General features: G+C 47.2%; 3 protein-coding genes across 3 annotated transcripts in view; 2 read left to right on the top strand and 1 right to left on the bottom strand.

The window, feature by feature from the left end:
• The first annotated feature begins 12,345 nt into the window (after positions 1 to 12,345).
• On the top strand, positions 12,346 to 54,048 carry CEP85 (centrosomal protein 85). Its single transcript, XM_068967831.1, has 14 exons — positions 12,346 to 12,427; positions 18,771 to 18,846; positions 21,627 to 21,779; positions 34,537 to 35,225; positions 36,063 to 36,196; positions 36,580 to 36,697; positions 37,979 to 38,164; positions 44,825 to 44,977; positions 45,190 to 45,344; positions 46,717 to 46,831; positions 47,733 to 47,783; positions 50,677 to 50,784; positions 51,931 to 52,156; positions 52,484 to 54,048. Exons 2-14 carry the CDS (start codon positions 18,792 to 18,794, stop codon positions 52,642 to 52,644), a joined length of 2,304 nt encoding a protein of 767 aa, XP_068823932.1. The 5' UTR covers positions 12,346 to 12,427; positions 18,771 to 18,791; the 3' UTR covers positions 52,645 to 54,048.
• A 1,279-nt stretch (positions 54,049 to 55,327) lies between these two features.
• SH3BGRL3 (SH3 domain binding glutamate rich protein like 3) lies at positions 55,328 to 56,769 on the top strand. Its single transcript, XM_068968963.1, has 3 exons — positions 55,328 to 55,475; positions 56,054 to 56,221; positions 56,333 to 56,769. Exons 1-3 carry the CDS (start codon positions 55,428 to 55,430, stop codon positions 56,396 to 56,398), a joined length of 282 nt encoding a protein of 93 aa, XP_068825064.1. The 5' UTR covers positions 55,328 to 55,427; the 3' UTR covers positions 56,399 to 56,769.
• Positions 56,770 to 57,487: 718 nt separating this feature from the next.
• UBXN11 (UBX domain protein 11) overlaps positions 57,488 to 66,506 on the bottom strand; it is a 17,055-nt gene continuing 8,036 nt past the window's right edge. The window contains exons 8-14 of the mRNA XM_068969170.1: positions 60,927 to 61,141; positions 60,590 to 60,667; positions 59,508 to 59,625; positions 59,280 to 59,383; positions 57,942 to 58,015; positions 57,725 to 57,865; positions 57,488 to 57,644 (exon numbers count right to left, since the gene is read on the bottom strand). Of these exons, the coding sequence (XP_068825271.1) occupies positions 57,488 to 57,644; positions 57,725 to 57,865; positions 57,942 to 58,015; positions 59,280 to 59,383; positions 59,508 to 59,625; positions 60,590 to 60,667; positions 60,927 to 61,141 (887 nt within the window). The remainder of the gene's footprint in view (positions 57,645 to 57,724; positions 57,866 to 57,941; positions 58,016 to 59,279; positions 59,384 to 59,507; positions 59,626 to 60,589; positions 60,668 to 60,926; positions 61,142 to 66,506) is intronic.

The following is a 66,506-nucleotide window of genomic DNA, read 5'->3' as shown; positions in this document are numbered from 1 at the left end:
AAGAGTCTTCACCGCTAGACCCCTTGGGAACTTCCAAAGCACCAGCTCTGATATTGCAGCCCATGCCTCTGACCGAACATGTCTGCTAACATAGAATCAAGGAGCTTTTTTTTTTTTTAAAGGAAACAAAATCTTTAAATTCAAAGTAATAAAGCAAGTCCAGAAATGTTTAGTATTTCCATGATATTTTACTTTTAATGACTAACTGTGAGCAGTTCATCCCAAATTCAACCGCAGGTGTGGAAAGCGCAATCACAGAAAGAACAGAAGGCTTAAATATTAGCTTCTCCTTCATCACCCCAAACATGGTGCCTGACATGTGTCAGGGCACCGTGTGGTGCCAGGGGCAGAAAGACCCATGCTAATCGACTTAACTATAATTAATTAATTACTTTAAAAAAAACTGAAAACATGGAACAAAGCAAACTTTGCTGCCTTGTGAAGCTAAGAAGTCCTGAAAAGGACGTGAAGATGCATCCTCTCTGTCGTGACTCTCAATGAGCTCCCTCCCTCCCTCGGCTGTCTCTTCAGGAGTTTAGGCTTTTACAAGACAGAAAGAGCTATTGAGTTCAGACAGTTTATGTCCCTCAAAACCCCCAAGGTCCAGGTTACCTGTTGGAATAAGAAGGAAATCAAAGAACAAAGCAAATTATTATCTCCTCAGATAATCTTGTCAAGCAAGTAACAGAAGCCAATGGGTTGGAGAAGGGCAAACAGGAGAATTTATTACAAAGGTGTCTCATGGAGCCCAAGGGTAGGCTCCAGCCAGGGTCCCCAGGGACTTGGAACTCTGGATGTGGTGGCAACCAGCGAGTCACCCCTCTCTCCTCTCTTAGTCTTGCTTCACCCCCTTCGGTACCCGCAACTGCTTTGTTCCTCTCTCCAAACACTGGCTGTTCCTGCATCTCAGCCCACAAGGCAGGAGAGGGCTGCCTTACAACTCTCAAGCTTTATTGCCTCCTTTCAGGCTCAGTTCCTGGGAAAGAGATTCTGAGTGGGTCAGCTAAGGCCAGGGATTAGGGTCCCCAGTGCAATCATGGCAGAGGGGTCTTTCCTCCCATGAGGGAAACTCTTTAAGGGAGTAGCTATGGGTTGGACCCCCAGATTAGAACTAGTACCCCTGGCCCATGGCATCACCCCAGGAGCCTCAGGAAGCTCTGTCCTGGCTCTTATCCCCCTACAGAACTATCCGGGGCATTGGTGGCTCTGCGCTGCCAGCCACAGGAAATTGAGGTGGTCCTGAGCAGCTGCTTCCTGAAGACTCGCCACTGGATCCTGGGGGAAGGTACCTTTTCAGGATGCTCCAGTGTCAGCAAGTCAGAGGAGGGTCGCAGAGCCCAGGCCTTCACCGTGGAGAAGAAAGAGGGCTCTTGTGGACTTCACCTCTCTGTGAGCAATCTGGAAGGGATCCTCTGACAGGAAGCTGTGCTGTATGTGTGCTTCGGGGGAGGGACTGGGAAATGAACGACTGGTACCAGTTTGACTTTATTTCAATCAAAATGAAGGGTAATTCTCTGGAACGAAGTCAAGTCTTAGCAATCAGACTAGTCTCTTGGGGGAAGAGACCATGTTGTCTCTCATCAGATTAGGAATGCCCTTATAAATGGTGCCATGTTTGATGGATTGGGAAAATTGATTTCCAAACTTGTCAGCCACAGAATCCTTTAAAATAATAACTGTCACAACCACAACCAGTATTTATTAATCTCTTACTGTGTGCTGGGCTTCCCTGGTAGCTCAGATGTTAAAGAATCTGCCTGTAATGCAAGAGACCTGGGTTCAATCCCCGGGTCGGGAAGATCCCCCGGAGAAGGGAATGGCAACCCACTCTAGTATTCTTGCCTAGAGAATGGCTATAGTCCATGGGGTCACAAAGAATCAGACACGACTGATTGACACACACATACTGTGTACCATGTGCTGTGGGTCAGAATCTTTTTTATATGCAATGTCTCACTAAATCTTCACAATAATCCTGTGAAGTTTCCATTTTACAGATGAGCAATCTAAGGCTCAGAGAAGCTGAGGGATTATCCCAAGTCACATAGTTAGTGATTAACTGAGCTGGCTTGTGCTCCTAACTGCTCACTGTGCTGTTACTTCTTTTCCTGGAAAGGGCTCTTATGAAAAGCCAAACATAAAAAGAAATATATAAAAATAGAGCAGCTCTGATTGAATGCAGCAGGAGGAAGAGTCCCCTGCTGGGTCAGCTTCCCCCTAACACATAGGTAGACTTTAATGCCCCTTCAAAGAGGCTCTGGAGCTCTCTGGGCTCAGTTTGAAAACCAGAGTTTGTTATAATGGGGGGGTAAGGTGGGTGATGTCGTTCCTCCAGTATCTAGTTCGGCCACCCACAGATGGGTTCTCTTGCCTAAGTCAACAGCACAGAGTCGACAGTTTCAACATGTAATAGATAAGTGCATGGCTTTGCCCCTAGAATTCTCTGTGTTCTTTTTAAAATAAACTGCTTGATTTATAGCAATAAAACAAATCATTTTGATTTGTTTTTAAGAAATCCTGTGGGAAACAATGAAATATCAAAAAAATATCCGAATCTTGGGATAAGGACCAGGCATCAGCAATTTTAACAAGTCCCACAGGGATTCTTTTAGTTTTTTCCAGGAGATTCTAAAATGCATGTTGAAATTTGAGAACCACTGACACAGAGGTTAAGAACATGGGCTCTGGGATCAGTGAGATGTTGAATTCTGGCTTTGTTAGTTGCTTTGGGCAAATCTTTTAACTTTCTAACCCTCCGTTTACTCTTTTGGGAATTCCCTGGCCATCTAATGGTTAGAGCTCTGTGCTTTCACTGCCGAGGGCCTGGGTTCAATCCCTGTTGGGGAACTAAGATCCTGCAGGTGCACTGTGCAGCCAAATAAATAAGCCTCAGTTTACCCTTCTGTAAAATGGGACTAATAATGGACCCCTCCTCACAGAGTTGCATTCAGACCACAGTGCCTAGAATATAACCCATGCTCAGTAAACTTTAGCCATTACTCTTTTCTTCCCCGCTATATTTTGGCTGTGGAATTTTCCACCAGGAATCAAATCCACGTCCCCTGCAGGGGAAGAGCAGCATCTTAACCACTGGACTGCCAGAGAGGTCCAGGCTTTGGCCATTCCTCTTGTTTAAATAAACAACTTGCAACAAACAAGGATAGAAGACGGAGATTCCCCAGGAGATCTGAGGGTAATGGCCGCCTCCCTGTTTTTTCCAGATCAACAAGAGCCATGCCCTTTATTCTCTGGAGGTGCAGCTTCTGAAATCTCACCCTGATGCTGCCGATAAAACTGACGTCATGATGCTCAGCCTCAGCTGCACGTATGCTCTGGTGGTGAATGTCACTCACCCCAACCCAGTAGTCTCTTTCACGTGAGTTCCTTTTCATCAGCTGCCTCTCTGGCTGGGCCCTGCAGAGTTCCCACTGCTCCCTTTAATTGACACAAAAGGAGTCAACACCCTCCGGATGTTGGTTCCCCCTGCCATGCCCACCCAGCAATCATAGGTACCTCTTGAACTGAGATTCAAAGTATTAGTGGAAGAAAAAGATGTTTTTATGAAGTAACACATTATGCGTTGTTTATATAAATTACCTTGAGGTAGGATGGCTCAGATATCTTCAAGGGCCCTGGGGTCTGAGGATCTATGATGTGGCCCCTCACTTTTTAGGAGGTCCAGGAGGAAGGTTAGCAAACTTGCCCCTCCGCTCCCTTCCCATGGGCTTCCCTGGTGTCTCAGACAATAAAGAATCTGCCTGCAATGCAGGAGACCCAGGTTTGAATCCTGGATTGGGAAGATCCCCTGGAGAAGGGCATGACTACCCACACTAGCATTCTTGCCTGGAGAATTCCATGGAGAGAGGAGCCTGGCAGGCTACAGTCCATGGGGTTAACAAAGAGCTGGAATGATTGAGCGACTAACACTTCCCTTCCCCTCCTTCTCTGTGGCTACCAGTGCTCCGTGAACTAAGGTACAAGGCAGAGGGTGAGTGATACCCCTTGCCTCTAGGGTTTTGTAGTGAGAGTCTTATTGCCATCCCTCTCCAGATATATTACCATCCATATTTTGGGCACTGGGGACACCATCGTCATCCTGGGCATCTACACAGACCCTCAGTGCTCATCTCCGCTTGAGAACAGACCAGCTCCCCTTCACAAGCCTCTCTACGTAGTCCTCAGAGCGACAAGCAGTGACCCAAATAGATTTGCCCTGGTGGTCAATGAGGTCTTCGCCAGCACCAACATCTCCAGGACTGGTGCTGTTAAGGCCACCCACTACTTTGTGAAGGACAGGTAAGTACCCGTGGGGACCTGGCAGCCTCCTTTCACTGCTGCTCTAGCTCTTGGACCGTAGCTTGGGCTGGGTGGTTTTACACCCAAGAGCACAGGTCCTGTCACTTCTCTGTATTGCTAGTACATAAACAGGAGGAGAAAGTAAGTGCTGGGTGAATGTTTGTTGAAAAAAATGCCAAGATTATTATCATTTCCATGTTTCAGATGAGTAACTTAAGGCAATGGGAAATGAAATCCTATACAAGATTATAGCCAATTAATGGCACTCATTCCTTGTCGTCTTTCCTCAAACAATTACTGAGGGTTTACAGTCATAAAAGTAAAAAACGAAAACAAAGGTAACATTTCAGGGTACAATACACTACATAATATATTTGACATTTGAACAGACACTGTTCAAATCACTTCACATGTATTAATTCACATAAGGCTCACAACATACTGTATGAGATAGTTATATTTTCATTCCCATTTTATAGATGGAGAAACTTAGGCTCAGTTCAGACAACTCGTAAGTGGTAGATCTTGCTAAGTGGTGGTTCAAGTCCTTACCCTCAACAGCTCATGGTCAAGGGAAGGACATGTCCTCTGCCTCCTGATTTTATTTCATTATTATTAACAAGTCTTCACAGAGCACAGTGAATCATTCATTGCCTCATTTATTCCCGAAAAAACCCTGTGAAGTACTATTTCCCCCACTTTAAAAATGAGAGGATTAGAGGATTCAGAATTTAATGACTAGACCAAGGACATAATGCTGTTCTACTCATTCTTCCAGAGTCCTGGTTCTGAAACACCACCAAATCCGTTCTACCATGCAATTCTTCCTTTGTCAGGAGGAGAGAGAAAGTGAAAGTGAATCATGTCTGAGTTTTTGTGACCCCATCATGTCTGACTTTTTGTGACCCCATAAACTGTAGTCTGCCAGACTCCTCTGTCCATGGAATTCTCCAGGCAAGAATACTGAAGTGGGTTGCCATGCCCTTCTCCAGGGGATCGTCCCCATCCAGGGATGGAACCCGGGTCTCCTGCATTACAGGCGTATTCTTTACCATCTGAGCCACCAGGGAAGCTCCTTTGTTGGAAAAAAGAGAACCTAGTGATTAAGGGTATGGGTGGCACTGCATCCAGATTTCTACCTGAAGGAACTTGGACAACGTACTTAGCTTTTCTAAGCTTCAGTTTCCTCATCTTTAAAAGAAAGAAAGGACAGAATTCCCAGTCCAGTGGTTAGGGCTTGGCACTTTCATTGCCGTGGAGCTAGGTTCAGTTCCAACCACTGAGATCCCACAAGCCACGTGATGCAGCCAAAGATAAAAGAAGTAAAAGAAAAGGACCATCTGGGGGGAAACTAGAACGGATTTTATTGATAGTAAGCTTGAGTTTTGGAATAAAGAAAGCGAAAGTGAAGTCGCTTATTCGTATCTGACTCTTTGCGACCCCGTGGACTGTAGCCTCCCAGGCTCCTCCATCCGTGGAATTTTACAGGCAAGAGTACTGGAGTGGGTTGCCATTTCCTTCTCCAGGGGATCTTCCCGAACCTGGGTCTCTCACATTGCAGGCAGACGCTTTACCATCTGAGCCACCAGGGATAAAGACCCAAGGGTGAAAAATACTGGGCTTCACAGGTGGCACTAGTGGTAAAGAACCTGCCTGCCAATGCAGGAGACACAAGAGACGCAGGTTAGACCCCTGGGTCGGGAAGATCCCCTGGAGGCGGGCATGGCAATTCACTTCAGTATTCTTGCCCAGGAAATCCCATGGTCAGAGGAGCCTGGCGGGCTACAGTCCATAGTGTCTCAAAGAGTCAGACATGACTGAAGCAACTGAGCAAGCAAGCAAGCTTGAGTCCTGGAATAAAGACCCCAGGGTATGAAAAGATTACATGGGCTTCAGAAAGTACAAGGGAGAGAGGTCATAGAGGTGATTCCCTAATGCCCATAGGAGGTAGCATCTGTGGGGACAGGTAATTTAGTGGGAAGATAATTTGCTCTCCCTTAGGCTTTTACATTGGCTGTTTTCTCTTCCTGGAATCCTCAACGCCCTGGCACCTATATGGAAAATTCTCATCCTTTTAGTCTTTACTTAAAGGACACCATTTCAATGAAGCCTACCCCATCCTTGCTATTTAAAATTGCAGCTATCCTCCACTCATCCGGTCTAGATCCGTATTTCTTCTATTTATCACCTCCTATTATATACTATGTTACATGAGCTCATTTACTTTTTTTTTTTTTTATCAAGTTATTTATTGTGTGTCTCCTCTTACCCACAAGAGAATAGGAGGTTTGGTCTGTTTCATTCACTCAGTTCCCTGAGTGCTTTCTCCCAAGCACCATGGACTGTCTGCCCATGGACTCTGCACGGACTGTATCCCAGTGTTATCAGTTATAGTGAAGGGGTTACATTTAGGTTATTGTCACCTCAAAAAAGTCACCATGACAATACCATGAACAGTTCAGGCCACTACCTACAAATCCCTGAGCTCATAATTTTTTGTGTCTATCAGAGTCTGCCACCAGTAGCTGAGGTTTCCTTTTTTTAATGTGCAGCAGCTAATAAGTGATCACTGATGAACTATGTCCAGTGAAGAAGCGCACTTTACTGAAAGGGGAGGGCCTTAGAAAAACACACATAAAAATAAAAGGTCCTCTTGCCTTAAGTTACTACCACCACATCATCAAAATAATAATAGAAGAGAGGAAGAAGAAATGAAAAGACAGAGGGAGAGAAAAGACATTTTTAAAAAAAAAGGAAGGAGGGAAAGAGAAAGAAAGAAAAAGGGGAGAGATGGAGGGAAAGAGGGGAGGAGAGAGAAATGAAGGGAAGGAGAGGGAGAGAAGGAGGGAAGGAAAGAAAAGGAGGGAGAGAAAGAAGTAAAGAAAGAGGAGGGGGGCAAAAGTATTGTCTTCCTCCTATGACTGATGTGAGAATACAATGAAATAATGCGTATGAATTTTCATCATGAGACCCAGCATGTACACCCACACTGGACAAGCCAAAAAGGGGGAATCAGTGTTTGTCTGGGCTCCTAACCATGGGGGACGCTGCCTCTCCCGACAGCTGCCCGGTCAGCAAGCGGCTGCTGGAGGGCCCGAGGGCCAACGGGGCCTCCCTGGAGGTGAAACTGGCCTTCAACCCATTCCACCTCTTGCCCAGCGATGCACTTTACCTGCACAGCCGAGTGACCCTGTGTGACAAGCAGGCAGGACGCCCGTGTCCACCGGTGAGCGGGCAGGACTAGGTGCTCCATGGGCCACAGCTGCGGGTGGCTAGCTGGGGAGCTGGGCTCCCTGCAATTCCTTTACCCCGAGGGTGAGACTAAGGTGGGGCCTGGAGGACGGTGGTGCTGGGGCCTGGCCTAGCCTGCCCAGGGCAAGGGGCCTGTAGATTGACCTAAAGGGCAGGATTTTGGTGAATTCACTGGGGCAACCTGGGCATCTCGGGCAAAGGCCCAACCAGGCAAGGGCGGAGAGAGACTTTGCTACCCTTCTGCTTTGTCCCCACAGACCTGCAGAAAGAACAGTCCACCTGGGAGGAGTCGAGCCTGGGAGATCTCAGCCCGGGAGGGCCGGGAGAGCGGCACTGGCTGGCTGCTGTTCGGGCCCATTCTATTAAGTGGTAACTGGCTCATTTGGGGGCCTCTGTGGCTCCTCTTCCAGATTTCCCCACTGACCCTTTCTGAGATGCCAACCCTTTCACCTCTTCCTACCACACTCTTCCCTCAATTCCAGTCCGTGTCCTCCTCCTCGACTCCTTTGCTCTGGAGAGGTCTCCTCTCTCACCCCATCCTGGTTCCTTTTCTCATTCATTAAACGTTTCTCTTCCAATTCTCATCTTTTCTGCCCACCCCAGACCCATTTTCACCTAGTCTGTTTGTCACTTGTGCCAGTCTGCTTTTGTAAACCCTCCTGCTAGTCTGAAACCATCTCTCCCTTTTCTCTGTTTGGTGACAACCTTTCAAAGCTCTGATCCTCACAGGAAAGTGAGGGTCTTCTTAGTAAGTCCATTCTTTAGAGGCAGAAGGTTCATCCTCACAACCTTCTGAGCCCATGCTTTGAGAAATGGTCCTTTTGCTTAATCAAATAATGCATGCTGCTGCTGCTAAGTCGCTTCAGTTGTGTCCGACTCTGTGCAATCCCATAGACGGCAGCCCACCAGGTTCCTCTGTCCCTGGGATTCTCCAGGCAAGAATACTGGAGTGGGTTGCCATTTCCTTCTTCACAAAGAATGCATAAATGACACTAAATAATCCCCAGAGTAGAGTGTTTAAGCCTAAAAAGTTTAAGCTTAATCTTTCTTCTTTTGTGATTTCAGAGTCCAGTGCCTGCAGCCCCAGGAGTCTGGCAGGTTGGTACCCAGGGATTGCCGTGACAAAGTTCTGATGGCTGCACCAGGGTCTGGGGATGCACACTGGCTGGTCTTGGATCTTATCTCTGCTCAATAGTATGGGACTTGGGAGAAGTTATTTACCCTAAGTCTTGGCTTTCTCAGCTATACATGGCATAGTTGTCATTTGGGGACTGTTTGTAGTCATAATGTTTTATCCCTTATCAGAACCTGAGGCTATCCAGAAATGATTTAGAGTAGGGGTTGAAATGTCAAGATACAAGGCCAGGAAGGTAATAACAAGTGAGGGGGTTGAGTGGAGTCCACAATGATTGGAGAGTTCATCTCTGTATCTCCATCCGTCTCACCCCCAGACCAGCAGTGGAACTGCCGCACAGCTGTTGTTCAGTCACTAAGTCGTGTCCAACTCTTTGTAACCCCATGAACTGCAGCATGGCAGGCTTTCCTGTCTTTCCCTATTTCCTGGGGTTTGCTCACACTCATGTACATTGAGTCAGTGATGCTCTCCAACTGTCTGAGTACTCAGGGCCACACAGTGAGCCCCAGGAAAGCTTGTTGAAAGAATGCATGAATGACTTACTAAATAATCTCCACAGTAGAGTGTTAAAGCCTAAAATGTTTCCCAGGCTCACAAAGCCACCTAATTCTGCTTTAAAATAATTTCTTTCTTTCCTGCAGGATCCTGGATGGCCATCTTTCTTCTCACGGTGATAGGCTGGATGCTAGGATAAAATCCTATCCAGATACTCCCCCGAAGCTCTAGTCCTTAGCCTTTAGTTTTGTGGCCTGAGGCAAGGGTAGGGTTGAGGAAGATATGGGGGAAGGCAACTAGTCTGTCCTCTTGTTAGGGACCAAACAGGTTGGGGGTGAAGATGGAATCCATGTGTGACTTATTAAACTGTCTGGTAAGGATTGTGACCACTGAGCCTTGGGCAGTGTGCTTCCTCATTTCACCTTCCCTTCCCATCTCTGGAACTCTTCCAAGGGTAGGTTTGGACTGCTCAATATGGTAAGGTGTAGGCAAAGGTTATGGCCAATAAACAACACAGAACTTTCCTACTTTATTTGACTCCTTTTCTGTTATCAGACCACAAAGCTTCGAGGCTTTATGAGGAATGGTGTGTTTGTGCATGTGTGCACGCGTGTGTGTGTGTGTACATACAGGTGAGAAGTAACTTTGTTCTCTGTGGGTCTTGGTTCTATTTGTAAGATGAAAGAATTTGACCAGATGATCTTTGCTTCAACATGGGGACTCCATGACTCTCATTCTAGCTGAGTTGCTGGGCCATGGCCAACTGGTTCCAAGTCTCCTTTCTTCTGCAGAATGAGCAAGAACTATTCAATTTCAGAATTAGGATTTAATGTGTCAAAATAGGGCTTCCCTGGTAGCTCAACTGGTAAAGAATCTGCTTGCAATATAGTAGACCCCAGTTTGATTCCTGGGTCAGGAAGATCCCCTGGAGAAGGGATAGGATACCCACTCCAGTACTCATGGGCTTCCCTGGTGGCTCAGATGGGAAAGAATCTGCCTGCAATGTGGGAGACCTGGGTTGGGATGATCCCCTGGAGGAGGGCATGGCAACCCACTCCAGTAATTCTTGCCTGAAGAATTCCACGGACAGAGGAGACTGGCGGGCTACAGTCCATGGGATTGCAGGGAGTCAGACACGACTGAATGACTAAGCACAGCACAGCCGGTATGAATATAATATTATTCTGATCATTATTTCCAGCCTCATTAACTCCCCTTTCCTAACAGAGGGTGGATATAGGCAACAGTGTGCTACCATTTATTCATTCAAAAACAGGTTGGAATCTACCGGGAATTCAACAGTACACAAAACACAGGCTTTGACCCTGCAGAGAGGATAGTTGAAGGCGGGAAGCACCACTGCTTTGTGTGAACCACAAAGCAGGACAGGCTTTAGAGGCTGACAGAGGTGGTACTTTCACAAAATCCCAAGAAGGCCCTATGCCTATTTTGTTGTTTCATTTAAAAAATACTGCTTTTATTTGTATCTATTATCATTTTGAACTGTGGTGTTGGAGAAGACTCTTGAGAGTCCCTTGGACTGCAAGGAGATCCAACCAGTCCATTCTAAAGATCGGTCCTGGATGTTCTTTGGAAGGAATGATGCTAAAGCTGAAACTCCAGTACTTTGGCCAACTCATGCGAAGAGTTGACTCATTGGAAAAGGCTCTGATGCTGGGAGGGACTAGGGGCAGGAGGAGAAAGGGACGATAGAGGATGAGATGGCTGGATGGCATCACCAACTCGATGGACATTGAGTCTGAGTGAACTCCAGGAATTGTTGATGGACAGGGAGGCCTGGCGTGCTGCGATTCATGGGGTCGCAGAGTCGGACACGACTGAGCGACTGAACTGAACTGACTGATAATCATTTTAGAAATTAATTTCTTGGGGAAATATGTGGTTACAAGCAACTAAATTAAAAGTCTTTAACATTTCATTTGCAAAATCTTTTCTTATTATTTAATGATTTAACAGCTCCAGAAAAAAAAATTAAGTCAAATGATCAATCCTTATTTTTTCATGTACATAAAAATCACACACATTAAATTAGTACAATTAATTACATTTCATTGGGAATTTATATTCACTTTATGAGTCTGGAGTAGAGAGACCTTTTAAATAGCCCTGTTGACAAAGCTATTAACCCTTGCCCACACTGAAAATATATCCAGTCAGGATTTCCCTCGTGGTCCAGTGGCTAAGACTGTGCTCCCAATGCAGGGCTCCACGTTTGATCCCTGGTCAGAGAACTAGATCCCATGCCGCAACTCAAGATCCCATGTGCCACAACAAAGCCACCAAATAAATAAATAAAAATATTTTAAAATAACTAAAATAAAATATATCCTAGGGAATTCCTTGGCAGTCCAATGGCTAGGACTTGGGACTTCTACTGCTGAGGGCTCAGCTCAATCTCTGGTAGGGTAACTAAGATTGGAACTAAGATCCTGCAAGCCACAGGCTGGGGCAAAAAAAAGAAAATATCCCAAAGTATAAGGGGGAAATACCATTGACTATATTATCCTTACATATCTCAAAAAGAAAACAGAATGAAACAAAATAAAGTTAAAAGGAAGCTATTGAACTTAAACTGTGTTGAAAATTGTGACTATTCTCTGAAATTAGCGCCAAAAATCTCCATTAAAATATAAATGAGAGGGGAGGACGTTTGAGTAGGGAGGCAAAATTGATCCCATACCCTTCAATCTGACTCCTGGTCACAGACTGACCATGGCCTGTTATGTAACCAGATCAAGTCCTGACCCTGACCACAGCCTAACTCCGGGTCACAATGTGACCCCCTGTTTCAGGCGGGAGTACTGATAGGTGGTGAGGAATGGGAGTAGGCTGGGATCCCGGAATGAGCTGCGCCCAGTTTCTCAATCTGCACAGGCCCAAGAAGGCCACTTCAGGGCCCGGTGAGCAGCGCTCCGCCCAGAAGCGAGACCAGCAGAGGGGCTGGGGCGACGGCACAGAGCCGCGACTGGCTCATGCGCAGGGAGATCCGTCCGTTCCCCGCGCCGAGGGCGGCGTGCAAGGGCGGGACACCCGCGCGACCCTACTTCTGATTGGTCGCAGATGGGCAGACAGGGGCGGGGCCTGGGCGGAGCGCGCGGCGCGCGGCCTGGCGGGTGTGTTAACGGCCGTTAAGCAAGCTGAGGGGGCCCAGCTGGTGTCCGTGGCAGACGCGGTCGCCGCGGTTGGTGTTCCTGAGTGAGGGGTTTCGCTGCCCGCTTTCAAGCCCACGTAAGTCCTCTCTCCCGGGCCTTCATTGGACTGACAAACCCTGTGCCCTCCTTGGAGAGCCCCGGCAGAGCCTCAGGCACTGTCGACCTGCCTCCGTGGGGGGCCGAGGGAGAGCGAAGAGCATGCGCAGAGCGGCTGAGCTGCCCGCCTTGGGTCTCTCACGCCCCGGCTTTCTGAAATAACGCCCCCCGCTTTCATCGCCTTGCTCTCTCCATCCCTCATTCCACAGCAGTTGCGGGACCTCTGAGGTACAGTCCCGGTCCCGGTCGCCAGGGCACGGCGGGAGGGAAGTTCCTTGCCCTCTAGGAGCGCGTAGCCCTGGGAGAGGAGACGTCAACCGGGTGGTTGTGCCGGGTGGAGAAGTACGGAGCGCGGAACCCTAGGCACCAACAGGTCTGAGGGGGCGGGGAGCCCTCCCCGAGGAAGCGAAGTCTGAGCCAAGATTTGGAGCATGAATAGAGAAGGAAGGTCGGAGGGACCGAGAGCGCTCGTGAAGGCGCTAGGATGGAGTTTCTGAGCCCGCACGGTTTTGCTTCCCCCTCCACAAGCTATTTAAGTGTCTGGAGACGTTTTGGGTTCTCACAACTCTGGGATTGTTCCTGGCATCCGATGGGTAGATGTCAGGGGTGCTGCTGAACAACCTGCAGGACAGCCCTACATCAAAGACTTACCGACTCCAGTGTCAGTAGTACCAAGATTGAGGATCCCTGCTGTAGACAGGGAGGAGCTGGTTCTCTGGATGCACATAAAGTGTGTTGAAGCTTATTTATTCAGTAGAGGGTGTTCAGCACATTAAACGGAAGGATCAGAACCCTGTTTGTCCTCTGCACCAGTCTACTTCCACCACATGGCACAGAGCCAGGCAAATAGGCACTCAGTAAATTTTGGTTGATGAATTGAATACTCTGTGCTAGGAAGGGAGGAGTGATGATACAAGGACGATTAAGATAACCATGCTTCATTTCTTGCCCTTAGGCCTTGTATGTTTTATAATAATCTGATGGTGTGGTGTGTTTCAGAACGCCTTTGTAAAGGCAACATCTTGGCAAGGATTTGGCTTTTCTTTAGATCTGGTTCAATGAATGATCAAGGCAATGGAAATAGTGTAATGGTGTGAGATTCTTAGTGTGTCCGTGTCCGCTGTCTGTGTATCCCTTCAAATCCTCTCCTGTCTTGATGTGGTTCTCTCAACAGCTGTCAAATGTATTCCACAGTAAGATTATAATTCTTCAAAAGAGTAATACTTAACAACAGTCAAAATCTAGTTCTTGGATAGCAACTTGGGAAATACAGCTTGGGTGGTGACCAATGGGAAAGTGAAGAAATTATATGAGCTGCCCCAGCTCCTCGGAGAAGGCAATGGCACCCCACTCCAGTACTCTTGCCTGGAAAATCCCATGGACGGAGGAGCCTGGTCGCCTGCAGTCCATGGGGTCGCTAAGAGTCGGACATGACTGAGCGACTTCACTTTCACTTTTCACTTTCATGCATTGGAGAAGGAAATGGCAACCCACTCCAGTGTTCTTGCCTGGAGAATCCTAGGGACGGCGGAGCCTGGTGGGCTGCCGTCTATGGGGTCGCACAGAGTCGGACACGACTGAAGCGACTTAGCAGCAGCAGCAGCCCCAGCTCCTAAGTGCTTTGGGACTTGCAGTTCTGGCTATGTCTGAGACAGAAACTCCAACTTGTGGTGGCTTAGTAACTACCTCATAGGTTTGATGTGAGTATTAAACATAAGACATGATACTATAGAATCTTTAGCACAGTGCTTGATGGGTATTAAGGACTGGCATACCTCAGATATATTGTGGGTAGGGTTCCAGACCACCAGAATAAATCGAGTCACACAAATTTTTTTGGTTTCTCAGTATTATATGTTATGTTTACACTTTACTGTAGTCCATTAAGTATGCAATAGCATTATGTCTTTTAAAAATGTACATGCCTTAATTAAAAAATACTTTATTGCTAAAAAAATGCTAACCATCATCTGAACCCTCAGTGATTTGTAATCTCTTTGCTAATTTGCCAGTAGAGGATTCTGCCTTGAGGTTAATGGGTGATGACTGAATGAGGTGATGGTTGCTGAATGTTGGGGTCGCTGTGGCAATTTCTTAAAATAAGACAACAGTGAAGTTTACTACATTGATTGACTTTTCCTTTCACAAACAATTTTTCTATAACATGCAAAGCTGTTTAATGGTATATTCCCCATGGTGGAACTTCTTTCAAAACCAGAGTCAGTCCTCTCAAACCCTGCTACTGCTCTATCAACTAAGTTTATGTAATATTCTAAATCCTTTGTTGTCATTTCGACGGTCTTGACAGCATCTTCACTGGAAGTAGTTCCATCTCAAGAAACCGCTTTCCTCATCCATAAGAAGCACCTCTTCATCTTTTAAAGTTTTATCATGAGATTGCAGTAATTCAGTCACATCTTCAGGCTCCACTTCTCATTTTAGTCCTCTTACTAGTTCTACTGCTCCTGCAGTTACAGTAGTGATATCAAAGTTCACTAATCACAGATCACCATAACGGATGTAATAATGTTGAAAAAGCTTGGAATATTGCAAGAATCACCAAAATGTGACACACAAAGTGAGCAAATGCTTCAGGAAAAAAATGACATCCATAGACTTGCTCGACACCAGGGTTGCCACAGATCTTCAATTTGTTAAAAAAAATAGAATCTGTGAAGCTCAGTAAAGTGAAAGTGAAGTCGCTCCGTCATGTCCGACTCTTTGCGACCTGTAGACTGTAGCCCACCAAGCTCCTTCGTCCATGGGATTCTCCAGGCAAGAATACTGGAGTGGGTTGCCATTTCCTTCTCCAGGGGATCTTCCCGACCCAGGGATCGAACCCAGGTCTCCCACATTGCAGGCAGACGCTTTAACCTCTGCACCACCAGGGAAGCCCTTAAATACAAGAATACAGTCTCTAGAACTTCAGATCCAAGTCAGAGATTTCAAGGGAGGAAAGGAAGCCAGGTTGAAAGAAGGGGGAGGAGGCGGGAGAGGGGGGCAAAAGGGGTGGCCTTACAGACGTCTCCTGCCACCTACAGATATCCAGGCATTATGGGACTTTTCTCTGGGCCTCCAGAGAAGGGAGGACTGGAACTCGGCCCTACCAGAAATCAGACCAGACCAAAATCAGAATTTGAGTTCTCTGCCAAGAGGAGGTGATCAGTCTCCAATCCTCAGCTCAAGCTGAGGGCCCTTCGACCAGATTCCTGCTTCCAGGACCGGGGGACTAGAAAAACAGGGAAGGATAGGAAGGGTTAAGGAGAGGAAAGAGAGAGGGAAGGGGAGAAAGGTCAATAAAGTCTCTTGTTCCTTACCGGTCGGGGCACTCTGGCCAGTTGCCTGCGTCGGGAGGAGACCAGGGACAAAAGGGTCCCAGTTGCAGCCGTTAGGTCTGGTCCATTGGCAGGCAAGCTGGCCCCTGAGTACCCCAAGTGGTCAGGAAGCTCAGTAAAGTGAAGTGCAATTAAAAAAGACGTATGCTTGTACTTAATACATGTTGAATTTGTTGAATGAATTGTTCTGTAGTTTAAACAGCTTTGAAAGTAGAAATTATCAGTGTTGGGTTCTTTACTTCTGTCTGCCTACATTCATTTTTACCTCTCTTGGCTGTATAATTGGCTATTTGTGTTACTTCTTATGCATTCATTTCTCTCACTTTTATCTCAAGAAGTCTGTCTCTTTCAAATGTCTCTAAGAATTTCCACTAGTAGTCCATCTACTTGTACACTTAAGTAGGAAAAAATTAAGAATTATTTATTTTGTACTGTATTACTCCTTAGGGGAGTTTTTTTGAGATTTAATTCACATAAAATTCAGTTTTACATGTATGCAATTCAGAGGTTTTAGTGTACTCACAAGCTTGCGCAGCCATCATCACTATCTAATCTCAGCATTTTGTTCAGGGTAGTCAGAAACTCCCTGCCCTCCTCTTATACCCCAGCAACCACTCATCTACTGTCTTTGTGGATTTGCCAGTTCTGGATACTTTATATATAAATGGATTCATAAAATATATGGCCTTTTGTACTTGTCCTCCTTTACTTGATATATTATTTCCAGTGTTCATCCATGTTGTAGCAGGTATCAGTACTTCATTCCTTTTTTGCTGCCTACTAATATTCCATTGTATGAATATACCACATTTTATTTGAAAAAGAAAGTGAAAGTCGCTCAATTTTGTCCAGGTCTTTGCAATTCCATGGACTATGTAGTCCATGGAATTCTCCAGGCCAGAATACTGGAGAATTTCCCTTCTCCAAGGGATCTTCCTGACCCAGGAATTGAACCAGGGTCTCCTGCATTGCAGACTGATTTTTTATGGAATTGAGCTGTGAGGGAAGGCCATGTTTTATTTATCCATCAGCTAATGGACATTTCTTTCCACTTTTTGGCCACTTTATAATGCTGCTGTGAAGATTAATGTACAAGATTTTGTGTTGACATACATTTGGAGCTGCTGAGTCATAGGGTAAATCCATGTTTAACTGAGAGTTCTTTTGTTATCCCATTTTCAACTCCTCTGAATTTGGAAAGGTTTCAGAATTTAATGGGCCAACCTTTTTATATTTTGAAGAAGGGGATGAAAATGAGTTTTGATATTGACTGGTATCACTAGTAGGTATATCATCCTTCTGTGTAAAACACTGAATAATACTAGCCATAAATGGAAACTGTTTAAACTGCACAAAGTTTCTCTTACCCAGTATGTGGAGACCTGGGATTTCAGGGGATCGTACAATTTCTGTTGTAGATGCAGTGAATTAGGGTTTGTTGTTGTTACTAAGAAAAAACTGCAGAGGTCAGTAAAGCACATTAGGGAAGAAGTACCATATAGCCTTTTTTTTCCCCTCCAAAGTTAAATTTCACCTCTAAGAATTGATAGAGTTTGTGGATAGAGTTTGTCCCAAACTCTGAAAGTCAGTCATGTCCTACTGTTTGCGACCCCATGGACTATATAGTCCATGGAATTCTCCATGCCAAAATACTGGAGTGGGTAGCCTATCCCTTCTCCAGGGGATCTTCCTGACCCAGAAATCGAATCATGGTCTCCTGTATTGCAGGCAGATTCTTCACCAACTGAGCTATCAGGGAAGCCCCATGGGCTCTTATAAATTCAAAGTTTCTAAATTTATAATTTATCTTCCAGGAATTGTACTCTTTCACTTTTTATTAACATAAAATGTTAATATGCCAAGTATAATAAAAGCATTAATAAAGCACTTAATATGTGTCAGACACCATTGTAAGTTAATCCTAACTAAGAACAAATTAGGTCCTGTTTTTATCCTCATTTTTATAGGAAGGAGCTGAGGCACAAAGATATTAAGAAATTTGCTCAAGATTACACAGCTCATACATTGCTCATGTGTTGTTCAGTTGCGTCCAACTCTTTGTGACCCCATGGACTATAGCATGCCAGGCTTCCCTCTCCTTGACTGTCTCTTAGAGCCTGCTCCAACCCATATCCATTGAGTTGATGTTGCCATCCAGCTATGTCATCCTCTGTTACCCCCTTCTCCTCCCATCCTTAGTCTTTCCCAGCATCAGGGTCTATTCCAATGCGTTTGCTCATGTCCAACTTCAAACCTGAACTGTCTGATTGAGAGTCAGTGCTCTGAGCCACTTCTCTTCCTTACTCTGTGCTGCCTCTCAAGTACTATACATACATAAGATATTATTTGATATTATTAGTTACAGCTTATTAAAGCTTTTGTTTATACAACTAGCAATCAGACTTATACTGAATTCTTAGATCCTACCATTAGAATAAATATAAATGTTTTATTTAAGTAATGGGGAAATGAGAAGAAAATCTCATGTTCCCACCTGAGGATTGGAGTTCCCAGCTTTTGACCAAGAATTCTGTCCATCATTGTACATCATATGACTAACTTTCATTACTGGAAGAATCGGGGAATTCATTTTATGTTCATCAGGATTGAAGCTATAGTACTTTGCTGTTGTTTTGGTTACTTAGTTTTTTTCCTACCTCACTCTTCTTCCTGTTCCAGTGGGTAAGAATATCTTTGGCAGCTTTTAAATTAAAATAATATTATTTTTAATTTTTGCAATAATCAGAAGGGTTCTAGACCTTATAGGATCAGTATTGGGAATCTCTGTTTGGTTCTAGGTTTTTTCTTCTTGCTTTGGGAGAACTAGAGTGAAATATTGGGAGTTGCTTTAAAAATATCCTTAGGAGTAAAACATGTAGAAGAATACTTGAATACTTTGTATGCATTTGGCAGTTTCAGCTGAATGGGAATGAATTACAGGGAATTAAAAGATAATGGAGAGATCTGACTGCTTCCTTCATTTTACAGCTGGCTCAAGTAACTGTGTTCATGGCCATGCAGGAGAAATACCCAAGTGAGAGGATCTCTCATGCCACCTCACCAGGTGAGTAGTCAAAGTTTTCTGGATTAAATTCTGACCATTCGTCTATTATTTTATAGCAGAAATTTCCTTAAAAGGAAATACTAAACAGACAAGCATTCACTGAAATGCTGGTACCAAAAGAACAAAAATGACATGGGGCTACATTGACTAGAAAAATAGATCTCTCTGAGAGAACAACTGTTTATCTCTCGTGCTACATGACTTCCAACAAGACCACGTGATTGATTATTGAGGGGGGCATATAAAGGATTGGAACAAAAACGACTTTGGAACATAGTTCCATTCGAAATCAGAAAAACACGGCATAAATTACTGTGGTCTATGTTGTCTTTGTAGTCCTGTGGGTGGGTCAGTCATCTGCTAGCCCACAAAGATTGGAATTCTTCTTGGATGCCAGCAGTCTCACTTGTGTTGTCACTAGAAACTCAGAAATTTATCTCTAGAATGGATTTAAAGGATTTTGAAAGCTCAGTTGATATCCTAAGTTATTATGTTAAAAGTATATATGTATATTTTATATATATATTAAAACATGTAAATATATATACACACTCAATAGACAACATTAAGTGAAGGGCTTCCCATGTTGCTCAGCTGGTGAAGAATCCACCTGCAATGTGGGAGACCTGGATTCCATACCTGGGTTGGGAAGATTCCCTGGAGAAGGGAAAAAGGCTACCCACTTCAGTCTTCTTGCCTGGAAAATTCCATGGGCAGAGGAGCCTGGAAGGCTACAGTCATACACACTCAATAGGCAACATTTAAGTAGATATGGTACATTCAAATAGGAAGTACCATTTTAGAAAAATAACTTTTGCATTCTGGGACATTTTTGAAGAAAGAAAACATTTATGGAACTAATGATATGTTTTCTTTAACTTTAAAAATCTTACAGTGCCTTATAACAGACATTTTGACAGGTATGTTATTTTCTTCTAGGCATATGGCCTTGCATATAGTAAGCACTTCGAAAAAATTCAAGAGTCATTCAGCAAATATTTATTGAACATCTGCTATGCACTGTCTTAGGACTAAATGTACAGTTTCTTGGGGAAACTGTAGTGATTTTAAAAAATAATTTGAATTTAACTTTTTGGTAATATGTTCATAAATCAAGTATTAAACAATTCCTATCTACCAGGCCTCAAACAGCAAGCTGACAAAGTCAGATAAATTTCATCAGTCTTGTTTCATCTTCAGTTCAGTTCAGTTCAGTTCAATTCAGTTGCTCAGTCGTGTCCGACTCTTTGCAACCCCATGAATTGCAGCACGCCAGGCCTCCCTGTCCATCACCAACTCCCAGAGTTCACCCAGACTCACGTCCATCGAGTCGGTGATGCCATCCAGCCATCTCATCCTCTCTCGTCCCCTTTTTCTCCTGCCCCCAATCCCTCCCAGCATCAGAGTCTTTTCCAATGAGTCAACTCTTCGCATGAGGTGGCCAAAGTATTGGAGTTTCAGCTTTAGCATCATTCCTTCCAAAGATTACCCAGGGCTGATCTTCTTTAGAATGGACTGGTTGGATCTCCTTGCAGTCCAAGGGACTCTCAAGAGTCTTCTCCAACACCACAGTTCAAAAGCATCAATTCTTCGGTACTCAGCTTTCTTAAACTCTCGCATCCATACATGACCACAGGAAAAACCATAGCCTTCACTAGACGGACCTTTGTTTCATCTTATCTGCTCAGAAATTTTAGTAGTTCCTCTGCATTGCCCCCCAGAACCCTTCAGATTAACTTGTAAGACTTGGCTTGATATAGATTCACTCTGCCCAGAAGGATACCCTGATTCATTCCCAAGTGGTGATTTTCAAAAGATACTGGATTGCATGTTACCCTGTAGAGCATTTAGAAACATATGGGGGTATTTTCAGGTTTCACAGTGATGGTGGGATGGAGTGAGGTCTGTTACTGGCATTTAGGGAATGGGGAAGGACTAGGGATGCTTAATCATCCTGTAGTAGGTAGAGTATACATTGAAGAATTGTCAGACCCAGAATGCCAAGAGCACCTGTTGAGAAACCCTGCAAGAGGGAAAAATGTGGGTACTGGAATCAGAATAACATGGGTTCAAATCTCAGCTGTATCCTCTGTAAAATAGGGGTTAAAATACTTTTCACTAAGTAGGTAGATGAGACCATGTCTGTAAAGTGCCGTGGCTTCTAGATTTCAAAGAATGGAGCCACTGTTAATTGTCTCAGTACTCCTGGATCCTTGGTAGGTCTTTTTTTGTGTCTTTGAACATTCTCATCTCTTAAGCTATTTCCATTTAGGTTTAACTAATTCAGGGACTTTCCTGGTGGTTCATTGGTTGAGAATCTGCCTTACAATACAGGGAACATGGGTTCGATCCCTAGTTTGGGAACTGAGATTCCACATGCCTTGGGGCAACTGAACCTGTGTGCCACAACTGCTGAGCCCGAGTGTCTAGAGCCCGTGCTCTGAGACAAGAGAACCCACTGCAAGGAGAAGCCCAGTAGCACAACTAGAGAGTAGCCCCTACTCGCCACAACTAGAGAAAGCCCACCTGCAGCAATGAAGAGTCCCTGTGCTACAAAGAGACCCAGTGCAGCCGTGAATGAATGGATGAATGCCTAATTTTAAAAAAATCATTAAAAGAAATAAAGTTAACTAATTCAGAGTAGCTGAAATAGGCACAGGAGGAAGAAAAGGGTGAGGTATGGCTATTCTCTCACAGGTTTAAGTGATTTTTTTTAAAAAAGTTTTGTGGAATTACACGAGCTGATTTACATTAACAGTGGGAAATGCTGGTTGTTTCAGGTTCCAGCGTGATTCAGAAGGGCAGTTCCCTGGGGACTGAATGGCAGACCCCAGTTATCTCAGAGGCCTTTCGGAGCCGCTTCAGTCGTTGTTCAAGTGTAGCCGATAGTGGGGACACAGCCATTGGCACATCGTGCTCGGACATCGCAGAGGGTAAGTTTGAATTCATGATTTGATTACCAAAATATATTGTCGTTTTCAAATTGTATTTCAGGTGTATTGTCATTTCCAGAATATTCATGAGTCAATTTACTCAGAGTCTGCTTGATTCTTCCTATGCTATGCTCGTCACAACTGGTCCCTTCCTCTCAACTTCTGCTGTTTGTCCTGCCTGAACAATTTCCTAATAGGTTTCTTGGCATCAGGTCTTTCCCTCTCCTGCCAGATTAATCTTAAATCCTGATTTCATAGTTTCCCTTTCCTGCAAATCCTCAACTATTTATGTTACTTGGAGGATAAAGGTCAGAGTCTTCAATTCTGTCATCTGTCCCTGTCCCATTCACATGTTTTTTAAGAAATTTTGTTTATTTATTTTTGGCTGTGCTAGGTCTTTGTTGCTGCATGGGCTTTTTTCTAGTTGTGGAGAGCAGGACTTACTCTCTAGTTGTGGTACACTGGCTTCTCATTGCAGTATCTTCTCTTGTTGGAGAGCATGGGCCCTAGGGTATGCCAGCTTCACTAGTTGCAGCATGTGGGCTCAGTAGTTGCGGCTCCAGGGCTCTAGAGCACAAACTCAGTAGTTGTGGGCACATGGGCTTAGTTGCTCAGTGGCATGTGGAATCTTCCTGGACCAGGGATTGAATCCTTGTCCCCTGCATTGGCAGGTGGATTCTTTACCACTGAGCCACCAGGGAAGCCCCAGACATATTTCTTACTGTCCTCAGGTATGTTGTCTTAACTATGCTATGAAAGCACAGAAAGCACAGAACTATTTTTTTTTTTTTGATACCTGAGCTCTTTCCTTCTTTAATCTGGACCCATTTGTGCTATTCTCATCTCTTGCCCCTCTCAGCTATGTTGATCTTATTTTTCATGATTTACTGAAGTGTCTTGACCAAACTTTTCACATCTCTCTCTCCCATTACTGATCTTCCTTTTTGCAATCTTATACTTTATTTTTTCTGCCGCTTGTTTTTGCACTTAAGTAATAGCTATTAGGCTGCTTTGTAAATAATATATCCCAATGAAAAATTAAAAAGAAAAAACAGCAAAAAGTTGTAAGGTTGTACTTTACAAGAGTTTTTTTTTTTTTCCTTTTCATTTAGATGGTGGGTTCCTAGGAGGACAGAAAATCTAGTGATAATAATTAACTACTATTTATCAAATACTTTATGATGAATACTGCGCTAAATTTTTTTTCATTAATACTGTTAAGAACTCTATGCATTTTTTTTTTTAAGCGCTGGGTCTTAGTTTTGGAACTTGAGATCTTTAGTTGTGACATATGAGATCTAGTTCCTTGAGCAGGGAACAAACCCCTGGCCCCCTGCAATGGGAGCATGGAGTCTTAATCACTGAATCAACAGGGAAGTCCCAAGAGATATTTTATTTCCGGTGTACAAATGAGAAAGCTGAATTTCAAAGTGATTAAGTGAGCTGATTAAAGTCACAATGAATTACTTTGGTACTTTATCAGATGTCACACCCACTTGGATGGCTATAATCAAAAAGATAGTAAGTGTTGGTGGGAATGTAGAGAAACTGGAGCCTGTCTATTGCTGGTGGGAATGTAAAATGTTGCAGCTGCTTTGGAAAGCTGTTTGGCAGGTCCTTAAAAGATTAAACATAGAGTTGCATCATGGCTCAGCAAATCTACTCCTGGGGTGTATATACTCAAGAGAAGATGAAAACATACATCCACACAGCAACTTGTACACAAATATTCATAGCAGCGTTGGTTAATAATAATAACCAAAAAATGGAAACAACCCAATGTATCAGTTAACAAATAGATGAATAAAATGTTGTATATCCATATTATGGAATACTGTGGAGCAATAATGGAGAAGGGAATGGCACCCCACTCCAGTACTCTTGCCTGGAAAGCCCCATGGACGGAGGAGCCTGGTAGGCTGCAGTCCATGGGGTCGCTGAGAGTTGGCACAACTGAGCGACTTCACTTTTGCTTTTCACTTTCATACATTGGAGAAGGCAATGGCACACCACTCCAGTATTCTTGCCTGGAGAATCCCAGAGACAGGAGCCTAGTGGGCTGCCGTCCATGGGGTCGCACAGAGTCGGACACGACTAAAGCGACTTAGCAGTAGCAGTGGAGCAATAAAAAGAAATGAAGTATGAATACACTCCACAAACCGGATGAACTTTAAAAAATCCATACTGAGTGAAAAAAGCCAGATACAAAAGACCACATATTATATGATTCCATTTGTAAGTGTCCAAAATAGGCCAATTTATATAGAGACAGACAGGAGATTTAGTGGTTGCCTAAGGCTATGAAGTTAGAGTAAATGCAGCATGACCACTAGAGGGTAAAAAGTTTTCTTTGGGGATGATGGAAATGTTCTAAACTTGATTGTAGTGATGGTCACATAATTCTGTGAATATACTAAAAAAACATTGAATTGTGTGTTTCAAGTGGGTGAAAATTGTATGGTATGTGAACTATATCTCAGTGAAGCTGTTTTTTTTTGTTTTTTTTTTTTAAGAAAAAATGTTTGGGAAAAAATCTATTTTGAAGAATAAAATACTAGTACTGCCTCCTGGGCACCTGGCATTTGATTTGATAGCTATGTGTATATGGGCACAGTGTCAGTAAATACTGAGTAAATGGAATAATAGATTTTAATAGACAGAACTTTAAAAATCATTTAATCCAGTTCATTTTTGCAAATGAGTAACAAAAATTCCACACAGGGTTACGTAGCTTGCCTAATGTCACACAGCTAATTATCAGATTCAGGTCTCCCACCTGTAGTATTCTTTCTATCACTTGTGTAATCAAAAGTGTTACTGTCAGTGTACTTAGGACTTGTTAAGGTTTTGTCTACATGGGCAGTCATAGGATCTTTTTCATTTTGACTAAATAATTGAGCTTTTAAAAATCAAACAGTTTTCTAGATTTTTCCCCCTGTTTAATTGACTGGCTGCATTTCATCCAGTCAAATTGTTACACAGATTGCGTGCAACTCTGCATGCTTTTTATATCTTTGGGGAAATATATATTTATATTTCCTTCTTAGTGCATTTTTATTTTTAATTTTTTTGACTGAGTGTGTGGCTTGTTACCACAACTTATCTCAGTTACCCAACCAGAGATCAAACTTGGGTCCCCAGAGGTGAAAGCTCAGGCTCTTTACCACTGGACCACCAGGGAATTGCCAGTCACGTGTTCTTTTTTAAAATTATAGTAGTCTTGACATGGTGGCCAAAGCCATTGGTCTAGAAGTTTCTTTTAAAAGGATCTAAGGTTTCTTTTCTGCCACGTTATATACTGTGGTCTTAATTTTATTTTTTGCTCATTTTGTTCATGATTATGTCTTGGTTTATTTGGAGCCCAGTTGACAACCACATTTGTGACTGGTATAAAATATAGTTCATTAGGTGTTCTTTTTTTCTATTTAAAAATTTATTTATTTTGTAATGGAGTGCAGCTGATTTACAATGTTGTGTTAATTTTAGGTGTATGGCAAAGTAATTCAGTTACATATACACATATATCTATTCTTTTTCATATTCATTTCCCATTTAGATTATTATAAAATATTGAGTAGAGATCCCTGTGCTATACAGTAGGTCCTGTTGATTACAATAGTATATTAATCCCCAAATCTTAATTTTTCCCTCCCCTTCACCTTTCCTGTTTGGTAACCATAAATTCATTCTCTTAAGTCTGTGAATCTATTTTCTGTTTGTAAATAAGTTTATTCGTATCATTTTTCTAGGCTCCACATGTAAGTGATATCATATGATATTTGTCTTTGTCTAACTTAGTATGATAATCTCTAGGTCCATTCATGTTACTGCAAGTGGCATTATTTCATTTTTCTTTCTTTTCTTTTTTATGGTTAAGTAATATTCCATTGAATATATGTACCACATTGTTATTCGTGCATCTGCTGATGGACATTTAGGGTTTTTTGTTTCATTTTGCTTTTCCTGGTGGTTCTGTGCAACTTGTGGGATCTTAGTTCCCCAACCCAGGACTGAACCCAGGCCTCTGCAGTGGAAGCCTGGAGTCCTAACCATTGAACTGCCAGGGAATTCCCCATTTAGGTTTTTGATTCTACCCTTCACTAAGGTGTTTTACCTTGAAGATTCTCAAGGGACAAGATAGAGGTAGATACTTGAGAGCTCAGAAGTCTTTCAGTTTTTTGATAAAGACTGAAATCATCACTGGCTTATTTCGGACTACCGTACTTCATAAACCAGTAAGGGATATAGGAGAAGAGACCAAAATTTAGCAGTAGCTAAGTCTACCCCTTACCAAGAAAGGACGGTTGCTAAAAAGAATGAATTGCTTTTGGTGAGGGGTGGGAGTTGAGGGGCAAGGAGTATGTTTGAGGAAAGGAGAGATTTAGAGATATATCCTTGAAGTGGCAAAAACCCAATGATTTGGTGAATTGTTCAGTTCAGCCGCTCAGTCATGTCTGACACTGCGATCCCATGAATGACAGCACTCCAGGCCTCCCTGTCCATCACCAACTCCCGGAGTTCACTCAAACTCATGTCCATCGAGTCGGTAATGCCATCCAGCCATCTCAACCTCTGTCGTCCCCTTCTGCTCCTGCCCCCAATCCCTCCCAGCATCAGGGTCTTTTCCAGTGAGTCAACTCTTCGCATGAGGTGGCCAAAGAATTGAAGTTTCAGCTTCAGCATCAGTCCTTCCAATGAACACCCAGGACTGATCTCCTTCAGAATGGACCAGTTCGATCTCCTTGCAGTCCAAGGGACTCTCAAGAATCTTCTGCAGCACCACAGTTCAAAAGCATCAATTCTTCGGCGCTCAGCTTTCTTCACAGTCCAACTCTCACATCCATACATGACCACTGGAAAAACCATAGCCTTGACTAGACGGACCTTTATTGGCAAAGTAATGTCTCTGCTTTTCAATATGCTATCTAGGTTGGTCATAACTTTCCTCCCAAGGAGTAAGGGTCTTTTAACTTCATGGCTGCAGTCACCGTCTGCGGTGATTTTGGAGACCAAAAAAATAAAGTCTGACACTGTTTCCACTGTTTCCCCATCTATTTCCCATGAAGTGATGGGACCAGATGCCATGATCTTCGTTTTCTGAATGTTGAGCTTTAAGCCAACTTTTTCACTCTCCTCTTTCACTTTCATCAAGAGGCTTCTTAGTTCCTCTTCACTTTCTGCCATAAGGGTGGTGTCATCTGCATATCTGAGGTTATTGATATTTCTCCCAGCAATCTTGATTCCAGCTTGTGCTTCTTCCAGCCCACTGTTTCTCATGATGTACTCTGCATAGAAGTTAAATAAGCAGAGTGACAATATGCAGCCTTGACATACTCCTTTTCCTATTTGGAACCAGTCTGTTGTTCCATGTCCAGTTCTAACTGTTGCTTCCTGACCTGCATACAGGTTTCTCAAGGGGCAGGTCAGGTGGTCTGGTATTTCCATCTCTTTCAGAATTTTCCACAGTTGATTGTGATCCACATAGTCAAAGGCTTTGGCATAGTCAATAAAGCAGAAGTAGATGTTTTTCTGGAACTCTCTTGCTTTTTCCATGATCCAGCAGATGTTGGCAATTTGATCTCTGGTCCCTCTGCCTTTTCTAAAAGCAGCTTGAACATCTGGAAGTTCACGGTTCACGTATTGCTGAAGCCTGGCTTGGAGAATTTTGAGCATCAGTTTACTAGCGTGTGAGATGAGTGCAGTTGTGCGGTAGTTTGAGCATTCTTTGGCGTTGCCTTTCTTTTGGATTGGAATGGAAACTGACCTTTTCCAGTCCTGTGGCCACTGCTGAGTTTTCCAAATTTGCTGGCATATTGAGTGCAGCACTTTCACAGCATCATCTTTCAGGATTTGAAATAGCTCAACCGGGATTCCATCACCTCCACTAGCTTTGTTCATAGTGATGCCTTCTAAGGCCCACTTGACTTCACATTCCAGGATGTCTGGCTCTAGGTGAGTGATCACACTATTGTGGTTATCTTGGTCGTGAAGATCTTTTTTGTACAATTATTTCATTAAGAAGAGCCACCTCTTAATATCTTCTGCTTCTGTTAGCTCCATGCCATTTCTGTCCTTTATCGAGCCCATCTTTGCATGAAATGTTCCCTTGCTGCTGCTACTGCTAAGTCGCTTCAGTCGTGTCCGACTCTGTGCAACCTCATAGACGGCAGCCCACCAGGCTCCGCCATCCCTGGGATTCTGCAGGCAAGAACACGGGAGTGGGCTGCCATTTCCTTCTCCAATGCATGAAAGTGAAAAGTGAAAGTGAAGTCGTTCAGTCATGTCCAACTCTTCTCGACTCCATGGACTGCAGCCTACCAGGGTCCCCGTCCATGGGATTTTCCAGGCAACAGTACTGGAGTGGGTTGCCATTGCCTTCTCCAGAAATGTTCCCTTGTTATCTCTTATTTTCTTGAAGAGATCTCTAGTTTTTCCCATTCTGTTCTTTTTCTCTATTTTTTTGCATTGATCGCTGAGGAAGGCTTTCTTATCTTTCCTTGCTATTCTTTGGAACTCTGCATTCAGATGCTTATATCTTTCATTTTCTCCTTTGCTTTTTGTTTCTCTTTTCACAGCTATTTGTAAGGCCTCCCCAGACAGCCATTTTGCTTTTCTGCATTTCTTTTCATTGAGGATGGTCTTGATCCCTGTCTCCTGTACAATGTCACGAACTTCTGTCCATAGTTCATCAGGCCCTCCAATAGATCTAGTCCCTTAAATCTGTTTCTCACTTCTACTGTATAATCATAAGGGATTTGATTTAGGTCATACCTGAATGGTCTAGTGGTTTTCCCTACTTTCTTCAATTTAAGTCTGAATTTGGCAATAAGGAGTTCATGATCTGAGCCACAGTCAGCTCCTGTTCTTGTTTTTGCTGATTGTATAGAGCTTCTCCATCTTTGGGTGCAAAGAATATAATCAGTCTGATTTGGGTGTTGTCCATCTGGTGATGTCCATGTGTAGAGTCTTCTCTTGTGTTGTTGGAAGAGGGGTGTTTGCTATGACCAGTGTGTGCTCTTGGCAAAACTATTAGCCTTTGCCCTGCTTCATTCCCTATTCCAAGGCCAAATTTGCCCATTACTCCAGGTGTTTCTTGACTTCCTACTTTTGCATTCCAGTCCCCTGTAATGAAAAGGACATCTTTTTTGGGTGTTAGTTCGAAAAGGTCTTGTAGGTCTTCATAGAACCGTTCAACAGGAGATGGCAAGAGTGAACGTTGACATTTTAGGAATCAGTGAACTAAAATGGATTGGAATGGATGAATTTAACTCAGATGACTATTATATCTACTGCTGTGGGCAGGAATCCCTTAGAAGAAATGGAGTAGCCATCATGGTTATCAGAAGAGTCCGAAATGCAGTACTTGGATGCAATCTCAAAAACGACAGAATGATCTCTGTTTGTTTCCAAGTCAAATCATTCAATATCATGGTAATCCAAGCCTATGCCCCAACCAGTAACTCTGAAGAAGCTGAAGTTGAACAGTTCTATGAAGACCTACAAGACCTTTTCGAACTAACACCCAAAAAAGATGTCCTTTCCATTATAGGGGACTGGAATGCAAAAGTAGGAAGTCTAGAAACACCTGGAATAACGGGCAGATTTGGCCTTGCAGTATGGAATAAAGCAAGGCAAAGGCTAATAGAGTTTTGTCAAGAGAACGCACTGGTCATAGCAAACACCCTCTTCCAACAACACAAGAGAAGACTCTACACATGGACATCACCAGATGGTCAACACTGAAATCAGATTGATTATATTCTTTGCACCCAAAGATGGAGAAGCTCTATACAGTCAGCAAAAATAAGACTGGAGCTGATTGTAGTTCAGATCATGAACTCCTTAATGCCAAATTCAGACTTAGATTGAAGAATGTAGGCAACACCATTACCATTCAGGTATGACCTAAATCAAATCCCTTATGATTATGCAGTAGAAGTGAGAAATAGATTTAAGGGTCTAGATCTGACAGACAGAGTGCCTGACGAACTATGGATGGAAGTTCATGACATTGTATAGGAGACAGGGATCAAGACCATCCCCATGGAAAAGAAATGCAAAAAAGCAAAATGGCTGTCTAAGGAGGCCTTACAAATAGCTATGAAAAGAAGAGAAGCAAAAAGCCAAGGAGAAAAGGAAAGATATACCCGTTTGAAAACAGATTTCCAAAGAATAGCATGGAGAGATAAGAAAGCCTTCATCAGCAATCAATGCAAGGAAATAGAGAAAAACAACAGAATGGGAAAGACTAGCGATCTCTTCAAAAAAATTAGAGATACCAAGGGAACATTTCATGCAAGGATGGGCTCGATAAAGGACAGAAATAGTATGGAGCTAACAGAAGCAGAAGATATTAAGAAGAGGTGGCAAGAATACACAGAAGAACTGTACAAAAAAAGATCTTCATGACCCAGTTAATCATGATGGTGTGATCACTCACCTAGAGCCAGACATCCTGGAATGTGAAGTCAAGTGGGCCTTAGGAAGGATCACTATGAACAAAGCTAGTGGAGGTGATGGAATCCCAGTTGAGCTATTTCAAATCCTAAAAGATGATGCTGTGAAAGTGCTGCACTCATATAATATGCCAGCAAATTTGGAAAACTCAGCAGTGGCCACAGGACTGGAAAAGGTCAGTTTCCATTCCAATCCAAAAGAAAGGCAATGCCAAAGAATGCTCAAACTACCGCACAACTGCACTCATCTCACACGCTAGTAAACTGATGCTCAAAATTCTCCAAGCCAGGCTTCAGCAATACGTGAACCGTGAACTTCCAGATGTTCAAGCTGCTTTTAGAAAAGGCAGAGGGACCAGAGATCAAATTGCCAACATCTGCTGGATCATGGAAAAAGCAAGAGAGTTCCAGGAAAACATCTATTTCTGCTTTATTGACTATGCCAAAGCCTTTGTGTGGATCACAATCAACTGTGGAAAATTCTGAAAGAGATGGAAATACCAGACCACCTGACCTGCCTCTTGAGAAACCTGTATGCAGGTCAGGAAGCAACAGTTTGAACTGGACATGGAACAACAGACTGGTTCCAAATAGGAAAAGGAGTATGTCAAGGCTGCATATTGTCACTCTGCTTATTTAACTTATATGCAGACTACATCATGAGAAACAGTGGGCTGGAAGAAGCACAAGCTGGAATCAAGATTGCTGGGAGAAATATCAATAACCTCAGATATGCAGATGACACCACCCTTATGGCAGAAAGTGAAGGGGAACTAAGAAGCCTCTTGATGAAAGTGAAAGAGGAGAGTGAAAAAGTTGGCTTAAAGCTCAACATTCAGAAAACGAAGATCATGGCATCTGGTCCCATCACTTCATGGGAAATAGATGGGGAAACAGTGGAAACAGTGTCAAACTTTATTTTTTTGGTCTCCAAAATCACTGCAGATGGTGACTGCAGCCATGAAATTAAGAGACGCTTACTCCTTGGGAGGAAGTTATGACTAACCTAGATAGCATATTGAAAAGCAGAGACATTACTTTGCCAATAAAGGTCCGTCTAGTCAAGGCTATGGTTTTTCCAGTGGTCATGTATGGATGTGAGAGTTGGACTGTGAAGAAAGCTGAGCGCCGAAGAATTGATGCTTTTGAACTGTGGTGTTGGCGAAGACTCTTGAGAGTCCCTTGGACTGCAAGGATACCCAGCTGGTCCGTCCTAAAGTAGATCAGTCCTGGATGTTCATTGGAAAGATTGATGCTGAAACTGAGACTCCAGTACTTTGGCCACCTCATGCGAAGAGTCAACTCATAGGAAAAGACCCTGATGCTGGGAGGGATTGGGGGCAGGAGCAGAAGGGGACGACAGAGGTTGAGATGGCTGGATGGCATCATCGACCCGACGGACATGGGTTTGGATAAACTCTGGAGTTGGTGATGGACAGGGAGGCCTGAAGTGCTGCGATTCATGAGGTTGCAAAGAGTTGGACACTCTGAGTGTTTGAACTGAACTGATGGGAATGGATGCCATGATCTTAGTTTTCTGAATGTTGTGCTTTAAGCCAACTTCTTCACTCTCCCCTTTAACTTTTTTCTCCACTTTCTGCCATAAGGGTGGTGTCATCTGCATATCTGAGGTTATTGATATTTCTCCTGGCAATCTTGATTCCAGCTTGTGCTTCCTCCAGCCCTGCATTTCTCATGATGTAGTCTGCATATAAGTTAAATAAGCAGGGGGACAATATACAGCCTTGACGTACTCCTTTTCCTATTTGGAACCAGTGTGTTGTTCCATGTCCAGTTCTTTTTTTTTTTTTTTTTTCCATGTCCAGTTCTAACTGTTGCTTCCTGACCTGCATACAGGTTTCTCAAGAGACAGGTCAGGTGGTCTGGTATTTCCATCTCTTTCAGAATTTTCCACAGTTGATTGTGATCCACATAGTCAAAGGCTTTGGCATAGTCAATAAAGCAGAAATAGATGTTTTCCTGGAACTCTTCTTGCTTTTTTGATGACCCAGCAGATGCTGGCAATTTGATCTCTGGTCCCTCTGCCTTTTCTAAAAGCAGCTTGAACATCTGGAAGTTCACGGTTCACGTATTGCTGAAGCCTGGCTTGGAGAATTTTGAGCATCAGTTTACTAGCGCATGAGATGAGTGCAGTTGTGTGGCAGTTTGAGCATTCTTTGGCATTGCCTTTCTTTTGGATTGGAATGGAAACTGACCTTTTCCAGTCCTTTGTGGCCACTGCTGAGTTTTCCATATATGCTGACATATTGAGTGCAGCACTTTCATAGCATCATCTTTTAGGATTTGAAATAGCTCATATTAAAAAATCACATATCTCATATGCTAAATTTGAATAGCCTTTGAAAATTATAGAAGATAGTGACACTTATGGAAATATGTTGCTGTTTTGTTTCAAAAGGCTCTTAAACAGAAGCCAGACTTTAATGTATCTTGACATTTTATAGTACTTTCTCAGAATCACACAGTTTCCTTAATGTAAATAGATAAACACAGTAGATAAATCACAAGTGCTGACAGACCTCATTTCATCATCCATAGATGGACCATACTCACCAGCAAATTAGAGAAACAATATTATTTTGGGCAGTTGGTACCTTTTTTCTTGACTTATGTTTTGGCATTACTCCTTTGGGCATTATGGGCTCAAAACTGAATTTGGTGAGTCGTGAGAGAGTGGTGCCGTGAGCAGAGAATGGAAGAAGGTATTGCCAAGTTCAGCATAGAAGCAGCCCTCATAACCAAAATCTTGCTGTCTTCTCTTCCATAATTATATTTGGAAAGTGGGGACCCTTGATGAGAGAATGTTATGGTGTCACTATGGAAGATTTCAAGGAGGGAGCTTTCTAGTCTTAGAATCTTCATCACCACCAGTCTACCTTAACCCTGTTGACTAATTATGTATTTAAGTTTTGGGACATCAAAAACGGTGTTCTTTGACTCTTGAAATGTCCTTCTTTCTTGGTCCTGAGAAGCTGATGCATGCCATCAAAAATGACTGGTTGTTTTGCTTCTTGTTTGTTTTTACTATGGTATTTTATAAATCCCCACGATCATCTGAATAGAGGAAATTAGGTACTCTGCATACGTTATAAGGGATAATTTGGCTTGCTTGTTTTTAAAGAACGCTTACAAATGCATATGCGAAGATGATAGCAGATCTATATCCATTTAATTCTGAAAAAGGTTAGTATCTGTCCTCATTGGCTGAGTATGTTCTGTGTTGGTTGATGGAAAATGAAACAAATCGGAGATCTATTCTTCTCCACAGTAGATGTTGCTTAGTTTGGAAAGAATCTTGGACACAGCTGAGAAAGAAAGACGTTTCTATCCCTTGTCCCCCTCACTCGGTTCCCTGCCTGCTGAAGGCAATAGGTATGTTTCCTCATATTCCTGCCTGTACTTTGCTTGTAGCCCTCAGCCCTGTGTTAGTTCTGTGACCTTGTAGTCCTCTTCACAGTGGCACTTGAAAGTTGGAAACAGTAAAAATGTGAACTTTCTGCAGCAGAGCCAATCAGAGAGTTGTCTCCCAAGACTAGGCAGGAGCTAAAGGAAACATAAATCCAGTCTCAAGGAAAGTGAAAAGTCAGTTATATACAAACAAGGGGCTAAATAAAAGGCAAAGTAAAAAATAGAGGATTTCAGTGTTTACCAGTTGAGGGTGCTCACTGTGCTAGAATGAAACCTGAGAGTTGCTAAGAATAACTTGACATATCCTGGCAGTCAGGTCTGGCGTGTGGGAGAGAGAGCAGAATCCTGATTCAGATGCGGCGCTCCCCTCCCCAGGCACGAAGCAGCACTAGCCAGTTTGCCGTATTCTTTGGATAGTTTAGATTCATTGTTCACCTTTGCTGTGGAGCTTTTGGAGATCAAAGAGGATTCCGCCAGCCCTTGGAAAAGACATTTTTATTAGATTGGATTATAGCTTAGAGTCGCCCAGCTCTTGGAACAGTAGGACCTAATCCAGTTCCCTTAAGTAAGTGATGTTTTTCTTAAGTTCAGTTTTCAGCTTTGTTGACTGGCAGGACTTTTTTTATTCAAATACAAAGAACAGTATAAATTAAAAGTGAAGCCAGTGTTACCTTTCTTTGGTTTGCCTTGGGAATGGCATTTGAGATCCTAGAACACACATCTCCCATTTAGGCTGCTATGTTTTTCTGCCTGATACTTGTGACAGTGCCCTCTCTGCCTGCTCTCAGGCAGAGAATGTCTGGCATAGCAGCCAAACTCAAAAAAAGCTTGCTGCTTCGATTTTGACTTACGGAAGACTATTCTCTCCACAGATTTTTGCAGTTCAAGTAGCAGTCCTTCTTTCCAGCCCATCAAAAGCCACGTAACCATTCCAACAGCCCATGTGATACCTTCTACTTTGGGGACCTCTCCTGCCAAGCCAAATTCTGCTGCCGGACCCTCTTCCAAACTTCCTTTGTCAGGGTTGGCTGAAAGTGTGGGGATGACAAGAAATGGAGACCTCAATTCAATGAAACGTTCTCCAGGCCTTTCTAGAGATTTCATGTATCTTTGTGGTGCTGCTGGAGAAAGTGGAGTTGAGCAGTCCTGGTTTCCAGCAGTGGGCCATGAAAGAGAAGAAGCAGCGAGAAAGTTTGATGTTCCCAATATGGAGTCTACCCTCAATCAGTCAGCAATGCTGGAGACACTTTATTCAGATCCCCACTACCGAGTCTATTTCCACAATCCAAGAACCGACACAAACAAGGAGCTATACAAAGGGTTGCCTGAGACCAAGAAGGCACCAGGCAGCGGGGCAGCATGTGAGAGGAATGGACCACACCCTGGCAGCAGTGGGGTTCTTCCTTTGGGACTCCAGCCTGCTCCTGGGCTCTCCAAGCCTCTACCTTCTCAGGTGTGGCAGCCAAATCCTGACCCTTGGCATTCCCGCGGGCGATCTTGTGAACTCAGCACTTGTCGGCAGCAGCTGGAATTGATCCGTTTACAGATGGAGCAAATGCAGGTAGAGGCCTTTCTTTCCTTGGACTTTGCAGTTTCTGTGCTAATCTTAGAACTATATAGGTTTTTTTTCCTTATAAGTTTTGACTCCAAAGAAAGTGTTTGTAAAAAGGAGGGAAGATTTTTATAGGTAGGCAGTCTTGTGAATGTCATCAAATCTGTTGGTTCTAAACACCAGATTGGTTCTCCAAAGCAGAGGGTTACAAAGGGAAACCCAGAAGTAGGACACTAACACTGATTGTATGTGTGTGTACTTACATAACAGTCACTAGGCTAGGTACTTTAACGTACAGAATCTTACTTGATCCTTACAGCACTCTGATGAAGTAAATGTAGGAATTTACCAGGTTCTTAGAATAACTAATCTGTCCAGAGACACAGAGCTGGTTTAAGTGGCAGAGCTCTAGGGTTCAAAAACTATCTTTTAGTCCCATATTCTTTCCACTGTACTACTTTTGTGTTTGTTTTTTGGTTTTGTTTTGTTTTTTGAAAGTTCTTGTACTTACTAAGAATGGGGAGAAAGGAAGCAGGACACATTCTCCTTTCCTGGTTGGTGAGGGCATCTTAGCTCCTGATTAGCTTTTGTTCCAGATAAAGAAAGATAAACTGACCTTTTCTTAGAAACTAGAGCCTTTCTGAGCAAGAAGTGTCCAGTTGGCAGAAGTCTCTTAGGCAGGTTCTTTCCAGTCATGCATCAGAGCTAAAATTATTTCATAAACAGTGGGCCTTCTCCAACTGAGCCAAAGTGAATCTTGACTGCAGACACAGCTGGGCGCTTTGTAGGTGCTTTCAGGTGCCTGTAGGTTAACATTAAGTCCCACTGGGCCTGCTTGTCTTCTAGCTTCAGAATGGAGCCGTCTGCCACCATCCTGCTGGTTTTTCTCCTTCATTGCCCACGTTAGACCCAGCACAATGGATGAGCATCTTGAGCAGTAATGAACACCTTCTGAAGGAAAAGGAGCTCCTTATTGACAAGTAAGGGGGCAAGGGGCCATAGGGCCCCCACTGATGACATCTCCCCAAGGGCAGTGCATCCTCCTCTGTTTAGACCCCTGCTTTGCCTCATAATAAGTAGCCTAGTCCTGTGTGTGAATAATGTGATAGGTTTGTTGCCTGTCTCTGCAGGGGCTGTGGGGAATGCCTAGAGGAAACCCAGGCAGCTGGGTCTTTGCAGCTGATCTTTCTTCATTTTCCCTCAGTCAGTTTTCTCATTTGCATTTCTTCCTTCAGCACTACCCAAGAATCCAAGGTCTTTGTTTACAAAGTGTGGTTTTTACCTATTTAAGGAAAGTTGGGGCTCATATTACAGGTGGGTTTGTGTCAGGACCCTGGGCCTCATTCTGTTCTGACTTTCGCAGGCAGAGGAAACATATCTCTCAGCTGGAACAGAAGGTGCGAGAGAGTGAACTGCAAGTCCACAGTGCTCTTTTAGGCCGTCCTGCCCCCTTTGGGGATGTCTGCTTGTTGAGGCTGCAGGTAAGCCTTGGCAGCCAGGATGGCACTCTGCTTGTCATAACTCAGTATCTTCCCTGTGCTTGGCACTGGTAGGTATCCAGGAGACAGAAAATGGACCAAATGAAGTAAGGTATTCTTGCCCTCAGAAAGTAAACATTCTAATTATAAAGCATTTCCTGTTCTGCTCTTGAGGGGGCAGAAAAGGCCTGAGGATGGAATCAAATGGAAGTCCAGGTGCCTTGATATCAGGACATACTTGGGAGAAAAGGAAGGCAGAGCGAGGTTCATGGTAAGGTCCTAGAATTGAGTGATGTTCTGAGAAGTCTTCATCTACCGGCCCTGGCCAAATGAAGAGAGAAGCAGAGGTAGCACGGAGATGTAGAGCCATTCCCATTTTTATTCTTCCATGTGTAGGAGCAACTGAGGGAAAACTATGCTTCACTCAGGTCAGGAGCTCTGAAAGATGTTGGCCAAGCTTCTTCTGCAATTTGGGCTTTTGAGTGATGAGTATTAGACAGACTATAGTACTGTACTGGCTTTGCCACCTAGTGGGCTTCTTAAGATAATGTTCCATCTTGGAGAATCAGAATGTTAGTGTGAGAATGGCCATTACATAAAATATATCTCAGTCTTCTCATTTACTGATGAGAAAATTGAGGCCCAAGAAGGAGGAAGAATTTACCTTAAGTCATGTAAAGAATGAGTGGAGGAGAACCAGGCCTTGAGCCCAGGTCTGCTGATATATTGTCCTGTATTCCTTTGTTACATGACTGGTCCTTGAATATTGCTTTAAGCCGTGGTTCTGAAATTGGAGTGTGCATCTGAATCACCTGGAGGGCTTGTTAAAACACAGATTATTAAGATCCGTCCCCAGAATTTCTGATTCACTGGGTCTGGGAGTTGAACTTAAGAATTTGCATTTCTAACAAGTTCCCAGGTAATGCTGAAGCTGTTAGTCCTGAAAGTAAAAGTCGCTCAGTTGTCTCCAACTCTGTGACTCCATGGACTATACAGTCCATGAAGTTCCCCAGGCCAGAATACTGGAGTAAGTAGCCTTTCCCTTCTTCAGGGGATCTTCCCAGCCCAGGGATTGAACCCAGGTCTCCCACAATGCAGGTGGATTCTTTACCAACTGAACTATCAAGGAAGCCCCTGTTATTCCTAGGACCACACTTTGAGAAGCACTGCTTGCAGAAAGTCTTAGAGAAAATTGATATTCGACCACAAAGTATGCTAGGTATAAGTAAAGTACATGGGACTCTCAGGGTAAGGAACAGTTACATATTGCGAATCTTTCTGCAGGAATTGCAGCGAGAGAACACTTTCTTACGTGCACAGTTTGCACAGAAGACAGAAGCCTTGAGCAAAGAAAAGATCGAGCTTGAAAAGAAACTCTCTGCTTCAGAAGTTGAAGTCCAGCTCATCAGAGAGTCACTCAGAGTGGCACTGCAGAAGCATTCGGAGGAAGGGAAGAAACAGGAAGAAAGGGTGAGCTAAGGAGCTGATAGCTTTCTAATTCACAAAAGAATTGGCAGTCAGCCCTTTCCTGCCAAACTATTCTTGGAACCTGGAGGAGACAATTGGGTGAAACACCCTACATTGACTTCTCATGCAGGACTGGCTTGTTTGAAATGGAACCCTTCATATCTGCTTCATCTCCACAAAACTATCACAGACAGTGTATAATCTCTCACTGTCCCAGGTTGTGATGGGGAACCAGCTGGCCTAGGTGAAAAACCAGTCTAACCAGTCATACCAGATGGTCCTGTTGCAAGATGTACCTGTGGTACATCATTCAGCGTGATTTCTTCTCACTTCTACCTAAAAAGTAGGTGATGAATCCCACATATGCAGCTATTTGGGGAGTTTTTTTACATTTTTGCCAGTGCTCTTAGAATCGCCTCAGGTTGAGATTGATTTTCATAGAAGAGCTAAATCTTCTGGTTCTGTTCACGGGTTGCTCTAATATAGATATTCTTGGGGGAGCAGTTTAATAATGTTTAGCTCTGGACCACTTGCATCAAAGTCAGCTAGAGAAATGCTTCTTAAACTTTAATGTGTTTAAGAATAATTTGGAGATCTTGATGAAAATACAGATCCAGATTCAGTAGTTTTGGAAGGGGAGGCAGCCCTGGGATTTTGCATTTCTGACAATCTTATCAGGTGATATTGGTGCCATTAGTACAGCATGGACTTAAAGGCTTGTTTGAAAAAAAAAGAAAAAAAAACTTTTAATCAAAATACATGTGGCTAAGTTAGATAACCAACATGTTATCAAATATCAACATCAATATCAATATCAGCCCCACTCTACAGAATTAGCTGTCCTCAACTCTTTTCTTACTCCTGACATATACGTCTGTATTTCTGAATAGTATTCTCTTACTTAATGCATTTTTTTGCTGGTTTTGTTTCATGAATGCAATATCTTTTCTCTGATGATATTGATTATGTCTTTTGGGATATCTGCATCTGCTATAGTGTTTCTTTCAGGTCTTATTTTGTTTTTGTGTCTTTCACGTTAGAGGATTGATGATCCTTGAATGAAAGAGTGCTCATATTTAAGAATATAGTATTTTTAAATTGCATGGAAGCTCTGGGTTCATGGAAGTTGCCTGGTGGGCTTCCCTATTGGATGATCAAACTTGGTCTTCCCTTTTCACTTGGGAACCCTTAAATGTCAATATCTGATGTCTCATCTCACTTTCTCTAGAAAAGAATCTTCAGCCTGCTGCCTGGTGGGGAGGCTGGGGACAGGAATGCTTTTGGCCTTTGGGTTCTCAACACTGAGAAGGAAATTAGATTTAAAGTCTCATAGTTCTACACATAGATTGTTATTTATGCTTATTTTCAACCCAGTGCTTCATTCTCTGTCTCTCTCTGCCATGACTGATACCCCTGAGCTGGGCTCTCTCTGATTTGATTTCTCCACAAAGAATAAATCTCCAGTCTCCTTTTGGGAAAACCCAGGGTGAGAATGATATCCAGCTAGCCTGAATATAGACTTCCAGTGAATTCCCCTATTTTCCAGGTTTATGGCTGATACCTCCCTGCCTCAGGTATCTCATGTTTAAAGTAGAGGGATTCTTGTGGGTTGTGAAGGGCACATTGTCTTCCAAGTAGTCTGTGACTCCTACTGCAAATTATAACTCCTCTGCTCCAAATTGTCTGTCCCTCCCATTCCTTTCATGTTCTGGAAACATCTTGAACCGTCTTATATACTTTTTTATCTGTCTTTGCGGGGCTGTGCTGCATCTCTGTTGCTGCATGGGCTTTTTTCTAGTTGAGTGAGCAGGAGCTATACTCTAGCTGTAGTGTGACTTCTCATTGTCTTCTCTTGTTATGAAGCACAGCCTCCAGAGCATGCAGGCTTCCATAGTTGTGGCTCTGCGACTCTAGAGCATGGGTTCAATAGTTGTGGCTATGGGGCTTAGTTGCTCCACAGCACGTGGAATCTTCCAGACCAGGGATCAAACCCGAGTCTCTTCCATTGGCAGGCAGTTTCTTTGCCACTGAACCGTCATGGAAGACCCTATCTTGTATACTTTTGTCTCCTCTGTTGCCTTTTAAAAATTGGTATTTTATTTTATGCCTGTCATTGTAGAAATATTTTGGAAGGGAGAAAAAATAAACTTCTGTGACTGGCCTACCATTTCTTTAATTAAGAGTTGGCCATCAGCATTTTCAATAAGCTTCCCACGTCATTCTGATGCATATTAAGATGACAGAATCTGGAGAATGACATGGAGCTTGAACAGTACAGATTGTACCTGGGGTAAAGCTTTTAACTGATTTTCAGGGATCCTTCTTAGTACTGTGTTGTCTTTGGATCAAATTAGGCCTGAGCCTCTTTGGCATCAGTAAATCTGCCTTTTTCCCTGCTTTATCTCCAGCTTCCTTTTTCATAAGCCAAAGAAAAAGCCGTAATAGTAAGAAAAGTTTCCATTCAACAAATCTTAATTGATTTCCTGCTTAGTGCCAAGCATTGTGCTGTGTTGGGGATTTGATAAAAGCAAAATGGACACAGCCCCTCCTCTCAAGGAGTTTCATTAGCCCTTCCAGATGATTGCTTAGCTTTATATCATATGAAGTGTTTAGAGAAGAATGCATTACCTGTCTCATCAGAATAGACCAGGTGGGCTGTATTTATACTACCTATACGGTTATATATACTTTTGCAGTTAAGTTCTGATGCAAACCACTCAGAGTTAGCATCAGACCCCACAAGTTTAAAGGACACAGTCCCCCAAAAGACTATGCTTATTTATTATTTCAGATCCCAACTGCAGGTTTTGGGTTCCCTAGATTGCCTATATTTCTGACCAACTGGCTATAAATCCAGGGGTTCCCATGACACCTTCAGGTTCAGTAATTTCACAGATTACAGTTTTGTTATACAAATCATGATAAGCCAAGAGACAAATAGGACGAGGTCTGGGAAAGTCCTAAAAGCAGGGCTTCCATACCTTTTCCCTCTTGGAATTAGAACCTGTCATCCTCCCAGCACATGCATGTGTTCATCAACCAGGAAGTTCCATTGAGCTTTGGTGTCTAGAGTTTTTAATTGGGATTTTATCATGTAGGCATGATCGAACTCAAATCTCCTGTCTTTGTCCCCTTTTCGCAGGAAGTTGGGTTCAACTCCATTGGTTTTTGTACTGATCAGTTCCTGTTCTGAGTCATCTAATTAGCATATATGCATTTATGGTGTGCTCTGGTCCATTGAGCAATATTGCATAGGAACCCTGGAATGTTAGGTACATGAATCAAGGCAAACTGGAAGTGGTCAAACAGGAGATGGCAAGAGTGAACGTTGACGTTTTAGGAATCGGCAAACTAAAATGGATTGGAATGGGTGAATTTAACTCAGATGACCATTATATCTACTACTGCGGGCAGGAATCCTTTAGAAGAAATGGAGTAGCCATCATGGTCATCAGAAGAGTCCGAAATGCAGTACTTGGATGCAATCTCAAAAACGACAGAATGATCTCTGTTCGTTTCCAAGGCAAACCATTCAATATCATGGTAATCCAAGCCTATGCCCTGACCAATAACACTGAAGAGGCTGAAGTTGAACAGTTCTATGAAGACCTACAAGACCTTTTTGAACTAACACCCAAAAAAGATGTCCTTTTCATTATAGGGGACTGGAATGCAAAAGTAGGAAGTCAAGAAACACCTGGAATAACGGGCAGATTTGGCCTTGGAGTACAGAATGAAGCAGGGCAAAGGCTAATAGAGTTTTGTCAAGAGAACGCACTGGTCATAGCAAACACCCCTCTTCCAACAACACAAAAGAAGACTCTACACATGGACATCACCAGATGGCCAACACTGAAATCAGACTGATTATATTCTTTGCAGCCAAAGATGGAGAAGCTCTATTCAGTCAGCAAAAACAAGACCGGGAGCAGATTGTGGCTCAGATCATGAACTTCTTATTGCCAAATTCAGACTTAAATTGAAGAAAGTGGGGAAAACCACCAAACCATTCAGGTATGACCTAAATCAAATCCCTTATGATAAAAGCAAAATCCCTTTGATAAAAGCAAAATGGACACAGCCCCTCCTCTCAAGGAGTTTACAGTCTCATTAGCCCTTATGATAAAAGGGTAATGATTATACAGTGGAAGTGAGAAATAGATTTAAGGTACTAGATCTGATAGACAGAGTGCCTGATGGAGGTTCATGACATTGTACAGGAGACAGGGATCAAGACCATCCCCATGGAAAAGAAATACAAAAAAGCAAAATGGCTGTCTGAGGAGGCTTTACAAAGAGCTGTGAAAAGAAGAGAAGCAAACGCAAAGGAGAAAAGGAAGTATATATCCATTTGAAAGCAGAGTTCCAAAGAATAGCAAGGAGAGATAAAGCCTTCCTCAGCAATCAGTGCAAAGAAATAGAGGAAACCAACAGAATGGGAAAGACTAAAGATCTCTTCAAGAAAATTAGAGATACCAAGGGAACATTTCATGCAAAGATGGGCTCGATAAAGGACAGAAATGGTATGGACCTAACAGAAGCAGAAGATACTAAGAAGAGGTGTCAAGAATACACAGAAGAACTATACAAAAAAGATCTTCACAACCCAGATAATCACAATAGTGTGATCACTCACCTAGAGACAGACATCCTGGAATGTGAAGTCATGTGGGGCTTAGAAAGCATCACTACGAACAAAGCTAGTGGAAGTGATGGGATTCCAGTTGAGCTATTTCAAATCCTGAAAGATGATGCTGTGAAAGTGCTGCACTCAATATGCCAGCAAATTTGGAAAACTCAGCAGTGGCCACAGGACTGGAAAAGGTCAGTTTCCATTCCAATCCAAAAGAAAGGGAATGCCAAAGAATGCTCATACTATTTCAAATCCTGAAAGATGATGCTGTGAAAGTGCTGCACTCAATATGCCAGCAAATTTGGAAAACTCAGCAGTGGCCACAGGACTGGAAAAGGTCAGTTTCCATTCCAATCCAAAAGAAAGGGAATGCCAAAGAATGCTCATACTACTGCATAATTGCACTCATCTCACACGCTAGTAAAGTAATGCTCAAAATTCTCCAAGCCAGGCTTCAGCAATATGTGAACCATGAACTTCCAGATGTTCAAGCTGCTTTTAGAAAAGGCAGAGGGACCAGAGATCAAATTGCCAACATCCGCTGGATCATCGAAAAAGCGAGAGTTCCAGGAAAACATCTATTTCTGCTTTATTGACTATGCCAAAGCCTTTGACTGTGGATCACAGTAAACTGGAAAATTCTGAAAGAGATGGGAATACCAGACCACCTGACCTGCCTCTTGAGAAACCTGTATGCAGGTCAGGAAGCAACAGTTAGAACTGGACATGGAACAACAGACTGGTTCCAAATAGGAAAAGGAGTATGTCAAGGCTGTATATTGTCCCCCTGCTTATTTAACTTCTATGCAAAGTACATCATGAGAAACGCAGGGCTGGAGAAAGCTGGAATCAAGATTGCCAGGAGTAATACCAATAACCTCAGATATGCAGATGACACCACCCTCATGGCAGAAAGCAAAGAACTAAAGAGTCTCTTGATGAAAGTGAAAGAGAAGAGAAAAAGTTGGCTTAAAGCTCAACATTCAGAAAACTAAGATAATGACATCCAGTCTATCACTTCGTGGCAAGTAGATGGTGAAACAGTGGAAACAGTGTCAGACTTTATTTTTTGGGCTCCAGAATCACTGCAGATGGTGATTGCAGCCATGAAATTAAAAGATGCTTACTCCTTGGGAGGAAAGTTATGACCAACCTAGACGGCATATTGAAAAGCAGAGACATTACTTTGCCAACAAAGGTCCGTCTAGTCAAGGCTATGGTTTTTCCAGTGGTCATGTATGGATGTGAGAGCTGGACTATAAAGAAGGCTGAGCACAGAAGAATTGATGCTTTCAAACTATGGTATTGGAGACTCTTTAGAGTCCCTTGGACTGCAAGGAGATCCAACCAGTCCATCCTAAAGGAGATCAGTCCTGGGTGTTCATTGGAAGGACTGATGTTGAAGCTGAAGGTCCATCCTTTGGCCACCTGATGTGAAGAGCTGACTCATTTGAAAAGACCCTGTTGCTGGGAAAGATTGAGGGCAGGAGGTGAAGGGGACAACAGAGGATGAGATGGTTGGATAGCATCACCGACTCAATGGACATGAGTTTGGGTGAACTCTGGGAGTTGCTGATCGACAGGGAGACCTGGCATGCTGCGTTTCACGGAGTCGCAAAGAGTCGGACGCTTAGTCATGTCCGACTCTTTGCGACTGAACTGAACTGGTCCACTGTGAATAACAAACGACACATTTATTATTTGGGATATTCTAAGAATTTAGAAGTTACCTCGAGGAACTTGAACAAAGACCAGAGAAATTCTTTTATTATACAGTAGAGCTACCAGGTTTTGAAAACTGCCCAAGAATCCCCTCTTCCTTGCCCTTGAATGAAAAGTTCTGGTGTGAAAACTCTGCATTTTATGTCCTAATCTCCAATGGCAAAATTTGTTCAACTTCCTGCCTTCATGGTAATAGAAAACAGTTATAGTCCTAAGGTCAAAGACAGTGTTCACTTCAAAAAAATAGTTAACATTCAAGATGGTAGAGGGGTGAGTGGAGAAGGATTGTTAACATTTCTTTCCAATAGGTCAAGGGTCGTGATAAACATATTAATAATTTGAAAAAGAAATGTCAGAAGGAATCCGAGCAGAACCGGGAGAAGCAGCAGCGTATTGAGACCTTGGAGCGCTACCTGGCTGACCTGCCCACTCTGGAAGACCATCAGAAACAGAGCCAGCAGGTAGCAGCAATGACCAAGCATACCTGGGGCAAGTTGGGGGTGGTGGTGGGGGGCTTTCTCAACCTCTGCTGTATGCAGTGACGTGGTGTCCTGAAAGGAAAGTCCCAAAGGAGTCATGTCCAGACTCACATCACAACTGAATTGCCAAGTTTTTGAAATATACCCAAAGTCTTCCCTGCTTGTTGACCTAAGCATGGAATCCTGTCTCTCAGCTTAAGGATTCTGAGTTGAAGAGCACAGAGCTGCAGGAGAGAGTGACTGAGCTGGAGAGTTTGCTGGAGGAGACCCAGGCAGCCTGCAGAGAAAAGGAGGTTCAACTGGAAAGCCTGAGACAGAGAGAAGCTGAATTCTCCTCCACCCGACATAGGTAAATATCCCTGCTGCTGCTGCTGCTAAGTCACTTCAGTCGTGTCCGACTCTGTGTGACCCCATAGACGGCAGCCCACCAGGCTCCCAGGTCCCTGTGATTCTCCAGGCAAGAACACTGGAGTGGGTTGCCGTGTCCTTCTCCAATGCATGAAAGTGAAAAGTGAAAATGAAGTCGCTCAGTTGTGTCCGACTCTTCGCGACCCCCTTTACTGCAGCCTACCAGGCTCCTCCACCCATGAGATTTTCCAGGCAAGAGTACTGGAGTGGGTTGTCATTGTCCTCTCCGAATATCCCTGAGAGGTTTAGAAAGAAGCAGAGAGCTAGGTTCTGGTCCTGGCTACCCTACTCACTGCTTGTTTAACTTTGGGCAACTCACTTTACTTCTCTGAGCTTTGTTTTCTTTGGATTATAAGTAATAGGAAAACTGTTTATGAGCAGGGACTGTGTCTTTGAGATGGAATGTGAGTGGTATAGTGGTGCAGTGGAGTTTTCCACTGTTCTTTGGAAAGATCCAGCCCAGTGCCCGGCATCATAATAGTATTGGGCAGTAATTCTTGAAAAGGTATGTGTTGAATGAATGGGAGCACTTTATAAACTGGAAAGTGAGTATCTGTATTTGCAGAAGTAGATCCTGGTGCTGATGACTGAGGGTTATCCACATGGTGAATCTTGTGAAGGCTACCAGGAGCATCTGTTACTTCTCCTTAGCCCTAGGGATTGCTCTCAATTGCCACAGTAGGCTCTGAGAACAAAACAAGATGCTATAATGTACTCTCAGGATGTCTTGGGAACTTCTTCCGTATTAATAGCAGTTTCTGAAAAAATGTCATGGCTGTGTTTCAACAGCCCCTTGGACCAAATCCAGTTTTTAATGGGATGGATTGGATTTCTCATCCCACATTCAACCACAGTAACCCTGTTGTTTATCTCAGCATATGGCCCATGATGAAAGTGATTGTGGTTTGGGCACAAAGTTGGATCTGTCCAAGACTGGGTGTGCAAAGAAAAAAGGACTTTTTGGGTTTTTTTTTTGCATTTTCTAAAATTTCTCTATCCTATATGTGTGACTTTTGTAATTTAAATACATGTGATGAATGTTTACTTTTAAATATCAAAACAAAGAATAAAAAAGCCTTGGGTAGGTAAAGAATTGCTGGCACATTGTATAGATGCTGACCTCTAGGAAAGGGAACTAACATAGACTGAGCAAGCAGCTTCTGTGTGGCATTCCCTACTTTAAACAGACCTAAGCAATTATCCCCAGCTATGGCTTGGAAGGGCCTACTTGTCTTGCCCAGTAAATAGCAGTATCAGGTATCAAAGCCACATCTCTCTGATGTAGAGTTCTTGAAGAGGCTCCTGTCTTTCAGCCTGCAAGATAAGCAGTGTGTGGAAGATGCCAGTGGAGAAGGTCCAGCTCAACAAGGACAAGGTCCCCAAGTGGAAATGGAGTCTTGGCAGAAGGAATGTGATTCCCTTCGAAAGGTGACTAAGGGCGTCCAGGCCGTAAGGGGTAGGCTTAGAGGAAGCAGAAGATTGGGTTTTGGTAGGGAACCATGAATTTCTGGCCCCAAGCCCCCTAGGATCTGTTACCCAGAGTTTTGATTCTCTTTTCCTGGAAGCCATCCCTGCATAATAAATTCACATCTTAGAGAGCCATCCTTAGTACTGGCAAGCAAAGTTAGGGAAGGGCATGCCTCTGAATATCCAAACTTAGATGTACCAAAATGGCGCACTGAAGCTTGGTGCACTTCCTTCATGGCTCAGGCCCTCTACAAAGCCTCTTGCATTGAGCAGAGTTTTAGCCAGTGAGGTGGCCCTAATTCAGCATAGAAGAAGGAGCCCAGGACTTACCAGAGAGACTTGTTTGAAGGTCAGCAAATAAGACCCAGAAACGATTCAAAGAGTACCTGGGGTCTCATAGGACAGGACACTGGACCTGTTTAAGTTCCCTTCTTAAACAGTGGGACCAAAGCTATAAGTGAAAAACTGTCACAGCCCTGAACAGGACTGGCTTCATTAAACTGAATTTTCAGTTGTGTCCTTTACCAGAGAACCAGAAGGTACACTGGCTTATATGAAGTTGATTCTCCTGGCCGACAGTCATCAGGGTGAAGGTGTCTCTCCACCTGACTTCCTCATAGGTCTTCCGCATTGCGTTCATCTTTGTTTAAACCTCTGTGCCTGGAGCACAGGACTGTGAAGCTAAGTAGCCAGGATAGGGCGTCCGGTTTATGTTTCTTGTTTTCACTCTGTTCTCACTATTAATTGGCTGTAGATAATAGTTGAGGTAATAGTCAAACTGCAGATCTTAGTGTAGCCTCTTGCCTTCTGGCCCCACTATTAGCATGTGCTTGCAATCGTCCTTGATAACTTTGCCTTTCAGATTGTGGAGAGGCAACAGCAGAAGATTGATCAGTTGCACTCACAAGTACAGGTGAGCTGGAATCCTTGGGACATGATGGGCAGGACTTGATGGAATTTCTAGAATTCAACCAACCCTATTCTTTGCCCTGCGATTTACTCGCTGTTAAGAGTACCAGCTTAGGGCTTCTTAGGTGGTGCTAGTGGTAAAGAACCTGCCTGCCAGTGCAGGAGATGTAAGAGACACAGGTTTGATCCCTGGGTGCAGAAGATCCCCTGGAGGAGGGCGTGGCAGCACACTCTAGTCTTCTTGTCTGGAGAATCACATGGACAGAGGAGCCTGGCAGGTGATCCACAGAATTGCAAAGAGTCAGACACAATTGAAGTGACTTAGCATGCATCCAGGGGTACAAGCATGAGACCAAATCAGTGCTTGTGGCCTACAGTCTTGTTGGGAAGGGGTTTCATTCGGCACAGTGCAGTGAGAGCATCCATATTACCCTAGGGGAGCATAAAAGAATCATTGAAAGTAGCGGAGATCAAGGAAGGCTTTCTGGAGACCATGAGGCTTGAAGGAGGAGGAGTTAGCCAGGCAATGAGGAAGCTAGCATAGGATGATATTGGAATTCTGATAGAAGGAACAGCGTGGGTAGGAACACGAAGGCATGTGACAGCAGGGTTTATGCATGGAGCTGCAAGTCGTTTGCTAGTGTTGAGTAAGGTGGCAGATGGAGAAGTGGGCTATGGGAGGGCTTGGACTGTCCAGTGAAGTTAGCTTTTATTCTTTAGGTAGGTAATGGGAATCTACTGTAGCATTTCGTTGGGGTGTGATATAGTCAGGTTTGCAGCTCAGACTTGAGTGTGGAAGAAGATTGGCAGTTGGAGAGAAGCAAGGCTGGAGGGCAGGTCTGTCGGAGAAATTAAAGACAATTCCTGGTTTCTATTTTGGGCCAGAGTGGGAGTGTCCTTAATTGGGTTCTCCAAGAAATTCTAGGTACAGGTTCTCTTTGGATTCTAAAAGAGGTTTTCACACCAAAACAGGTGAAATGCACTTCCACCGAGGAACAGCTGAAAGCTCAGTCCTACCATTGCCATCATGTGGGTCTGTTTAGTTCACAGATTTCAAGTCCTCTAAAGAGATAGTCAAGCCTAGTGAATGTTTACATCCATTTATTTTATTACTGTTATTATTTTGGATCTCACTGTGCAGCTTGCAGGATCTTAATTCTGTGTTGGAGATTGAACGTGGGCCCTTGGCAGTGAAAGCAGGATGTCCTAACCACTGGACAGTCAGGGAATTCCCTACATCCATTTAAAATCCCAAGATTTTAGTAGTTTTTAATGGATCTCAAAGTATGTTTCCTGGAACTCTTGACAACATTTTATTCATTTATTTTTAAAATATCTATTTATTTTTGGCTGCCCTAGGTCTTGGTTGCTTTGAGAGGGCCTTCCCTAGCCGGAGCAACTGGTTGCTGCAGCATGCAGGCTTCTCATTGCATCAGCCCCTCTTGGTGCAGAGCACAGGCTCTAGGGTGCGCGGGCTTCAGCAGTTGTGGCGCAGGGGCTTGCTCACCTGCCCCAGGGCATGCGGGATCTTCCTGGACCAGGGATTGAACCGGTGTCCCCTGCATTGCAAGGTGTATTCTTAACCACTGGACTACCAGGGAAGCCCTCCACAACATTTTAAATGTATATTTACCCATGATGAGACTTCTAAGACAAATTAAAATGTCAGGTGAATTTGGTGGAATTAGGTGGATTCAAAATGGTCACTTTGGGTCTTTCGTGGTGGTGAGATGTTCTCCTTGACTATTTAATTTTTTATTAAAACAAAATGGAAAAGCTCAGAAATATTATTTATACTTTATTTGTCCAAATCAGTTTCAGAACCAGAGGGAAATTGGAATGAACAGAATGAGAGGCAAAAGATAACAAGTCTATACCTCCCTCTCCTGACCCTGACCACCCCTAAACACATACACACACATACACATAACTACATTAGGTGACAGAGTGCCCTCTGCTGCTGCTGCTAAGTCGCTTCAGTTGTGTCCTCTTTCTCATCTCTGTCAAAAGCATTTAATATACAGTGCTTCCCTGGCGGCTCAGTGGTAAAGAATCCGCCTGCCAGTGCGGGAGACGCAGGTTCGATCCCTGGTTTGGGAATATCCCCTGGAGAAGGAAATGGCAACCCACTCCAAAAATCTCATGGACAGAGGCGCCTGGCAGACTGCAGTCCATGGGCTGGCAAAAGAGTGGGACACATCTTGGTGACTAAACAACAACTAAACAACAACAGTTGTCAAGGGCATTTGGCTGTGAGCTCCTCAAAGACAGGAATGTCTGGTATTGTTTTCTGTGTCCCTAGTGCCTGTCAGTAGTGAGTGCTCAATCAATAATTGAACTCAACTGAAGTGACATTCCTTGCCCTTGAGAAAGTTATGGTCTAATAGAGAGAGGAATCAAGCGCACAGCCAACAAATGTACTCATAAGCCATGAGTAGTAGTTGCAGGGCAAGGTTGGGATTAATTGAATCTGATTTGCAGATGAAGGAAGGTTGAGGTGGGAAGTTTCCCAGGTGACTGGCAGAGCAGAGGGGCATTCTGGGCAAAAGCAAAGAAAAGTGAGCAACAGTATTGGTGCTGGAAGCCAGTCAGTCAGTCTGTGTGACTAGAGTGGAGGCGCTGTGGAGGGTAAAGAGAGGTGAAGATAGAGAAGTCGGTAAAGGCCAGGCTGACCTGTTAATAGAATGCTCTTCTGAGGAGCCTGACCTCGGTTGGTACATGGTCAGGGGCTTGAGAAGGGTTTTGATGGGAAGTCACAGATCAGGGTTGTTCTAAAATAATCTCTTAGCAGCAGGGTAGGGCTTTACTACTGTGTAGTCCAGACCAGAGGCAATGTGGTCTGACCCAGACTTGTTACCTCTGATGTGTTCTCCCACCCTCCTTGTCATGGGATTCAGAGCCTAGAGCAGGAAGTGGCTCAAGAAGAAGGAACAAGCCAGGCCCTGAAAGAGGAGGCCCAAAGGAGGGAGACAGCCCTGCAGCAGCTGCGCACAGCTGTGAAAGAGGTGAGCAGCACCAGCTAGGCCTCTTGGCATTGTCTTTACAAACCTAATTTCTGTGTGTACTCTACCCATTCCTACTCCCACAAGACCCCCCCCCCCACACACACACACATTTTGAGAGGTCTCTTACTAAGCTTTTTTGGAGGAGTAAGAAGGAACATTGCATCATCCTTTATATTAATGGTCCTAAGCCTACCTTTGGCTGTAATTGTCCAGTAATGCTTTTTGGATATGGAAAATCATTCTCTCTTATTTTGTCTTCTTGCAGCCACAGGTTTGTGGGGTTGGGGATGAAGGGTTCAAGAAGACTGAAGGTTTGGTGATCCTCCTGGAGTAAACAGAGCTGTCAGCAGGGGGCGGCCAAGGTCACTGGCCAAGTGCCTAGGAAGGAGTCTCCAAGAGCAAAGATGGTCATATGGCCCAGTGTGGGTGAAGGGCTGGGACTAGTGGAGGAACTCTATTTCTTGTCTTTAAAACAGAATAGTGGTAGGAAGGGAAGCAGAGTGTGTTAAAGCTGTTGTGGGAAAGGGAGAGAAAGAGACACAGATACACGTGAATGAGCTGGTCTTTGTAGTAAAGCCTGACCACCAAGGTGAAAGACTGAAAAGGCAGGGCACAGCCCCTAGCCTTCACCTGCCCAGTGGCCACTAGCTGTCACATTGTCTTTCTTGCCCACTTTATTCCTCTGACACACACTGATCAAGCTGGCTGGTGGCCACTTTTGTCAGGGTGGCAGGGAGAGATTGAAACCAGTGTCTCCTCAGATTTCACAGTTCACGTTAAGCCTTCTCTAATAGCCTGGCTAACAGAGTTGGCTGAGGGACTGGCTTCAGATAGAGTTCCGAGGAGCGGGAGTATCTTCTCTAGTTCCTGAGCAGAAACCTGGAGGCTGCTGACTCAGTCTGCTGGGGTGCAGTTTCCTCTCCAGTGCTGTGGTCCTCTGGGCCCAACCTACCTGCAGGAGAAACAGCCTGATACTGATGGGGAGGGGGCAATGCAAAGCCTGTTGGTAGGAGTGGGGAGGGGGGAACATTGCCTTTGTCTCATAGCTTCCCCTCGACACACCATACACGTATAGCCACATTCGTGTGCAGTTACTCTGCTTCTCCCTAGGCCTGAGTTAACATGCTCACCTGTCTATCTGCTCAGCTTTCAGTACAGAACCAGGACCTCATTGAGAAGAATCTGACGCTCCAAGAGCACCTGCGACAGGCCCAATCAGGGTCCCCATCTTCATCAGACACAGCTCAGCTGGCATTTGAGCTGCACCAGGAATTGGCCAGTTGTCTTCAAGATCTGCAGGCTGTCTGTAGCATTGTGACCCAGAGGGCCCAGGGCCACGACCCCAATCTCTCCCTGCTCCTGGGCATTCACTGTAAGTCCTTAGACCAGTCTGGGACCTAGGAGAGAGTGGCTTTCATTCTCCTCTCACCCCTATCTACCTTTCTCAGTTAGATGTTAAGTAAATCTGTTTTGGAAGCAGGCATCCTTATGGGTACCTGGGTGTAGGACAAACAAAATAAAGTGGCCCTCAGGCAGCAAGACTTTAAGTCCATTATCCCTAGCTGTTTTGTAAAAAGTGCCTGCCATGTTCCAAGACCACAGGCCTTAGGGTACTGCCTGTCCACACTGCCCCCTCCACATGAAAGTGTCTTCTGATTTACTTATTAATATTCTGTCAAAATGTTTTTCTCCTCCCCAGCTGCACAGCACCCAGGGACTCAACTAGATTTTCAGAAGCCAGATGTGATCAGGAAAAAACTGGAAGAGGTTCAGCAGCTACGCCGTGACATCGAGGACTTAAGGACCACCATGTCAGATAGATACGCCCAGGACATGGGAGAAAACTGTGTCACACAATGAGGAATGCTAGGGGTGGACAAGCTGTGTTCCCCCAGGGAGAATCTGGTCTGCTGAGAGCACCGTCCAGCAGGTCCTGCCCTGACAATCTCTTGCCTCCTATCTGCTGCTATTCCCAGAGAGAATGGGTGGGAGGGAGGAGGTGTGAGCCTGCATATAGGGCCAAGGGCCAATGAGAGAATTTTGTTTGTCTTGCCCAACTCTGGCTTTGCCTTGTTGGGTTGCATTTATCCTGTCATCCTGATTCACTCTTTCAGGGTGAGTTACTAATTAACTTGCAGGTAAATCCTCACAGACTATTCCCAGTAACAAGCTGATGTCAAAGGCAAACAGGCTGCTTAACTCCCTTCTGCATCCTTTGGGATGGATCCACATTCATTCCCACTCTGTACCTTGGTCGTGCTGATGCCCAAAGTTCCTTAGAAGGGCCGGGAAAGGCTGAGTACCAGTAACAGCAGCCATTTGAGAATCCTCCGGCCCTCTGTGCCAGCCTTCTTGGGACCTGAGCTGGCTCTGGACTTTCCTAGGCCCAGGCCCACTCCTCCTTCCTCAGGGCTCTTGTTCTCACTGATGCCTCAGGGTGATCTGCTCATTAGCAAAGTATTTGCTAGGATTGGGGGCCTGGGAATTATACCCAGGGCTCCTTTATCTGTGCTATCATGCCTATTTACAGGAGACCCACTCGAGCTGCCCCGTGCCCTTGGGGCTCTGATCATGTAGTTAGCACAGCCCCTTTGTCCGTTGTTCTCAGGCTGGCCAGGTAGCCCCTTCTTGGGCTTTGAGTGCAGACTCTTCTCTATGGTTCTGGGTTGATACCACAAGGCACTGCTCACCCCCTTCCCCCAAGGCTGGGGCCAGTGCCTGGCCTTCTGATTTGTGCCTCTCTTGTGTTTGGGCATGGGGGTCCTTTCCCTTTCCTGCTCTGGGCTCCTTGAGAGTTGAGAGTAGCCAGTACAGGTCAGCTTCAAGGTATAGCGTTTGTGTTTTTAGTTGTTTCTCTGGGGCCTTCGGAGCTCTGCTTTCTGGTTTCTCTTTCCTCTGTTGAGAGAGCATCTTGTAGTCCTTTGTGTCTGGTCCTTGGCCAGCTCAAGGTTTCCTCTGGATCTGGAGCCAGGGCTGTGAGGGGGGAGTCCTGAGCAGTGCAGGAGTCCAGAGCCAGCCACTGGGAGGTGGTTGCTAAGCTTTGGGCTAGCAGGGCAGCATCCTGGACCTCACTCCCAGGCCTGAATGAGACTCCTTCTTAAGTGCTTTTACAAGTTGGTGTTTTATTTATGGAGTGACTTACGCCTCCATTCAAAGCATCCCCACCCAGCTGTCCCCTCCCGGTTGGTCTCCATCCTGAATTGGGAGCCCAGCCACCATGCTCACGGGTATTTTTCCTCATAAAGTTTATAAGCAGTTATTTATATGAATCCTTGTTATGTCAACTAGTTTGTATTGCCTATTTTGTTTACAAAATAAAAATTTAACAGACTCCTCAGTTTTCCATTGCCTTCCATCGACATCATCTCATACTCCACCCCTCATTTTGGCTTGTTGGGGCCAAAGCCTGGGTGTTTAGCCAAGTTCTCCAAATAGCAGGAAAGAGGGAACTTTGGCAGGTCCAGCCTCATGTTTGTATCTCTACTACTTCTGCTCCTCTGGCTGTGGAGACAGATAAGATCTCTTCCCGCAGCACTTTGTATTGTGTGATGCTGCCCTGAGTCATAGAGCAAGTTTGTCGGAGTTTCAGTAATCCTGACAAGGAAGTCTGCTGCCTGTGCGTTGCTGCAGGGAAGTGGCTTCCCCAGAGCAAGGCAGGGCACTGTTTGCCTCCAGGAGCTAGGCTTGTCTTCCTGGGTTATTCTTTGGGCCCTGGACCTGGGGAGACTTCTGAGGAGCGTCAGGTCCCACTCCAGACAGATAGCTGAGTCTCCAAAGTTGGGCTGGTTGCTGCCTCGTACTATACTCCCTGCATTTTGCTGGGAGTAGGTTTTTGGAGGGTCATCTGCATCATGAAGTCAGGGTGGGGCTGGGGCCACCCCAAGACCAGCTGTGGATTTTTAACAAGGGCCCAGCCAGACTCGGGAACCCCACTGCCACCCTCTGCCTGCACCGGGTCCAGAGCTAGAAGCCTTTCTCATCTTGGCCCCCATTTGGCTCTCTGAGGGCGTGGCCCTGTCTCCGGCCACCACCCTTGTCTGAACCTGCCTGTGAGCGGAGAGGAGCTCTGGGGAAGACTCGCAGCGAGGGGTTGTCACTGACGTGGCGTGCCCCGCGGGGTTAGCTATGAGTGGGTGGCCGCCAGGACAGTGCTCGACTGGAGCCAGGTTCCCTAGGCGGGGAACTGAGAACAGCCCCGAGCCTTCAAAGCCCGGAGCTGAGCAGCGGCGTCGTGGCACCCGGGGGAGGGCAACCAGTTGGGTGCAGCAAACCTGGGCGAGGCTAAGGCGGCCTCTGCCAAGCCCCTGCCCCCGCCCTTTCCATCAGATCGCTCCCTGGCCTTACACTGTGAGCCCCAGGCCGGGGAGGGCTGAAACGGGCGGCCCTGCGTGGGACGCAGATCCCCGGCGCGCCCAGTCCCCAAGGGGGAGGGGAGGGCCCCCCACCGGCGGTGCGCGGGGCGGGGTCGCGCAAGCCCCGCCCCGGCCGCGCGCCTGTCCGCGCCGCCCATTGGTCCCGAGAGCGGTGACTCGCGGGCTGAGCAGGAAGGAAACCGCTCCCGAACGCGGCGGCCTCGTCTCTAGGCCGTGCAGCTGCTGCCACCGCCATCTGTCTGCCTGTCCTCCTGTCGGTCCACCCGCAGCATGAGTGGCCTGCGCGTCTACAGCACGTCTGTCACCGGCTCTCGCGAAGTGAGTGTGCGCCCTGGGCTAGAGCGCGGGCGGCGGTTCCGGGGCTCTGGACCCGACGCCTGGGACCCGCCCCCAGGGCGGGGGCGCCGAGGTGCTGGGCATGGCCTCCGGGAGTTGGGCTGGGGGCAGGTTCTACAGCCCCGTCCTGAGCCTTGAACATTTACTGAGGGCATCCTGGGACCTCCGCACCCCCACTACAAGGCCGATCCTTGACCCTGTCCTTATCTGGCCCTTCCTCTCTCCACTGTGTCTGTACTTGGGGCGGGGGTGGCCCCTTAGCAGCCTCCACCCAGGCCTGCCCTGCTTTCCCCTTGCTGAGCTCCTGGCTCTCCACCCTGAATTTCTCACTTACCTTCACCCTGACTCCCCTCCTCATGGTTGGTGGTCCCTTTCTTCTTCCACACCACCACAAGCCTGACTCATCCTCCCAACTCCCTGTGGCCAGAACCCTCCCCTAGGGTGTGTAGGGGGACAGGGGGGACCAAAGCTCCTGACCACAGCCCCTTTGTCTCTGCCCAGGGTTCTCCCCCTCAATCTTGCAGGCTACTCGCTAACCCCTACCCACCCTCTGCCCCCAGATCAAGTCCCAGCAGAGTGAGGTGACCCGCATCCTGGATGGGAAGCGCATCCAGTACCAGCTAGTGGACATCTCCCAAGACAACGCCCTGCGGGATGAGATGCGAGCCTTGGCCGGCAACCCTAAGGCCACCCCACCCCAGATTGTCAACGGGGACCAGTATTGTGGGGTATGGGCCTCGGGGCTGGGGGTGGAGGAAACGTTACAGGAGGACACCAGCCTGAGTCACCTGAGACAGCACACCAGCACTCTGGTGACCGCTTCTCTTCCCCTCCCCTAGGACTATGAGCTCTTCGTGGAGGCTGTGGAACAAAACACACTGCAGGAGTTCCTGAAACTGGCCTGAGCCAAGTCACCCCCCTGGACTTCGTCATCACATTCCCCGCCCCCAGCGATCACCCCGCCATGAAGGACCTTGTGACCAACTCCCTGTTATTCCTAACCTTCTGAACGGGGAGCCCCTCCCCTCAACCCAAGACCCCTTCTCCTCCCCTAACTGTAAGCCCCCTCTTCTCCATTCAGCAGCAACATTCCTCACCCACCGGTCTCAGAAATTGTCTTAAGCAACAGCCCAAGTGCTGGTTGTCCTCAGCTCAGTCCTGAGGCTGCCACCCTGCCTGGCACTGGCTGATGGGCACCTTTGTTGATTCCATTAGCCAAGGCTCCGCCAAAGGCCCCGCAGTCCCCGTCCGGGAGCACCGCAGAAACAATTAAATGTTCCATTCCATTGGCACTGTGTCTGTCTGGTGTGGCCTGTGCCTCCCGGGTCCCGGCTCTGAGCAGAGCTGGTGGCAGACGTGATTGTGCTGAGGCTGTGCTCGGTGGGCAGGTCGACTGGCAGTCCCGTGTGGCACCTTTGTGTGTGTGACACACACACAGTTGGGTTTGGATATATGCCCAGATCACACACACACACACAATTGTACTGGGCCGTCGGTTTCTAGAGATGCTGGGGGGCGGGTCACCCTGCAGTGCCCGTGCATGTGGTGGTGCCCATGATGCGCTTGTGCCCTGGTGTGCACTGCACGTCTGCATGCCAGTCAGTAACAGGGCGGCCCCCTGTGCCCTCCTGCCTGTGTCCGGACAGCTCAGCTCGGTGTGGGGGTGTCGTGGAAGTGGGTGCCCAGGTGCAGTTCTGCCAGGGTGGGGGCAGTGGCTCTCATGCAGTGCTGAAGCATCCCTGCGTGCTTGTCCTGTGCGTGTCTGGGCGCAGGGATCCACTGGCCCAGGGGGTGCCGGGCCGGGGCGGGCCCAGGCCCTCCCTCCCCTGGAGCGGCTTAGCCCTCGGGGCACAAAGAGGAACCTACAGGACCAAGACCCAGGGCCAGGGCCGCCAGCTGGGGCTCGGGTTACGGCGGATCCGCAGAGCTAGCGCAGTGGGGCTGCCCCGCCAAGAGAGCCTCGCGGAGCAGCCGGTATCAGGCGGGCGGGCGGTTTATTTGGGGCCAGGGGCAGGTGGCAAGGCCCGGCGAACCCGAAGCAGCAGCGTGGCATTGGGCACCAGGCCCGCGGCCTGCAGGGTGAGCGCGTCGTCGTTGTAGACTGTGGGCGGGAACGTACTGAAGATCTCGAAGGTGGTGGGCTCCACGGCCCTGGGGACAGGGAAGCACAGGTCAGGCTGTGTCGTGGCGCTTGAGCCCCACTTTGGTCGCCAGCCGTGCCCAACGCCCACCTGGCCTGTGCGAGCAGGGCACGCACATCGCCGACCCTGTCTTCTGGCCGCATCATCAGGAGGAAAGCCTGCTCGCCGTTCTCAGACTTGATGCGCAGCATGGAGAGCTGGGGCGCCGGCGACTCCGGAGACTCCCGGCTCCTGCGGACCCAGAGGGCGTCGGTGCTCCCCCGAGGAACCCAAGCCCAGCGTCCTCACCTCTCCACTCGGCCCTCACCTCGCACGCTCAGCAGCCAAGGCAGGCGTCTCCACCACGATCTCCTGGATCCTGACAGGCAACGGGCAGCAGTTCTGGAAAGCATTGATGGAGTGACAGAGCCCTGGGCCCTGCCAGAGTCAGGGCCTCCCCCAACCCCTACAGGGGACATCTCCCTGCCCAGGGATGGATGAGACCAGTGAGCCAAAAGTGGCCCAGTGTGTAAACCGGGGCCCAAGGAGAGGAAACAGAAGGGAAGCTTTGGGAGGTGACTCCATCATTGCCTCATTCTAGTGGGGAAGACAGAATCCGACAGGCAGCGACCAGGCTGGATGCCTAACCCAGCATTTCCCTAGGGAAATGACACCTGAGCTGACGGAAGGGTGAAGAGGAGTTCTTAGAAATGGAAGGAGGAGGGGACAAGGATATCCCAGATAGCATAGATGAGACAAGGCTTCTGAGAAGAGGTGATATATTTGAGAGTCTGGAAAATCCTACGGATGGAGCCTGGTAGGCTACAGTCCATGGGGTCACAAAGAGTTGGACACGACTGAGCGACTTCACTTCCTTTCCTTCTTAGTTCATGGGGATCAGGCTGGACCGGGAAGAAAGAAAAGGTAAAAGATGGGAAGAGGACCAGGAAGGAATGACAGGCTTTACCTAGGAACCACTGGAGGGTTTCAACAGGAAAGAGACAAGATCCAATTTGCATTTTTAAAAGGGCACAGAGGCTGCTAGGGAAGGATGGCTGGCAGGGTGGGAGTGGAGGTGAGGTCAGTGAGGGGGCCACTGCAGTTGTCTGGGAGACACGGGAGCCTGGGCTAGGTTGGCAGGGACAGAACTGGAGAGGAGATGAATTTGGGAGCAGTTCTGGGGATCGACAGATCTGGCAGGACTTGGCCACGTGTGGTGAAGGCAGAGTGGGGGGTGGAAACGGGTTTGGTACCTTTCACAGGGGGAGGGGAGGACAGGGAGTGAGAAGAGGGCATGGTGAGTTGTGTGAAGCCCAGGAAGGTGTATTTCGGACTGAACCTTGAGGAGGTGGCCTGGACTTGAGCTCACCCCCAGCCTAGAGTCCCCTGACCTGCCTGTTCTTACAGCTCCTGCCCCCATATTGTGCCTGAAGCTCTCTGGTCCTCACTCAGAGCCCTCAGCAGCTTCATCATTTCCAGGAGACCATGGAACAGCTAGCTGTGAGGGGCCTGTCTCTCCATGCAGGCCATCCTGAGGGGCCCCCAAGCCTGAGCCTCCAGATTAACCACTGCTCTGGCCGGCTGGGCGAGGGTTGATGGCAACCACACACACACACACACACACACACACACACGGTAAGGCCCGGGGACCCAGGGCTGGGCTCACCTGCAGGGTGTCCCGGATCGGGCCCCGGATGTCAATCACCTCGCCTTGTCGGATCACAAATTTGGGGAGCCTGTTCAGAAACTTCTCGGCGGTCATCCTGGAGCCTGCAGGGAAGGCATCGGGGAGCCTTGGTCAGGTGGGGGCTGGAGTGATGGTGCAGGAGGCCCACCCGGAGCTTGTTGGGTACAGCATTCCCACCACCTGGCTCAGCCGCAGGGCCGAGCTCACCTGGATGCTCTATGCTGTCCAAGGGTTTTCGAATCCTCTGCAGGCCCACCACGCGGCCCTCACCTGGGAACGGGTCCAGCCCGTTCTCTGGGTAGACCTGACTGCGCAGGTCACTCACCTGGCAAGAAGGAAGGGAAACAGGGGCAGGCACAGCTCTTCAGCCCTGGGCTTCATCCCCACCCCTCCGTGCCCAAACAGAGGCCCCAGGAACAGGCCCGCGGGGTGGCCTGCCGCAATCCCCATGTTGCAGATGAGGGAACCGAGGCCCTGGGGAGAGCAGGAGAGCTGCCGTTCATGCTGCTCTCAGCCACCTGACCCCTGCTCTCCCTGCAAGCTCCCCCCCTCACGCCAGCTGGAGTCACAGTGCTGACATCCCCCTCCCAGAGCAGGGGAGGGATGAGGGTGTTTAGGAGAGGGCAAAGCCTGGCTTGGCATGCACTGCCTTGAACACCCCCAGTCGTGACTCACGGTAGTTTCCAAGCCGGGCTGGCACGCGCTCCCTCACATGCTCACACTGTGGAACTAACACACCACCCTCGGGGACACGGCCTCAGGTTGGTCCAGTCACCCTCATTTCGCCGCCCACCGCCCCCCCAGCAGGGGGCTGGCTGCACCTCAAGTTCTTTAGTCCCAGCATCTGCCTCCTTCCAAGGCACTGCCTTCCACCCCAACGAGGAGGTGCCAGGAGCCCCTGGGAGCATCCAGGTCGCCTCTGTACAGACACTTCGCTGTCCCCAGTTGGTCCAGGTGTCCTGGACATGGTGGAGGAGGGTCCCAGGCTGAAGGCTGTGCTTCGAGGCAGCCAGCAGGGGGCACTGCCTGCTGCTCAGCCTCCAGCCTTCCCTGCTGCTGCTGCTGCAGCTGGAGCCCCAGGGGCCACCACAGCCTCCCAGCTCCCTTCCCAGGCTGGTTTCAGGCTCCTTCTCCTTCTGGAGAGGTCATCAGATGGTGGGGGGTGGGGGAGAAGGAGGGTCCCCTGAGGTGGGCAGCACCTCTAGGTGAGGCCTGAGAAAGCAATCCCACCCCCTGTGCAAAATCCCCACACTGGGAGTGAGTAAGTGGTTCTGGGATCAGCCCATCACCTTAAAGGGGACACCATCAGGGTACAGCCGCTGGAGCTCTGAAGGGAAGAAGCCATCCAGTATGTCTCGAAGGCAGCGCTGTGGGGAGAGAGGCTGGATGAGGCCTGGGCTGGACCCTGTTTCCTGTCCAGACAGCAGGCTACAGGGGCGGGCTCCCTCTGTGGATCCTACTCTGGAAGTAGGGCCCCAGGGCTTGGGTGGGTAGGGGTGCTGCTGAAGGCTGCACATGAGCCTGGGGTGCTGGGGGAGAGCTGGGCCCGTTTAATAGTGAGCAAGAGGTCGGCCACCGGAGCAGCTTGAGGGTGCTTGGGCGTCTCCCCTTCCCCGTCACGCCTACCTGCGTGGAGGGATCATGGAAGGGCCGGAAGGGCCCATCAAACATCACGATGCCATTCCGGTAGAGCCTCAGCGGGATGGGTTCAAGGGTCCGGAGCGGCACTCTGTCGGGCACCGGCATTAACTGGGTGTCGCTGTCTCCCACCAGCTCGCTGAGATCTTTCAGGCTGGCCAGCAGCCTGTCAAAGTCCACCTCGGGGGGAACCAACGAGTCCCCTGGCAAAGGGGACGGACACCCATGAGCCTCTCTTCGGGGCTGCTGTGTGCTCCGGGGCCCTGGCCTTCATGGCCCCCCTCCCACGCTGGGCAGGGGACTTAGCATCTCTTTAAGTGACCCCCCTGGGGAGGGAGAAGGACAGCTGACCTAGATAATAATACTGGCTGTCTTTTAGTGAGCATCTGCTCTGTGCTAGGGGTTTACCATCTATTATCCTGTTCTCTCTTCATACCAACCCTATGCTGTAGGGACTATGAACATCCCCATTTTCCATATTAGGAAACAAAGGGCTAGAGGTTAAAGGCTGGCCTAGGGACACACACAGTAAGTGGTGGGAGCAGGACTGATCCTGGGTCAGATGTGCCAGGCACGGAGTTAGCAGCTGAAAGGCTCAGTGCCGAGTTCCCAGCAGTCTGAGCTCAAATTCCAGCTCTTCCCCTCTCCCTGTGTCACCCTGGTCAAGCCATTTCACTGCTCGGCACCAGAGCATTCTCTTCTGGAAGGGGATGATGACAGTACGAGGAGGGCTATGAGGATCCCAGAGGACTTCCAGCAGAGTCCTGAGGAATGGGCCTCAGGCCAGGCCAGAGGCTACGAGGCAGGGCTTATTCAATCTCCATTTTACACAAGAGGAAACAGGCCCACAGAGACAGAAAGTGACTTGCCCCAGGCCACTTGGTGAGTTAGAAGTGGTTGAGCTGAAATCTGTTTCTCCCACCCATCTGCGCCATCAGGAGAGGGAGGTGAGGGTCAGGACAGCCACTGGACAGAAGGGACATGGGACAGACCTTGGGTTGGACATACATTTCTTGAGTCACAGAGCCCTTTGACAAGCTGACAGCTTTGGCCTCTGCTTCTCCATATAGCTGTTCCTAAGCTTCACGGGGTGCAGGTGGGGTGGTGGGGACAGTCAGGACAGGTGCCAGCGCAGAAAGGGGGACAGGGCAGCTGGGATGCTGGTGGGGGGCAGGCCAGGAGCCTGTTCTCAGTCTTTGAAGGGATCTAGCCCCTAAGTAAGTCATCTACTAGGGTGGCAAGGCTGCAAAATACTGGTGCCTGGGGACTTCCCTGGCAGTCCAGTGATTAAGACTCTGTGCTTCCAATACAGGGGGCGCAAGTTTGATTCCTGCTAGGGGAACTGAGATCCCACATGCCTGCCACACGGTGCAGCCGAAAGCAAACAAATGAAAACAAACAAACACCGTTGGGGCTTTCTGGTCCTTCTTGGAAGCTGTTTTTCACCATGACAGCCAGGGTGCGGCAGGATGTGGGTCAGGTTTCTGGGGACCCAGTTCCTTCCCCTGCAGAAGTGCAGTGGCTTTACCGGGGAAGTACAGATGTGGGTGGCCCTGCTTCCTGTTGCCTTTGTGGCTGCTGAAACGGTAGCCCCGCTGGCCTTCCCCTCTGCGTCTGCACCTGCTACTGCTGTAGGGGCTGCACCTGCCTTGCCCTCTCCTAAGGTCCCCCGGGGTCCCTGAGGCTCCCAAGAAAAACTCACAGAACATCCTGGGTATCCCTGGTATGAGTCAGAACAACATCAAGACACTATTTTCCTTTAATAACTACTTTCAGAACATCTCGGTAAACCTAAAAATAACAACAGAGCAGCTCATCACTTTCCATGCCTGCCCCTGTCCCCAGCTTCCTACAGATGGGAAAGAGAGGCCCAGGAAGTCACATTACTTGGCCAGAGGAGGCCATGCAGAGCAGAGCCAAGAGGAGCCGCCTCCTGGGGCCTGGGCTCTTTCAGGGAGCTGACGGGTCGACAGGGGGAAGGCGCAGGCAGAAGGCCAGGGGAGGACGCCCAGAAGCAACAAAAGGGAAAAGGACAGTTTGCCAAGGAAATCTCTCCCAGCCAGGGTGGAGAAGTGAAAGCAGGGTGGGCTGGCGGGTATCAGATGCCGCAGATCCAAAGTGAGACAAGGCACCCCCAGCTTGGAAACGCAGCTCTGGACAAACCAGGGCTGAAACAATAAGGCAGGAAGGGCCAGGCATCACCCTCTCACAGCAGGGAGTGCTCAAGCTGGGCCCCCCACACCCCCCCAGCAACCTGGCAGCCATGTCACAAGGGATGAGGCAGGTCAGACACAGGTCAAGTGGGGCACTTCCCCTCTGAGCTGCAGCTTCTCCAGGGAGTTGGGGGGAGATACTAGAACTCTCTGACTACGTGGCGAGCACCGAGAGGCAGGCCTTCCTGCTTCCACTCTACAGATGAGGGGCCTAGGCCCGAGGAGGTGACACGCCCCGGGTCACGCCACGTGCAGGGCCCAGGTGACCCTCGGCCTTTGTCCTCTGTTGCCTCTCAGGGCTGGTTCTCTGGATTCTGCTTACGGGTTCCTCCCCAAGGAGGGGCACAGTGCGGGGAGACCCTCACCCGACTTGTGAGGGCCCATGATTTTACTTCCGGAGGGGAGTGCTGAGGCTTGGAGATTGAGTCCACGCTCCCTGGGCCCAGCTCCCCAGATCCTCGGGGCCCCAGCTCTGCAGCCACCATCGGCAGGCTCTCCGGGCTCGCGCTCTGGAGCCGTACGAGCAGGGCTACCACTTCCTAGCTGTGGGACCCTGGGCACGTGGGCCAACGTCTCTGGGCCTCAGCTTCCTCTTCTACACAACGAGGCCGATAACAGGCCCCGCTTCACAGGGCTGCAGGGAGGCTCACAGGAAGTGCCTGGCAGACAGGGCCGCTGTCGCCACTCACAGCCCACCCTCTTGCTCATCTCAGGGTTCAGGGTGCCCTCTCACCACCTCTGAGGAGAGGCCCTTGTCAGGAGCCCCTCCCCTCACCCCCGGGCCTGGGTCCCTGTTCCTCCTGGGCTTCTGGAACCCTTGGGCCCACTCTTGGTCCTTGTCACAGGTTGTTGTCATTCTGTCTGTCTTCCTGGCAAGAGCATCCAGCCCTGAGCCTGGCCCAGAGAGGGTTGCTCAAGAAGCCCTGGGTCCATTCCCCACCCACCACCCTGCCATCCAGCAAGCGTGCCCAGAGCGGCCATGCTCTGCCCTCCCCGAGTGGCATGGCGGTGCCCACACCCAGGTTCTGCCCTCCTCAGGCTCAGACTTGAGCAAAGGAGACAGGGAGACAGACAGTGCCCATGGCCTGTGGTTAAGTGCCACCAAGGGGGCCGCAGGGCCCACAGGAGGGTTAGACCCTGCGACTACGCATGGGTGAGTGGGGGGCCCACCCTCGTGGGAGGCCAGCTGGCTGCTGTGAAATGCCAGCAGTGCCCGAAGCACCCCAGCAGGCCCGCCCCCAAGCACCCAGGTGAAGGCAGTTGAACAGGAAGCAAGCCCACCATCTCCACGCACCTGCAAGCCAGGCCCTGCTCTGGGGACTTCGCCTACAGCTACTCCGCGCTTCAGAGGAGCCAGCGGGGAAAACACAGGCCCCCAGGGTCTGGTTACCTCTGGCACCACAACCAGCCTGACTCAGCAGGGTCCGACGGCTCGGGCCGCGCCTCTGAGCATTGTGCTGCCCATCCCCCCTCACCCTGTGCAGGGGCTCTGACCACCCAGGCCCTGCATGGGCCAGTCACCCGCATGGGCACCTGCCCTGGCCTTTGGGTCGAACAAGCCCTGTGCTGGCGCTCTGGAGCACCGCAGGGCCAGAGCAGTAAATGGACACAGCCACTGGTCACTGACTGCACATCGCCCCGAGAGGACGCTCCACACCCTAGGGGCACGCGGGCTCTCCATGGCCTGGGGTGGGGGCTGGTCACTCGTGCCATCTCCTCACTTCACAGAGCAGGATGTGGACTCAGAGGGGAAAGCGGTCTCCCCGTACAGGGTCTGATCTGGCCCACGCCCCCCTCTTCACCCAGGGCCTTTAAGGCTTTCACTCTAACGCAGGGCCCCTAACCATGCGCCCAGGCAGCTGCAGGGCGACACCATTCCTGGCGCCAAGCAGGCGCTCCATGCACATTTGCCCGAGCAGGTGGGCTTTGAGCTGAGCTTCAAAGGAGTGGAGAAAAGGGGGGCAGGGCACTTAGCGGGCAGAGTGGTCACAGCACAGGCCTGAGCTGGTGGGAGGCGGCCAGCCTGCCTGAGGTCTAGGCCGACCCAGTTCCAGGGGCTCGAGGGCCGCCTGCGGATGAGTGAAGCTGGTTGCAGCCCCACACAGAGGAGGCAGGGTGGCTTCTGGAGCGGAGATGCAGGAGCCTGGGCTTGGGGAGAAGGGTTGGGGAGGTGAGGATGGCAGGAGGAAAGCAGGAACTGGATGAAGGGTTGCAGGACTGACGTGCTCAGAGGGGTGGGGAGAAGGGAGTGAGGACTCAGAGTTGGCCAGAGCGCTCAGCCCTGAGCCGCGGCACCTGACTCGAAGGTGGTTAGGACCAGAGCCGAACGGTGCCTTTCATGTCTCTCTGCACACCCTGCAGCGCCTGGCACAGCCTCCACGCAGCTTACTGGTGGGAAGGGGTGAACGACCTGGCCTGGGGCCAAGCCCTTGCAAGGCTTCCTCTCAAGCCCCTGGGCCCTTCGTTGGCCTAATCGACTGTCCTCCCTAAGGCAAGAGTCCCAGGCTCTAGAATGTTTGGATCAGCCTGTTTGCCTAATACAGATACCCCAGCTCACCTGTCAGCTGGCCTGCTGCCCCAGGGTCTGCAGGGGGTGGAAGCCAACAGCTGTTGTTGAGTCACTAAGTCGTATCTGACTCTTTTGTGACCCCCATGGACTGTAGCCCTCCAGGCTTCTCGGTCCATGGCATTTCCCCAAGCAAGAAGACGGGAGTGGCTTGCCATTTCCCTCTCCAGGGGATCAGACTGCCTAAGAAACCGGCCAGAGCAACAGGGCCAGCCAGAGACCAGCTTCAGGGACCTGAGGACCCTTGGGGCAGGGGCAAGCTGGCCCCTGGGGACAAGGCTCTGGGGAGAAGAAGGGGGAAAGCTCCGGCAGTCCCTGGAGAAAAAAGCTGCTAGAAATGAGAAACATGTTCATCTGGCAGGAGAGCTAAATTGAGGCCCCTCCCTGCTGAAGAATCGAAAGGCAGAAGCACAAACGGAAAGCTCGGGGCCGGGTGGCTTTCACAGGTGACTTCAGAGCAACCGTACTCTGAGCAAAAACAAACAACAGAGGGGAGGTGGGGGCTGCTCTCTTTTTGAGGGAAGAGGCTGGAATCCACAGAGCCAGGTCCAGAAACCAGCTGTCTGGTCTGACCTCTTCCCCAAAGGAGCAGGGAGGCCCCACTGCCCAGGAGGAAGTCTGGCTTCCAACAAGTCAGCAGGGCCACATGAGGCCTGAGCTGGCTCACCACATGGGGTGGGGTGGGACAGGGGGTGTGTCTGTGTGTGTATGCGTGCGCAGTGCTGGCAGGCCTTTGGTCCTAGACCCTAGGGAGGGACATTCTTATAGCTTCTGGCAGTTGCCTACCAG

Source organism: Capricornis sumatraensis, chromosome 3 (genome assembly GCF_032405125.1).
Source record: "Capricornis sumatraensis isolate serow.1 chromosome 3, serow.2, whole genome shotgun sequence".
Classification (NCBI taxonomy): Eukaryota; Metazoa; Chordata; class Mammalia; order Artiodactyla; family Bovidae; genus Capricornis; species Capricornis sumatraensis.
This window is presented reverse-complemented; position numbering and strand designations above follow the sequence as displayed.

What these genes read in the sequence shown, in the direction of transcription:
- CEP85 (XM_068967831.1), top strand. Translation starts at nt 18,792, where the DNA reads ATGGCCATGCAGGAGAAATACCCAAGTGAGAGGATCTCTCATGCCACC. An exon ending in ATCAGAAACAGAGCCAGCAG is followed by an intron (nt 44,978 to 45,189) that starts GTAGCAGCAATG and finishes CCTGTCTCTCAG; the next exon opens with CTTAAGGATTCTGAGTTGAA. An exon ending in AATGTGATTCCCTTCGAAAG is followed by an intron (nt 46,832 to 47,732) that starts GTGACTAAGGGC and finishes TTTGCCTTTCAG; the next exon opens with ATTGTGGAGAGGCAACAGCA.
- SH3BGRL3 (XM_068968963.1), top strand. Translation starts at nt 55,428, where the DNA reads ATGAGTGGCCTGCGCGTCTACAGCACGTCTGTCACCGGCTCTCGCGAA. An exon ending in CTGTCACCGGCTCTCGCGAA is followed by an intron (nt 55,476 to 56,053) that starts GTGAGTGTGCGC and finishes CTCTGCCCCCAG; the next exon opens with ATCAAGTCCCAGCAGAGTGA. An exon ending in ACGGGGACCAGTATTGTGGG is followed by an intron (nt 56,222 to 56,332) that starts GTATGGGCCTCG and finishes CCCCTCCCCTAG; the next exon opens with GACTATGAGCTCTTCGTGGA.